The sequence below is a fragment of the Diabrotica virgifera genome, chromosome 10 (genome assembly GCF_917563875.1).
Source record: "Diabrotica virgifera virgifera chromosome 10, PGI_DIABVI_V3a".
Lineage (NCBI taxonomy): Eukaryota > Metazoa > Arthropoda > Insecta > Coleoptera > Chrysomelidae > Diabrotica > Diabrotica virgifera.
In genome coordinates this window covers 89,960,673-90,032,761 of record NC_065452.1, presented here as the reverse complement: position 1 = coordinate 90,032,761, position 72,089 = coordinate 89,960,673, and the positions used below count along the sequence as shown (strand labels likewise).

The 72,089-nt window shown below is 34.7% G+C and overlaps 1 protein-coding gene across 1 annotated transcript; it reads right to left on the bottom strand.

Moving 5' to 3' along the window:
• Window positions 1–26,853: 26,853 nt before the first annotated feature.
• On the bottom strand, window positions 26,854–27,755 carry LOC126878575 (uncharacterized). The gene has a single exon (XM_050641372.1). The coding sequence runs from the start codon at window positions 27,637–27,639 to the stop codon at window positions 26,869–26,871; it is 771 nt and encodes a 256-aa protein (XP_050497329.1). The 5' UTR covers window positions 27,640–27,755; the 3' UTR covers window positions 26,854–26,868.
• Between the last annotated feature and the right edge of the window lie 44,334 nt (window positions 27,756–72,089).

Genomic DNA, 72,089 nt, shown 5'->3' with positions numbered 1-72,089 from the left:
AGAGAAAAGCACTGGAAAAGCAACTAGAAATAATAGAAGAAAACTATGTCCAAAAAGAAGTTAAAAATTTTTATCAAGGAGTAAAAAAAACACGAGGGACTCAAAATAAATGCATAATGTTTTGAAGAAATAAAGATGGTATGTTGCTGGGAGACAAGACAGAAAAATTGAATAGATGGGCAGAATACTTCGGAGAATTATTAAACGATAAAGCCCAAACAGAAACAGAAATGCAACAGCGAGGGCAAGAAATCGAACAACAACAAATACAAGAAGCGGAAACACAACAAACACAAGCACCGACAGAAAGGGAGATAATAACAGTAATAAAGGACCTAAAAAATAATAAAAGTGCCGGAGAAAGCGGAGTTCCAGCAGAGATATTAAAGGTAGGAGGAAATATACTGCAGCAAAAAATAGCTGGACTTATAAAGAAAATATGGGACAACGAAAAAATGCCGGAGCAATGGAACACAGCACTCATCTGCCCAATTCACAAGAAAGGTGATAAGACCATATGTGAAAATTACAGAGGAATCGCACTGTTAGAAGTGGTTTATAAGGTATTAGCAAAAATTATAAGAACTAGATTGAAAGCTTATGAATCAGAGATAATAGGAGAATATCAGGCTGGTTTCAGACAGGGAAGAGGAACAACCGATCAAATTTTTTTGATAAAGTTATTGCAAAACAATAGTTATGAACAAAATCTAGGATTACATATGCTCTTTATCGATTTTAAACAGGCTTACGACTCAATCTCACGAAACGGGCTATACGAAGCAATGAGAGCACTAGGAATATCAGAGAAACTGATACGATTAGTTAAAATGACGTTAACCAACACAGTCAATAAAGTCATGATAGAAGGCAGTTTTTCAAATCAGTTTAACGTCAACAGAGGATTAAAACAAGGGGACCCCCTGTCAACAGACTTATTCAATCTAGTACTAGAAAATATAATTAGAGGAGCCAATATCCAGACAAGCGGCACGATTCTTAACAGAAGACAACAGTGTATAGGTTTTGCAGATGACTTGGTGTTTCTGACGCGTTCAAGAATAGAACTTCAAAAAATATTCAAGCAATTTGAAGAAGAAGCAAAAAAATATAGCCTGACTATAAACCAAGGAAAAACCAAGTATATGGAAATGAGAGGAGAAAATGCTGAAGAAAATAAGTGGATTACTCTAAGGACAAATGACAAAGATTATAAATTTGAGAAGGTAACTGAATTTGAGTACCTTGGAGTCACAGTTACAAATAGAGGAGACGAAGAGAGAGAGATAGATAAATGATTGTTAAAAGGTAGCAAAGCAGTAGGTTCATTAAACGCACTGTTGAAGGCAAAAAAACGTGTCCAGGGCAGCCAAGATCCGAGCGTATGAAGCAATAGTGAGACCAACGGTGCTGTATGCATGTGAAACTTGGACAATGAACCAGAAAGTAGAAAAGAAGCTAGAGATTTGGGAGAGAAAAATATTGAGAAAAGTTTTTGGTGGTATAAAGGAGGATAACGGGGAATGGCGCAGAAGAACAAACCAGGAGCTAATGGAGATGTATAAGAAACCTAAAATAACTCAGAAAATCAAGGCACAGAGAGTTAGATGGTTGGGCCATGTTTTACGAATGCCACAAGAAAGAAACGTCCTAAGAGTTTTATCAGCAGGAGAACAAGGGAAGAAAAGGAGAGGGAGACCACGAAGGAAGTGGTTTGATGCCGTCCGGACTGACCTAGAAGAAATGGGTACAAGAGACTGGAGAGGACAAGTACAGGACCGCAAAAAGTGGAAGAAATTAGTCAAGACTATCGAAGCCAAGGGCCTCTAAGGCCTGTAGGGCTGTTATATATATATATATATATATATATATATATATATATATATATATATATCAATCCTCCAAATTCTTGTGGATTGTATTACGAGCTGATATTACTATTTCAATCAAATAATTTTTACACGTATAGTTGAGTATTCGATTGATATAGTTACCGATAAAAGCTTACGAGTGTTATCAATCCTCCTACACAAGAAGTCGCACCGACTTAAAGTAAATTTTTGAAGATTGTATTACAAGCTGGCATTACTATTTCAAACAAAAGAAACGTAAAATTGTAACAAAATTCTCTCGAAAACACACTTGAGAAATTATAAGTTTCCAAATATTAAAATATTATGGCAAACGTTAACGAAGGTGCACTTTTCCAAAAAATCACGTAAACGCAATGAATGTTAAATATTGTAATGGGTGGAATGCGTTTAGAATTGAATATAATGCGAATAAAAAAATGGACAAAAATCAAAAAAAAATATTTAAAAAGACAGGTGAGAAAAAGAAGGTCTGGGGTGCAGCTGCACCCCGCGCCGCCTTTCGCGGTTTTGCTGATTATTTTTTTAGGAGATTGATTATGTACTTTAGAAATGAACTAGAACGTTACGCGAGCACCACACTCTCGGCGAAGTTACTTCGCCAAAGTTGACCGAAGTCCGAAGTACCGTCACTACACACTCGTTCTACTTCGCGAGGAACACATTTACGCCGGGCGATAAGGACTTCGTTCCTTTGACTTGATCGCAGAGACCACCACCGAATGGAAGTAGGCCAAGGCACAGCAAAGTAGCATAAGGTGGCTGTCTACACTCTCGTACTTGTTGAACTTCGCTAGACTTCGCCGAGAGTGTGGTGCTCACTTTAAAAATGTTTCAGTGTTTCATATGGTCAATGGACCCCCAAATATGAAATAACCGCGGAGTAGTGAATTTAAAGGAGTGAATTAGTCTTTATACACTAAAGGAGGGGCACTGTTTTCTCTGTGCTAAATACTTTACAGGGTTTCTTGTGATCAGCCGTCCTGTGCGCATGCGACTGGGCGGAGTCTTAGTCGATAATTTAATTTCTTCGTTTTTCTACAGAATTGGTTTCTATGCAGTTGGGAGTCTTTGCGTACCATCTCTTGTATTTAAATTTTTTGGCTCTTCTTCAATTTTGCATTGCTTCCCTAATTACACGTTTGGTCCACTTTCAATGATAGCCTAGCATCATAGTTTTCTATTTTATGTCCAGAAAATACCCTCAACTACTTATTTAATTTAAACACTATTCCTAGTGTTAGGACAGGTATGGGAGAGAGACATCTTATATGAAACTAGGATTACATCAGGACTCAGTGCTTAGTGTACTGATAGATCCGCGGGCCCTAGTTCCAGTTATGATGCGGGCCCCCGCCCAATAATGCGCCCCCCCTCCCAATTATGCGGGCCCCCCGCCCAATAAAAACACACATTGTATATTAAAAGTTTTTAATAAACAATAAATATAAATATTATTGTATTTATTTATATAAATACATCATATATTTTTTATAAAAACTCAGCTAATTTAAAACAGTAAATTAATATTAATCCTATCGTTTTTCATACCAACGGAAGTTCTAATACGTACCTGTTAGTTCAATTGTCCTTACTTTTGTTTTAGACCAGGACGCATCTGTAAAAATATTAGTACATTTGGACGTTGAGAGGTGACTCAAATTTTTTTTTCAGAAATTGCTTGAAAATAGCTCAAAAATAATGATATTTAAGTTATCCTCGCACTCAAAGAGGTCCGGAACATTGTTTAAATAATTAAAATGTCAAAAAATGAAGGAAAATTCAATATTTTCTTCATTTTTTGATTATAACTTTAAACATATTCATTTCCGAGAAAAGTTTTATCGACCTAAAAGTTGCGTAATTAAATTTCCTACAATATAGGATTGGTTAAAATTTTTAAAAATTGTCACCCTTGTTGCAAAATAGCAATACTTGCGAAATAAACCATAAAAAACAAGTATTTGCATTTCACGTTTTTCAACCATATTATGCTACACTTAGGCTTAGGACCTTCATATTTTACCTAAAAAACTTTATGATATAATAAAATAATGCTGTGAATTTCAGTAAGACCGGGTCAATAGATTTTGCAAAATAAATTTTGCAATCCAGCTTTCGCAAAAAAATGTATTTTTTCCAAATGTTACAGGACCGAAAATAAAGCAAACAGCAAGTTGAATTTTTTACTACTTATAGAACAATACTTTACCTTTCATTTGCAATTCACAGCAAAATTAAAATCGGGTAACTACCACGGCGTCAGGAATTTTTTTAAATAAACAATAATTTTTGGTGCTTCGCGCAGGACAGCGGATACGTTTGCTCTGATTGGGCATTCCAACAATGACCTTTGATAATGATTGATACATTTTTATTTTTAGTACATTTCGATATAAAAAATAAATTTGTTTATTGCAAAATAAAAACACATACTCTGTCTTTTGAAATAACACTTTTTTTTAGCAATTTTTTAGCTTTTTTCTTTGTTCATATATTTTAACTTAGAGAATAAAAGTTTATTATTTTTAAACATATGCAATTGTTTAAACAATATTTCACAAACAATAATCAAATTAGTTTGATTTTTGTGGAATTAAAATATTAAAATACAACAAACTATAGAGGAACAAAATATAGAGGAAGAAAATAATATAATAGATAAAGATTGGAAGAAATTTTGGTGGAAATCAACTTGTGTGAATCGAACATCGCTATCCTGCGCGTAGCACCAAAAAATAATGTTTATTTAAAGAAATTTCTGACGCCGTGGTAGTTAATCGATTTTAATTTTGCAAATTCCAAATGAAAGGTACAGTACTCTTCTATATGCAAAGAAAATTCAGCTTGTTATCTCCTTTATTTTCAGTCCTGCGACATTTTGAAAAAATGAATTTTTTTTGCGAAAGCTGGATTGCAAAATTTATTTTGCAAAACCTATTGAACCGATCTTAATGAAATTTACAGTATTGTTTTATTATATTTACAGTTTTTCTGGATAAAATATGAAGGTCCTAAGTGTAGCGTGAATGGTTGAAAACCTAAAATGCGAATACTTGTTTTTTATGCTATTATATGCTTTATATGTTTTTATATGTTTTATATGCTTTTATTGCTATTTTGCAACAAGAGTGACTTTTTTTTATATGGCTTTAGCAGTTTGCCATACAGCCAGTTACATGATCTTTTAATGTCATTAGGAGCAGTGAAAAGTTTATGAATTTTTGCAATTGAATAGACTATTTAAAGTTGGAAATCAATACAACAATTAGTGAAAAGAAGAGAAAATATATATACATACACATTAACATGGGTCACACGCTTCACGTCCAGGGGCCCATCAGGACAATATACAGTGGAACCTCGATAACTCGGATTAATCGGGACAGCGGCCGATCCGGGTTATCGAAAATCCGGGTTAGCCGGAGAATATGGTAAAAGTTAATAAAATACGGTATACTTACAGATAAACTCCGTTATGATTGAAATAACATGAAATATATATACACAGTACACATCTAAATTACGTATAGTTGTATATAGTATTGTCCATATGGTAAAAAACTCATGCGTAGACAAAAAACACGCAAACACAAACCTATCTGAAGCACGATTACAGAACTGAAGCGAAAAATACGACTGTACTACATACAATACGGTCACAATCGGAACAATGTTAAGTTTTTAAGAACAGTGGAGACTAAGATCATTGTTTATAAAAGAATTTTTTAAATAGTCTTTTAGTATTTTTTGAACAATGCTAAGACAGTTTTAAAACAAATAAAGGAATACAGGTGCCAGTTGGTTCCGATAATCCGAGTAATGAAGGTTGCTCTGCCGCCGTGTGCTATGAGTCATTTTTACTATCGTATAGTTCAAATTACACAAATACACATTATCTCTCAAATATTATATTACATACAGTCGGAAAAATTAAAGAATACCCATGAACAATCACATCAATCACATATTATTCAGATTAATAATCTATATCTCTCGTTTGTTATTTATGGAAAAAACAGCAAATACAAAATATGTGATTGATGTGATCGTTCATGGGTATTCTTTCATTTTTCCGACTGTAGGTACATCTTTATTGTTGAACTGTTTGTCTGATGAAAATCGGTCCGGGTTAGCCGGAATTCCGGGTTATCGGGGGCCGACTTATCGGGGTTCCACTGTAATATAAAACATACACAGGAAAACTAGGCCACGGTAAATAGGATTAAACATATAAAGGAGAGAAAACAAAGGTAAACAGTAAAAACAAATTATTATTATTTTTTTTCCAACTAAAGAAAAATATTACATTTGGCCAAAAAATCGATTACGCAGTCGTAAATTAATCTATTTTGAGTCGCTAGAGCAGATAAAACGTTAAACAAAGATTTACCGGTAATATGAACTATATTATTATATAATAAGGTGGATTCTAGATTATATTTGGCACAACCAAAAATTACATGATCTAGGTCGCCTTCTACTCCACATTCCACACAGTTTTTACTCTCAACCACATGAATTCTTGCAAGATGAGGAGGAAAGCAAGCATGTCCAAATTTTAGCCTAGATATAGTTGTTATATAACGCCTAGGGACATTATAGGTTCTATGCCAATGTGAAACAGGGACAGTTGTGTGTAAAGAAGTGTATCTATTTGGGTTGGTAAAGCAAAACTCAGACCATAGGTCACTCCATTTATGTTTCAAGACTGCCTTACGTGTGGCAACCAAATCAGAAATACTTGGTAGATATTCTGTGGTATCCCCTGAATAAATACTTAATTTGGCTAATTGGTCCACATGCTCATTATGTTTAATCCCACTGTGTGCTTTGGCCCATATAAATATCACATTTTTTTTATTTTCTTTAAATTGTTTTACCCATTTTTTAATTAATATTATATAGGGATTTGAGTATGTGGTTGGAAAAATAGGTTGGTTAATAGCTGTGAGAACTAACATCGCATCTGTAACAATAATAACGGAGGATTCCCTGTTAGAAACAAAAACTAGGGCTTGATATATGGCAATTGCTTCCGCACTAAATATGGAAATATTTGCTTTTAATTTGAACATTTTTTCTACCTTTGCCATGGGGATGTAAAAGGCACATCCTGTACCGTCTTCTGATTTGGAGGCATCCGTGTAGATAGTAATGTAGTAATCCCAATTGGATAAGATGCTTGTTATAATGTTGTTATTTGCTCTTCCAGTGTTTACATAATTTGGTTTAATAAATTTAACGTCATAAAAATGTTTCAAAATCCTTTATATCTGTGTGTGATTTTAAGTTAATAGCTTCATCAGCAGAAACTGTGTTTTCTCTAAGAGCTTCACATAGGGTTGGAGAGTTTTTCTTTATCCAATATTTATTCGTTAAATCATAATTGTTTAAATTTATTAATTCGGTATAAAGGAAAGTGTTCTGGTGTTTAATTTTCAGTAAAAATTTTTCGGCCAGGAAATGTCTTGTAAGAGAAATTGGAGGCTCAAGTGCTTCAACATAAAGGGGCTCAATAGGAGTTGTCTTCATGGCACCAATACAGATCCGCAGACACTGGTTTATAAATATGTTTAATTTGTTTAGTAAGTTCTTGCTGGCAGGTCCATATAACCAACATCCATAATCTACGATAGAGCGAATGTACGTCCTATAAAAAAGTAAGGAAGTCTGAACATCTGTTCCCCACCAAGTTTTAGTTGTCATTTTCAGAAAGTTTAGGCCTTTTTCACATCTATTTAACATATATTCTATGTGAAATTTCCATGTGAGTTTGTCATCCAGTATAATGCCCAAATATTTAACTACCCTTTTAAAAGGAATTTCTCGCTGTTTTACTATAAATGTTTCTATATTGGGAATATTATGTCTACTGAAAATGGTCATTGCTGATTTTGTGGTTGACAGTTGAAGGTGGTTTTCTTCCAACCATATTTCTACAACATTGTAAGTATCCACTAAAAATCCAAAAGCTTCATTTCTCTTCTTTGTTTCGCAGTATATGCTGAAGTCATCTGCATATTGGATAATCTTAAAAGGATATTTTTCCAACTTTAATTTATGTAGGTCAGCTGTGTATAAATTGAAAAGAAAACGACTTAAGACGGCTCCTTGTGGAATTCCTGTAAAAACATATCTTGGGCCTAATAAATGGTTGTTAAAATCCCTGACATAAACATGTCTTTCTGAATATAATCCGATAATAGCATATACTATTGCCTTAGGAATTTTAAAATCAATAATCATTTTTTTACTCAAAATATTTAAGCTTAAGGTGTCATATGCTTTCTCAATATCAATAAAAATTGTTGGAAGATAGTTATTTCTAGAGAAATTATTTTGAATATTTGTTACTAAGGTTGTAAGTGCATCTAGCGTAGCCACTTCTCTTTTGTATGCAAATTGATAGGGCGTAAGCAGGTCTTTTTTATGTAGCCACCATTCTAGCCTATGTTTTATCATACGTTCGAAAGTTTTTTGCACACATGATAGCAGAGAAATCATTCTATACGAATGGGCCAAATTAGGGTCTTTACCTTGTTTAGAAATCGGTGTGATTATAATTTTTCTAAAGTCTTCAATGCATTCACCTGCAAGCATCTCATCAAAAATTTGTAGAAGAAACCTTTTTGCTATAATTGGTAGGTTCTCTAACATTGGATACTTTATTTGATCAAAACCTGGGGCAGTACATTTTTTATTTATTAAAGCATAATTTAGTTCATTAATGTGAAAATTATTTGCCAAAAAATGATTTTTATCTAAGAACGTTTGTTCGATATTTACAGTGGAAGGAACAGTCTGGGGAGCTACATGATTAAAAAACTCATCTATTAAATCATCATTATGTGGCTTACCCAGGTTTATTGTTTTACGATTCATTTTTTTTGCTTGTTTCCATATCATGCTCGCTGGAGTATTTTTGTTGAGATTGGAACACCATTCAATCCAACTTTTTTTAGCTTTTTCTTTTAATGTTCGTTTAGTAAGTGCCATACATTTTTGGTATGCAAGAAAATTATCTTTTGTGGGGGTTTCCTTGTATACTTGCAGTACATGTTTTCTTTCAGAAATTATGTTGTCACATTCTGCATCCCACCAAGGTGAAGGTGTTCGATTTTTGCACTTAAGTGGTCTGTATTCTTTTAAAGTTCTTTGTGCTGCATTATTTATACAATTGATTAATAATGCATATTTTTCTTTGGTGGTTGGATATTCTGCATCAGTAAAATTATAAAAGTAGTCTTCCACAATCTCTTTATATTGCTCCCAATTAGCTCCTTTTAGGTTTAGGCAAGAGTTATTTTTATCATAAAATGATTCGATCCTAGTGTGTCAGAGTAAACTGCCCAATCTATATCACTAGCTACATCCGAGGAGCAAAAGGTAACATCTATCATAGAATCATTGCAGCCTGGCCGGGTAATGCACGTAGGTTCGCCCGTATTCATAACTACAAAATCACAATTATTGCTTGCTTCAATGAGTTGTTTACCAATAGAATCGTTTTTATGCGATCCCCAGGTAGAATGATGCGCGTTAAAATCCCCACCAATAATACATGGAGTTGAAAACTGCGAAAAGATATTTACCCAATCAGTCGTGTTGGTTTTAATGTCCGGTGCCCTATAAACGGAAATTATACTTAAAGTTTTATTGTTGAATTTAATATTAATACCACAAACAAGAAGGTCGACATTAAAATTGGAAGCTATGCTTAATTCTAGGTGTGAAATCGATTTTTTGACCAAAATGCAAACTCCAGAAAAACCATCTTGTCTATCCTTACGAATTACATTATAACCTACAAAACTATATACTTTGTTGGGTTTAAACCATGTTTTACTTATTATTGCCACATCAATATTATTATTTACAAGATAATGCATTAAACTATTTTTATTGGAAACAGCAGAACGTGCGTTCCACTGACAAATATTTAATGTCTTTAGTAATGGAGTGAAGGTTACTTTTTACATGTGTCCTCCAACACTTTATTTATTCCTGTTTGAATTAAATCATTATTTAAATTTTTTATATCTTCAATAGTATGAATACTTTTTAAAAACTCAATTATAAAATCTGCAATTGACTTTACAATGTTTTTATTATTTAAATCTTGATAAGTTGATGGATTATTTCGAGGCAGTGGTTGATTAGGGCCAAACTGAAAAGGGAACATCGGTTGTGGAGGAGGAGTGTCATTAGAAATTCGACGTTTTTTATTGCTGTTGCCGGTAGGACTACGTGTAGGATGTGTGGGCAAAACATAATTGCTATTTTTCTTAAAATTGGAGTGTAAAAAGGAGTTAGAATTTCCAGACCTCGATTCAACTGCTGGTAAAGGCGGAAAATTTTCGTTGGACAAAATAGAAAAACTATTGTTAACAGGTATTCCCGAATAAGACATTTCATATTTTTCTCTTGCTTCAATAAAGGAAATATTCTCCACAACCATAATATTCTTAATTTTACGTTGTTTCTTATAATGCGGAAATTTTCTTGAAATGGAAACATGGTCATTAGTTTTGCAATATATACAGCGAATTTCTGAATCGTTACAAACGTGATTTTCGCCTTTTAAGTTACTACATTTAATACACAATTCCTCAACCTTTTTACAGTTCCCGGAAATGTGTCCAAAGAGCAGACACCGGAAGCATTGCGTAATTCTGCTGAAAAACCGTTCTACCGAAAAATAAACACTATTTATTGAAATATAATTGGGTAAAGTATTCCCTTCAAAGGTTACAATAACGGTGTTTTTGGGGACATACTGTATATCACCATCCTTTTCTATTCTACGATGTGTACGTTTAACATCAACTACTGTTGCGGGAGATGTTATGTTATCTAAAATATATTTCGTATCGTATTGAGTATCGATATCTTTTATCAAACCCTTAATTTCCAATAAATGATTTGGTATAAACGCTACAAGATCATTTTCTGATAAAAGAGGATTGTTTGCTAAAGCATTGGCACCAGAACATGTTTTTAGACAAACTTTTATTCTATTTTTTCCAACGCTTCGAATTTGAATAATATTCTTAACGTTCAATTTCTTATGTAATAAATCTCCCACAAATAATGGATGTAAACGACCTGCATTTTGAATATTTTTCCGTTCGATATAAACACAAATATTATTTAAATTATACTTATCTCCATTCCTTAGGTTAAAAAGTTTAGGTATTTTGTTTTGTTTATGAATATCCTTTTCATTATCACTAATGAGCTGACGACTGGTTCCAGCTGCTGCTTTAGAACAAGAAGTGGTATCCATCTCTTGTACGGGGACCGATTCATAATTCGCATCACTTTTAGAGTTATTTACACTCACTGTCTGGTTAATCGTTACACCTAACGGCGTCTTTATTTTTACAGCTTCCCCCATTTAGGGGGAGCTATTTATACTCCGTACATTTTATCACAAAAAGAGTTTAAACTAGTTTACAAAGTAAAATTTAAATATTAATAGCCGATATCGGTAATTATCACTCGTTTGGTTGATAGAAATACGTCCGGTACCTAGCAAGTCTATCACGATACTGAACAAGAGTGAAAATTTTTAAAATTTTTAACCAATCTTATGTTGTAGGAAATTTAATTACGTAACTTTTATGTTGGTGCAACTTTTCTCGGAAATGAATACTTTTAAAGTTATAATCGAAAAACGAAGAAAAAACTCGAATTTTTTCTTTATTTTTTGACATTTTGATTATTTAAACAATGTTCCGGACCTTTTTAAGTGGGAGGATAACTCAAATATTATTATTTGAGTTATTTTCAAGCAATTTCTGCAAAAAAATTTGAGTCACCTCTCAACGTCCATCTCAAAACAGATGCGCCCTGCCCTAGACTATTTATATTTATTTCAGTTATCAAGAATTATTACTTAAAAGTAAAAGCTAAAGAATGCTGATGCTATAAATACAAACAAAAGCAGCATCTTTCGTCGAGGTAATTGTCTTGGGATTAGGCATTTTTATAACCCTGCCAAAAGTATAAAACTTGCAATGACTGTGTCAATTTGCAAAATTTTACAACTTTCTAGTTTACAACTAATCCATGAAACGTGCAGAAAGTTTTTGAGTTAAAAGGTACCTACAGGCGGTAATTCTTTACATGTGTTGAAACCAGAACTTGCGTTTTAGTCACTTTCTTTTAGTAGGTAAAACAAGTACAGAACCTTCCAAAAGTTAGTTTCCTTGTGTCTATTATTAATTTTGTTTTCAAATTTTTTGATAAATAGGTATTCCTCGTTTTTATTTATAAATAACTACACAAAAATAAAAATTTATTAAGAAGTTACATTTTCTATTGTGTACTTGTATAGTGCAAAATATCCCTATCAAATTAGAAAAAAAAGCAAAGAGCACGCAAGAGCGGGCCCCTGCGGGGCCCGGGCCCTGGTTCCGCGGAACCCGCCGAACCATGCTCAGTAGGCCACTGGTCCTTATTTATTTTTATTAGTGTCGGATCAGATTAAAAGTAGCTAGAAACTAGTGTAATGGAATCTAACAAGCCAGATGCTTAAACCACTTAAATCTTAAACCAGAGAAAGAAGTTTCTAGAAATAGATGGTTGTAAAAAATGTGCGGATAAGGGTACAAGAGAATGAAAGAAATTTTAATAAAATGTTGAAATTTCTTTAATATATCTTAAAATTGAAGCCTTAAAGAATATATTCTTTTTATTCTTGTGCTACTCCTATCGGAGATTGGAAGTCATCAAGGCTACCCTGACCTTGTTTACAGCTGACCTAAAAAGTTTATTAGTGGTGCAGTCAAACCACTCTCTCAAATTCCGCAACCATGACATTCTTCTACGGCTTGGATTCCGTTTTCCCACTATTTTTCCTTGCATTATATTTTGAAGAACATATTGCATATTTATGTCCTATTATCAGATGACCCAAATATTCCAGTTTTCTATGTTTTATCGTTAACAAAATTTCTGGGTTCAGAATACTAAAGAATAGTGGTAGGATGGGTAAAGAATAGATTACACTCTAAATATAATAGATTACGCTAAATACCTCTAGAATCACTATTTTGGCAAAGTACAGTTGTTTAATTGCTCTCCGTGATACACCAATTGAATAACTTCAATTGTTCAACTAAAATCCTCGAAACTACAGATATTGAGCTTTAGCAGTAACCATGGGTACCAGGTGCCCCGGTAGTCGATTCTGAGGGCGTATTCATGCTCAGCGGCCCCAAAAACCCCGAGTAACAAAATCTGGCCCCTAATATGTTGATTTTGACACGTTCATGCACTTTTGGATGCATTTTATGCACGGTCAATGCAATTATGTATTTTCACTCATTTTTCCATTCTGGACATTATTACTGACGTCATCCCGAACACAATGCAAAAAGTTGCTAGGTGTTGTAATTAAAAATTTATTTATTTTTTCTTAAATGACTTGGTCTATTACGTGGAATATGTAATTTAATGATATGACCTGTTTTGTTAACGTTATTAACAATACGTGTTTTTTAAGTCTAATTACGATGCTTTTCTAATAGAACAATAGAAATTTTCTAGTTTTCCACAATACATAAATTTAGTTCAAGGAAAGTTCTATTAAATACCTTATACAATATTACGACCTCGTAAAATACCCAGAATTAATGGACAAGTGATAATAAATCTGTGGTTGTTAATATTCCATTGTTTTATTGAAACAATTATTCGATTAAATCGAAAATTATAACTGTGACGTTAAATAATGATATATTTTAGATTTTTTTTAATTATTCCTATTTGAATCATTGGAAGGAGTTCATGTATTATTTATTTTTGTGGTTGATTATTTTGACAATATTTAGTATTTAGAATGGAGGAGCAGATACAATAACGAGCTAGCGTTTCTATTCGGAAAAGAAAATCTAGTCAGATATATAAAGGCCAATAGACTCAGATGGGCAGGGCATGTGATACGCAGTAACGACAATCGTCTTATAAACAATGTGTTCTGGGAAAGGCCAGATGGAAGAAGGTCTGTAGGTCGGCCTAGAAAAAGGTGAAAGGATGCTGTCAAAGAAGATCTAGAGAAAATGGGAGTGCGACAATGGGAATTAGTGGCACAGGACCGACAAACATGGAAGGCAATACATAGTAAACGCGTCAAAGACTCACGAAGAGTTGTAGCGCCATTGATGATAATGAATGATGAGTATTTATAATCCTTCTGCTGACTTTGTGTGTACATATTTTTGTTATTAATGTTTTATATGCGGGCTACCACAATGTTTTTCTGATTCAATTTGTTTTTCCATATTCGAAATAAAACCACGTGGTCGGAAAAATTAATATCGAACACGCAGTACTAAAATTAGATAAAATCCTGGAGAGGGTGGAACAGTTTAGATATCTGGGTGCCTGGATTGACTACAGGGTTGAAAGTGATGACGAAATTTCGACCAGAATAGAACTTGCAAGAAAAAGCTTTATTAGCTGGCGTTCTGTATTGTGCAGTAGAAGTCCGTCATTGACCACACATCTAAGAGTATGAAAGTACTATGACTGGTCCGTTTTGTTCTATGGATGTGAAGTCTGGACAGCAAAAATAAAAAATCTGAACAAATTAGAAGCGTTCGATTTGTGGTGTTACCGTCGCATTCTCAGAATCCCGTGGACAGCACACATATCGAAGGAAAATGATGGGTTGGAAGAAAACAACTGCCCTGGCTTTGTAACATTAGACAATGGACAGGTCGAATGGTCGAATAATTGTTTCATATAGCTGCCGACCGAGAAACATTTCATTAGGTTGTTAATACGATATCCAACGCTTGCAAAAAAGCACGGCACACAAAGAAGAGGAATATTATTCTATTTGAGGCTGGTAAGAAGTTGGGGACAACAATCAGGGCCGCGCCAAGGCTTTCAAGCGCCCCGGGGCAAGTAATTTTAGGACCCCTTTTCCTACTTCCATTGTAAGTAGTTTTTTGTAGTTTAGTGAATCGTTATACGGTATACCTACAAACTATTTTTTATGTGTTAGGAAAGTATCATAATCTAACCGATATCGTACACTTTTGAACATAGGCCTCCTCTAAGTTTCTCCATGTTTCCCTATCTTGATCTACCAGCTATCCAGTTCCCAGCAGTTCTCTTTACATCGTCACTCCAGCGCTTTGGTGGTCGATCTCCGCTTCGTTTATCATATTGTCTGCCCGCGGTCGCTATTCCAATTATCATCTAGTCTAGCTGTTGTTCGGTTTTCTTGCCACGACCTGCAAATCTTCACTTCTTTTTTGCTACATGTTCTACTATGTCTTTGATTTTTGTTTTTTGCCTGATATTATTTGGTATGCTGTTTCCTTGTGATTGTTAGCATGGCTCTCTGAGTAACCCTTTTTTTTCTGCTCTTAGATTTTCAGCAGCAGGAAAGTAATATACTGATAAGTTATTATGAATACTATAAATATTTACAAAAAACAACGATTATATTATCAGAAAACAAATAAATATATAATTAGTATTATAGTCAATTTGCTCACTTCTTTTGCTCAGTATTTTAAAGAACTGCTTGGATTAATATGAAATTTGGCATACACATAGCTAATTTTTAACAAAGAAAAAAATTGATATTGCGTCGTGGGGGATGAAAATATATATGGTAAAATTAAGCCCGGAAGTGCAACTTTAATCTCTAAGCAACTTTTGTTCCTTATACAGTTTTTTCACTAAGTCAATATTTTTCGAGTTATTTGCAAGTATACCATCATTCCTAACTCAGAGACCCACTTATTTAATACCGAAGGATCAAAATAACTGTTTCTGAAAGTTCAGGGAAGGATACAGCCAAATACTGCCCAATTACTTGTCTTCCAACTTTGTATAAATTGGTCACATTCTGTGTAGCCCGGCGTATCTACCAACACTGTGCTCTGAACAATATCATAGAGCCTCAACAGAAAGGATGCGCTAAGGGTTCCATGCGGGATGTAAAGAACAACTCATCATCGACTCAGTCATTTCTAACCAGGCATATTCCAAAAACAGAAACCTTTTTTACTGCCTTCATTGATTACAAGAAGGCCATTGATTCAGTGCCGCATGAGTGGCTTATAGATATATTGAGAATATATAAAGTCGATGATAATATAGTGACCTTTTTAGAGCATATAATGACAGAGTGCCAGATTATTCAATTTGAAAACCACGGTTTTTCGCAAATAACACAAAAAAAAATGTTCTTGTGTCGGTTCGCTAAACTCAGACACAACTGGCTAGTAATTTTAGTAAGTAATTTTGCCAATTTGGCAAAATTGGCAAAAAAAATAATTACTAAATTTAATAATTACTAGATAATAGTACGGGATCCGAATAGGTGGTCAAAATGTACCCATCTGCTTGCCGGATGAAAAATTTTTTTTATTAAATTTCATGCATAGACAAATATTTCTAGCATGGGTTGCCTATCAAAATCGTGTCATAGCTATCCTTAAGGGGGAAAGCGAAGAGGTTGGAATCAATATTCCAAACGCATTTTTTTAAGGTATGGTAGAATTCTTTTATTTTTAAATTAAATATACATATTCAGTACAATTCATAGATTACTCAAGAAAAAATTCAAGGAAAAATACTGAAAAATAAGCCAGCGGGAGCAAATTTTTAAAAGACCCCTCAAAATATAATGAATTTTGCGGTGGACATCAGAACTCATCATTGAATCATGGTAAAAAAAAATTAAAAAATATTTTATTAGCGTATGACTTTCTCGAGGTAACGCTGTCGAGTTTTTTTTAGTTTTATGTAATTTTGACTTTTTGATATCACTCAGAAATCTAAACAAAGGATTTTCTTTTCAAAAAAAGGTGAAAATCGACATATTTATTATTGTTAAACAAAAAATAAGCATAAAACAAAAATATCTCGACAGCGTTACCTCAAGGAATGTCTAAAGAAAATATATAAAAATTCCAGGTAAGTTGGTGAAGTAGTTTTTGAGTTACAATGTCTACAGCATGAAAAAAAAAACAGTTTTGAGAAAAACGCGTTTAAAGTATTGTCAACTTTTATTTTCAATTTCTTTTTTGTCTAAAACGGTAAAGTGATGCACACCGAAATATGTTTTTAAATCGCGGAGTAATTTACAAAAGAAAATAAGAACATCTGTTGACCGTTTCGCACTACGCTCAAGCGCGTTGGCACGAACTTGCTATAAAACGAGTCGAAGGTAGGAAGGTAGGGAGATAGTGTTAAATAAACCTACCTTTGACTCGATTTGCAGCAGGTTCACGCCAGCACGCTTGAACGTAGTGAACAACGGTCAACAGCTGTTTTTATTTTCTTTTGTAAATTACTCCGCGATTCAAAAAGATACTTCGGTGTGCATCATTTTACGACTAGAAAGACAAAAAAAATTGAAAATAAAAGTTCACAATACTTTAAACGCGTTTTCCTCAAAACTCCTTTTTTTAAAGGCTGCTGTAGACATTGTAACTCAAAAACTACTTGACCGACCCACCTGGAATGTTTTATATATTTTCTTTAGACATTCCTTGTAATTAAGCTGTCGAGATATTTTTTGTTGTATGCTTATTTTTTGTTTAACAATAATAAATATGTTAATTTTCACGCCTTTTAACAAAAAAAATTCGTTGTTTTGAATTCTGAATGGTATCAAAAAGTCAAACTTAGATAAAACTAAGAAAACTCAACAGCGTTACCTCAAGAAACTCATAAGCTAATAAAATCTTTTTGAATTTTTTGTTTAACTTGATCCAATGAAGAGTTGTGATGTCCACCGCAAAAATCATTATATTTTGAGGTGTCATTTAAAAATTTGCAACCGTTGGCTTATTCTTCAGTATTTTTCCTTGAATTTTGTCTTGAGTAATCTATGAATTGTACTGAATATGCCTATTTAATTTAAAACTCAAATAATTCTACCATACTTTCAAAAAAAAATTTGTTTGGAATATTGATTTCAACCCTTTTCGGCCACCTTTAAGGATAGCTATGACACGATTTTGATAGGCAACCCATGCTAGAAATATTTGTCTTTGTATGAAATTTAATAAAAAAAAAATGTTTCATCCGGTAAGCAGATGGGTACATTTTGACCTCCTATTCGGATCTTAGACTATAAATAGTTAGTAATATTTCCAATTTTGGGAAAATTGGCCAAAAACAAAAAAATTACCGACTAAAACCACTAGCCAGTTCTGTCTTTAGCGAACCGACTATGGCAAAAATATAGCTTAAAAAAAATTTAAAAAAACTTGTGCACGCATGAAGTCGGTAGATTTAGAAGAGGAAATAACCAAAAAATGAAGCACTTTTCGGGCAAAACTCGTTACAACTTTTTTAAAGTCTTCAGAAAAAGCTTTATTTTTGTTTTTTTCAAAAAGTTTCTAGTAGCAAAAGTAAGCCAGTAAGTAACGCTGAAATACAGTTGGTCCCTTTTTTGGTAAAAAAACATCGTAAAAATCTCCGCTTAATTAGTATTCCACATGAAATTAACCGTTACAGCTTTGCAATTTACTTTGTATATTTATATGATCTGGAAGTTTCACTATTTCAAAGTGCTTATTTTTGAAAAAAAAAATGGTTTTAAATTAAAAAGTAATAATTTGAAATTTTGAAGGAAATGCCTTTTTTTCAAAACTTTTCCCAAGAATCTATTTTCGATAAAATACTTACTTTTTGAGTTATTTGCAAAAAACCGTCTAAAAACGTGTTTTTTTTGTTGTTGAAAAATGAACATATTCACTCGTAAATAACTCGAAAAGTAGATATTGACTTGAGTAATATAAAAACTTTATAGAACAGCTTAACTTTATAGTTACTTACAATTCGTCAGTTTATTCACTTGTGGTACTCCCCTAGGGCAAAATCACACGTCGACACAATATCATTTTCTCCTTTGACATGTTAGCTATGTGCATGCCAAATTTCATGTTAATTCAAGCTGTTCTTTAAAATTCAGAGGTTTTGCAATATTTTACCGTCAGTGAATAGAGTAATCTTCTTCTTCAGGTGCCATCTCCGCTACGGAGGTTGGCAATCATCATAGCTATTTTAATTTTTGAGGCAGTAGCTCTAAATAGTTGTTTCGAGCTGCATCCAAACCACTCTCTCAGGTTCTTCAACCATGAAATTCGTCTTCTTCCGATGCTTCTTCTGCCATCTATCTTTCCCTGCATTATGAGTCGTAGGATGCCATACTTCTCGCCCCGCATCACATGTCCGAGATACTGTAGCTTCTTTTCTTTAATTGTAAGTTCAACTTCCTTTTCTTTACCTATTCTTCTCAGTACTTCATTGTTTGTAACTCTATCTACCCAGGAAACCCTCATAATTTTTCTATAGGTCCACATTTCAAAGGCGTTAAGTCGTCTCATTGTCTCTACATTTAACGTCCATGATTCCACTCCATAGTATAGAACACTGTAGACGTAACATTTTGTTAGGCGTACTTTAAGAGCTAATGTTAAATCTTTGCTACATAGGACCTTTTTCATTTTTATAAAATTAGAACGTGCTTTTTCGATTCTGACTTTTATTTCTGCAGTGTAGTCATTATTTTCTGTTATAAGTGTTCCTAGGTAAGTGTACTTTTTTACTCTTTCGATCTGCTGGCCCTCTACTATCAAGATTTCGTTAGTATTATGGTTGTTTTTACTAATTTTCATAAACTTCGTCTTTTTGATATTGAGAGAGAGTCCGTACTCCCTACTACACTTTACTATTTTACTCATGAGTCTTTGCAGGTCTTGTAAACTATCGGCTATTATTACTGTATCATCTGCATATCTGATGTTGTTAACTAAGACTCCATTTACTCTTATGCCGACTGTTTCATCTTCCAGAGTTTCTCGCATTACCTCATCAGAATAAGCGTTAAATAATAGAGGTGATAGTATGCAGCCTTGCCTGACTCCTCTCTTTATTTCCATTTCTTCAGATGTTTCTTTTTCAATTCTTACTATTGCTCGCTGATTGTAATAGAGGTGTGTTATTAGTCTTAAATCTCTTTCATCTAGGTTTTTATTTTTTAAGATTTCCATGAGTCGATCATGTTTTACTTTATCAAACGCCTTATTGTAGTCTATAAAACAGACGTAAAGAGGATGGTTAACATCCAAACATCTCTGTGTCAGCACGTTGAAGGAGAATAATGCCTCTCTGGTACCCATACCATTGCGGAACCCATATTGAGTGTCACTAATATCCAGCTCCAGTTTAGAGTGCATTCTGGCGTGGATAATTTTCAATAGAATTTTCAAGGTATGTGACATTAAGCTTATGGTTCGGTAGTCACTGCATTCTTTTGCATTCACCTTCTTTGGCAAACACACAAAGGCTGATGTCAACATTTCTCTGGGGATGATTCCTGTAGTATAGATAGCGTTGAACAGTTCCACTATTATGTCCAGGTTTTTCTCGTTGACCAACTTTATCAGCTCGCTAGGCAATTCATCTGGACCAGCAGATTTATTGGTTTTCATAGAGTTTATTGCCTGACTAACCTCTGATTTGGTTATCTCTGGGCCTACATCTCCCGTTTGGCTATCTACGGATGTACTAGCTTCTCTCTGGTCATGAAATAGTTCCTCGATATACTCTTTCCATCGTCGTAGTTTTCGTTTTGTCTCCATTATAATATTTCCATTTTTGTCGAGCAATATATTTGAGGTTCTTCTATTTCCTATTCCGGCTAGTTCTTTGACTTTTTTATGTAGGTTGAAGTTGTCATATGTGTTTTGCAGTTCTTCTATTTCTTTACATTTTTCAGAGAAGTAGGTTTCTTTAGCCTCCCTAATTTTTCTTCTTATTTGGTTTTGAAGCTGTTTATAGCGGGTCTTATTAATGGTTTTGTTTTTTCTTCTTTCATTCATCAACTCTAGAATTTCCTCCGTCATCCATTCTTCTTTCTTACATTTGGTTGTAGTAAGTACTTTCTTACTTGGTTCTAATATAGAGGTTTTGAAGAATTGCCACTGCTGTTCTACGTTGCAATAATTTCCTGGGTTTCTGTCTAGATTTGTGTTGATTTCGTGTTTCAGATTTTCTTTTGTTTCTTCTGACTTTAGTTTCTGTATGTTAAGTTTATTGTTGTTGCGGCTTTTTTGCGTCTTTTTTAGTTGAAGTTGAAACCTAGCAATAAGAAGACTGTGATCAGAGTATACGTCTGCTCCTGGATATGCCTTTACTGCCTGAATTGAGTTTCGATATCTGTGCTTTATTAGGATGTAGTCAATTTGATTTCTGACAATTTTGTGCTCTTTGTCAGCTGGTGATTTCCATGTATACAGGCGTCGCTTAGGTAATTTAAAAAATGTATTTGCGGCTATAACATTATGCTCCTGGCAAAATTCTATTAGGCGATCTCCTCTGTCGTTTCGTTCGCCAAGCCCATATGATCCTACATTAGGGTAGCATTTTCCTTCGCCAATTTTTGCGTTGAAATCACCCATGATCACTGTTATGTCTCTAGATGCTGTGAGATGTAATGTTTTCTGGAGTTCGCTATAAAAGTTTTCTATTTCTTCTTCATTTTTGTCAGCAGTTGGCGCATAAATCTGGATTAGGTTCATTTTTCCATGGGTTGTCAATAACTGCAACATTATTATTCTTTCGGACATCGGAACGAAGCCTGTTACTGATCTCGTTACTTTTTCGCTGAGGATCATAGCAACTCCATATCTGTGTTGGGTGTCGCTGCTTCCAGAGTAATATATTCGTCCATTGTTTGTATTGAGTTCGCCAGAGCTGACCCATCTTGTATCGCTTATTCCTAATATATCGATATCTAGTCGCATCATCTCTTGCTGTATATTCTTCAGTTTCCCAGGTTCATACATACTTCTTACATTCCATGTAGCGATTTTGTAGGTGGATTTGTATATATTTAGTGAACAGGGATTTCGCTGACTAACGGCCTGGGAAGCCCTGTCGTTACTGTTGTTTCTTCCCCTGCCGAATCTTGGCATCCGAGAACCATGATTAGTAGGTTGTTGATTGTCATTTGTAATGGAGTAATAGTTCACTTTAATGAGAGAAATAACGGTTCGTACACTTAGGAGGGGATCAAAGTAATAATAACTGCTATTTTTCTATCTACCTACGATTGGTAAATTTTCAATTTTACAAGATAATAAAATATTACTAATATTTCTGGTAATTTCGGCATTGTCAAATTTTTTTTCGGCACCTGCCGGCCGGCGCCTTTTTGGTTCGGCGCCGGGGTGCCGCCCCTCTCCGCCCTTATGGATGGCGCGGCCCTGACAACAATTATTCAGTTATAGTGTTCTACTAGAACTAATTCTATTCCACTAATATACTGTGTTATTATCTGAATAATGTAATACAGTATCATGCTTTTTACAAGTTTCAGACTCTGGCCATCTCAATTCGATGATTCCCAATATGTAGATCTATTTTTCATTTCCTGAATTCCGTTGTCAAGTGTTCCAGCAAATAGATCTTTGACATTCTATGTACAAATTCTTAAGTTAGATTTTCTATTTGTAGTATTTCTGTAAAAGGTCAGGAGAAGAGAGTTTCCTGCTATTTATTAGTTGTTGCCAGTAAGTGGAAGATTGCTTGTACACGCAATCACTCAAGATAGAGAGTGAACGAAATTTTATCTATTAATATCGTATTTACAATGCAGGTGTACCACAAGGTAATGTGATAGGACGGAATGGGACGTTTCCTCGCCGCCGGTTCATCGCTGCCTTTTCGATGCCGCCGATTCATCGCCAGTCCATTTCATCGCCATCCGTTTCATCGCCGTCCGTTTCATCGCCGTCCATTTAATCGCCAGTTTAATCAGTTGATTTTGTATTATGGAACATGACACGACACGACAATAAATTCAGTTCAAAACTTAGGACAAAAAAGATAAAAAATATTATTTATATTTACTGTTTTATTTCTACTTTCCCTTAAATTTATACTAAATAGTACTAAATTTGTAGTGTTAAAAATGGCCTTTGTAGAAATATATTATACTATGTTTAAATTTATGTAGTATTAGGTTAGGGTTAGGTTATGTTAGGTTAGGTCATTTCCTAGAATTCATAATTAATATTAAAATTAAATAATAAATGTAACCGTCGAAAATTGGTCGGAAATTCGAAAATAAATCGGTTAGCGATTAAATGACTGGCGATGAATCGACCGGCGATGAATTGGCGGCATCGAAAGGGCGGCGATGAACTGGCGGCGACGAACTGGCGGCGATGAAACGTCCTAGACCCGTGACAGGACCACAAGGTAATGTGACTGTACCTATTATACACTAGTGATATTCATGAATTAGATCATAACCCTTAGGTGAAGACCATGAAGAAGCAACAGGAACACTACAAGCTTCTGTTAACAGACTTAACAACTGGACTAAATGCTGGTGAATTAAATTAAACGAAATGAAGTCAGTGCATATTAATTTTAAAAACAAGAAAAAACAACATAGTTTTTAATGTAAATAATACTCACATAACATATGCCGATACCGCAAAATATTTGTGTATTATATTAGACGCTACGCTACGCTATAGGGCCCATGTTCAAAAAGAAAACAGCTTAACATCAAGTATAGAAAAATGTGTTGGCTATTGGGGATGCAATCCACACTCTGTCAATCTACAACAAAATATTTCTGTACAAACAGATTTTAAAACCTATATGGGCATATGGCATCCAGCTTTGAGGTTGTGCTAGTAAGAGTAATTTAGACATCATCTAGCAATTCCAAAACAAATTGCTAAGGAGCATTGTTAACGCCCCTTGGTACTATAGGAACAGTAACCTCCATAGGGACCTAGAAATGGACAATGTTAACAAGCCCATTGAAAAATTCAATGGTCTTGTTGAAAACAATAACTTCTTTCACGTTGAGGCCCTCCAGTTCCTCGACAACACGGATCCAGCTAGAAGACTCAAGAGGAAGAGACCCTGTGAGTCAGTTAAGTGAAAACCAGAGTATAAGTGATGGTACAGGCTGATATTTGTGTAATAAATCAACAGAACCTAAGGGATACTAGCAGAGCCTATTTTACTTCAAATCGGGCCTCAGGCACTACACAATATTCGGGTCTCTAAATATAATTTAATAATAATAATAATAACTTTTTTTCCTGTGGGAGTTTTTTGTCAGTTCTTCTATCAGGCGCGGCCCCTGCGAATGGGGGATGCTTTCTGGGTATTCGTAGCGCCAGTACCCAGAGAGTAGCAGGGATATTTGCCGTGGAACAAAAACTGACACCTGGCAGTAGGTATAAAATGCAAACCCATTAATATGGAGAATTATGATTTATGTTTAGGATCGCTGCCTGGGGATCGCCAGGGCACGTCTGGAGCCGGCGCTGGACGTGACAGCATGCGGGACGTCGGTGGCAGGGTGTTGAGGAGGCGGGCCCCTGTCATACAAACAGCTACAGCCCAACAACAACAACAACCACAAGTGAGCCAAACAACAGCAAGAGCTCCACCCGCCGAAGGTGCTGCGCTGGAACCTCAGCCGGCGCTCACTCAAGCGGGACGACCGAGGCAGCGCATGAAATGGACTGCGTCCATTAATGAAAACATTTTACGCTTCTACTACAAGGTGACCAACCTCGGTCAAGAAACGATCGGCTACCGACCGCTGTATGCCGAATTTTGCAGAGAGTACCCAGATATTCAAGTATCCCTGTGAGTCAGATCAATACCGGGTAATCTTCAGAAATAATCTTATCCCAGAGGCTAGACGCGATACCATCAAAAGCGAAGTCGAACGGGAGATTAACAATCAAGGGCTAATTTTAGATCAAGTCCCTAATGAACTCCCTGATGAGCAGATTCCTGAGCTTCCCATACCAGAAACTCAACCTGATAATACACCGCAGGAAAACAACGAGTTACGTGATAGCCTAGTAAACGAAATGGCTCGCGCCGTACAAGAGTTTAATGTAACAAACCAACTTAGCAGACCACCGCTATCAAGAATTAACTCTTGTAAGAATCTAGGTGCGCTGTTACAGATTGTGAACACTGAAGTCCTACCCAATTACGTCGTAGAAGCTCACACATTAGAATATTTGCATATGCTCATCTCCTGTGCAGCAACAGCAATTGCTAATGTAATGGGCATTAAGATCAGAACACGACGGGGTACTAATAATGGAAGAACTGGTAACAGAATTGCACCCTGGGAAAAAAGACTGCAAGGGAAGATTGAATTACTGCGTAGGGATATTGGTCAAATCACAGAATATTTACGAGGATTACCAAGTAGAAAAGTCATTAGGAGAGCTGAAGAAATAATGCGGAACACTGCAAGACACTCGAGATACGATCCAGACAATAACACAGCCCAACAGTGTCTGGATACATTAAAGCAAAAACTCTCCGTCTATTCAGGGCGACTAAGGAGGTACAAAGTTAGTAACAACCGAAAAAGTGACAATGCACTTTTTGAAAATTCCGAGAAAGCGTTCTACCGAAAACTCAATTCCACCGTAGAAAGTGCCGACAAGTCTTACCCAAGCCAAGAAGAAATTCATGAGTTTTGGGGAAATCAACTTTCCACACCAGCTGCTTTTAACAACAATGCTGGATGGATAGAAGATACGACGCACAACTGTCACCACTACGTTACTGCTAACTACGAACCATTCACGACTGAAGAGGTCTCAAATGTCATCAAAGAGCTTCATAACTGGAAATCCCCTGGACCAGACGGAGTTCAGAACTTCTGGCTTAAAAAGTTTTGGTGTATTCATGGTTGTTTATCAACATTAATTAATCATGTTATTTCTAATCCGCAGGAAATACCATCATTTCTAACTCAGGGAACTACTTATTTAATGCCAAAGGATCAAAATAACACCCAAGATCAGAGCCTCAACAGAAAGGATGCGCATGGGTTGCAAAGAACAACTTATCATCAACTCAGTCATTTCTAACCAGGCATTCACAAAAAAAAGAACCTTTTTACTGCTTTTATTGACTATAAGAAGGCCTTTGATTCAGTACCGCATGAATGGCTTATAGATATATTAAGAATATACAAAGTCGATGATAACATAGCGACCTTTTTAAGGCATATAATGAGAGATTGGAAGACTAAAATTCACCTCCAAATACCCGGTGAAAACAATATCGAAACCGAAAATATCGCAATCAACCGGGGCCTGTTTCAAGGTGACTCGTTGAGTCCATTGTGGTTCTGCTTAGCTTTGAACCCCCTTTCCCAGCTATTGAACTCCACTGACTCAGGTTTTAGCATTAGAAACAATAATACTGTGGTAGCGAAGCTCAATCATCTGTTGTATATGGATGATTTGAAATTAATGGCTTCCACTCGAGAACACCTAGAACAGATGCTAAAAACTGTAGAAACTTTTTCTAATGATATTAGTATACACTTCGGACTAGATAAGTGCCGTATTTTAAATATAGTCAGAGGAAAGGCACAGCCCGGAGGATTCGATATGCAAAATGGCCAGAACATCGAGGCCATGGGTGAAAACGATATGTATGAATATCTTGGAGTAAAGCAAGCGCGGAAAATTGACCATAAACAAATGAAAACAGAGATAACTACTGAGTTTATACGAAGGGTAAAACAGCTGCTTCGTTCACAGCTTAACAGTAAAAATTTGTTTAAGGCACTAAACACCTACGCTTGTTCCGCGCTTAGCTATTCATTTGGTATTGTTAAGTGGACAAAAACGGATATAGAACATCTTCAGCGAAAAGTACGAACACACCTCACAAAGGCACAAAAACACCACCCTAAAAGTGCAGTAGAACGAACGACATTACCCCGGTATTTAGGAGGACGAGGACTTATGGATATAGGTGAGCAATTAGATAAACAGATTGCTAATTTAAGAACTTATTTTCAGATGCAGGCTGAGACATCTACTCTACACCGCGCTATTTGCGCAGTAGATGACACAACACCGATTAAACTGAGGGAACCAGAAATGCGCATAAACCACCTTACTTTCTTTCTTTCTTTCTCTTTGCCTTATCCCTATGCGGGGTCGGCTTCCCTAATTGCATTTCTCCACACAATTCTGTCTTGGGTCATATCAATGTTAATCCCCTTTACCAACATGTCCTGCCTTATCGCCTCCCCCCAGGTCTTCTTTGGTCTTCCTCTCCTACTCCTTCCAGGAATCTGCACTTCAGCTATTCTTCGTATTGGGTGATTAACGTCTCGACGTTGAACATGACCGAACCATCTTAACCTATGCTCTCTCATTTTGGCATCAATTGGTGCCACACCTAGACTTCCCCTAATATACTCATTTCTAATTTTATCCTTCTTTGTCACTCCACTCATCCATCTAAGCATTCTCATTTCCGCCACATGCATTCGTTGTTCCTCTTTCTTTTTCACTGCCCAACATTCAGTTCCGTACATCATAGCCGGTCTTATGGCTGTTTTATAGAATTTTCCCTTCAGCTTCATTGGAATTTTTCTGTCACACAACACACCACTCGCTTCTTTCCACTTCATCCATCCAGCCCTAATTCTACTGCATGCATCTCCATCTATTTCTCCATTACTCTGTAATACCGATCCTAGGTACTTAAAACTATTGCTTTTCACAATCATTTCACCATCTAAAGATACCATTTTATTTGTAGTAGCTCCATCTTTAAATGAACATTCCAAATACTCTGTTTTTGTCCTACTAAGTTTTAAACCTTTTTCCTCCAGAGCTTGTCTCCACTGTTCCAGTTTTTGTTCTAAGTCTCTTTCACTATTTCCTACTAACACGACATCATCAGCATACATTAAGCACCATGGAATGTTACCCTGTAGTTTCGCTGTTATCTGGTCCAAAACTAATGAGAATAAATACGGACTAAGCACAGAGCCTTGGTGCAATCCTACTTTCACATGAAATTTATCAGTCTCTCCCACACTTGTCCTAACACTAGACGTTATTCCCTCATACATATCCCTCATAATCTTTACATATTCACCAGGGACTCCTTTCTTATTGAGTGCCCACCACAGAATCTCTCGAGGAACTCTATCATATGCTTTCTCAAGATCAATGAATACCATATGAGCGTTTGTTTCTTTACTCCTGTATTTTTCCATCAACTGCCTTATAATGAAAATTGCATCTGTTGTTGATCTACCCTGCATAAAGCCAAATTGATTCTCGGATATTTCGGTCTCTTCACGTATCCGTCTGTCAATTACTCTTTCCCATATTTTCATGGTGTGGCTAAGCAGTTTTATAGCCCTGTAGTTTGTACATTGTTGTATATCTCCCTTGTTTTTGTAAACAGGTACCAGTATACTGCTTCTCCATTCGTCTGGCATTTGTCCGACTTCCATAATTCTATTAAATAGACCTGCTAGCCACCTTGTTCCTGTCTCTCCCAATGCTCTCCATACTTCCCCAGGAATATCATCTGGTCCTACCGCTTTTCCTTTCTTTATTTTTTGAAGCGCTTGAGCCACTTCCTCGTTGGTTATTTTGGTGACCATTGCTGCTACTGTCTCCGTTGACTCTACAGGCTGTCTGTCAACCACCTTACTAAGGACGAAAAACTGCGCACCTGGATGGGCAAACCTCTGCACGGGCGACATCCCAATGAGGTCAGCCAAGACTATGTCGACAATACAGCGTCGAACTATTGGTTGACATCGGGTAAGATGTTCCCTGAAACGGAAGGTTCAATACTAGCCATTCAGGATCAGGTTATACCAACTAAAAATTACCTGAAACACATCGTCAAAGACCCTCAGATCCAGAGCGACAAATGCCGATATGGATGCAGAACCCAAGAAACCATCCAACATCTTACAGGGGGCTGCCAGGCATTTGCTGCAACTGAATACCAGGAACGGCATGACGCAGTGGGAAAAATCCTTCATCAAGAGATAGCTATCAAGCTGGGACTTCTCCAAACGGACCATCTCCCATATTATCAATACGTCCCTGAGAGTATGCTTGAGGATGGCAACTACAAGCTATACTGGGACCGTACTGTGCTCACAGACCAAACAGTGGCACATAATAGACCAGATCTCGTACTAGTTAATAAAATAACAAGACAAACAACACTGATTGATGTGGCGATACCTAACAACAATAATTTACGTAGTAAATTTACTGAAAAGATCGCCAAGTACAGAGATCTGGAAATTCAAATACGAAGACAATGGAGAATGCAAAGTACCCAGACTATACCTATTATTATGTCTACTACTGGAGTCATTCCGAAGAACCTCCTCGAAAACATAAAAAAGCTGGGTCTAAATGAACACCTTTATAAGACCATGCAGAAAGCTGTACTACTCGCGACGGTCAGATGTGTACGAAAATTTCTGGGAGATACTCCAGCATACCAAGTCACCTAGGGCTCGATAACACGGAAAGAGTCCCACCAGAGCTCAATCCTTTTGATACCGTAGGTATCTGGGATGAGTCAATTTTCCCGTTAGAGGGAGTGTGAGCCGTATGGCTAAATCTGGATAACTTTTTTAACCTGTGGGGTTTTTTTGTCAGTTTTTCTATCAGGCGCGGCCCCCTGCGAATGGGGGATGCTTTCATGGTGTTCCTAGCGCCAATACCCCGAGGGTAGTAGGGATACCTGCCGTGGAGCAAAAACTGACACCTGGCAGTAGGTATAAAATGCAAACCCATTAATATGGTGAGTAATGATTTATGTTTAGAATCGCTGTCTGCGGATCGCCAGTGCACGTCTGGAGCCGGCGCTGGACGTGACAGCATGCGGGACGTCGGTGGCAGGGTGTTGAGGAGGCGGGGCCCTGTCACACAAACAGCTACAGCCCAACAACAACAACCACAAGAAATGAGCCAAACAACAACAAGAGCTCCACTCGCTGAAGGTGCTGAGCTGGAACATCAGCCGGCGCTCACTCAAGCGGGAGGACCGAGACAGCGTATGAAATGGACTGTGTCCATGAACGAAAACATCCTGCGCTTTTACTATAAGGTGACAAACCTCGGTCAAGAAGCAATCGGCTACCGACAACAACTGTATGCCGAATTTTGCCGAGTATCCAAATATTCAAGTATATGAACAACGAGTAGCAGACCAATACCGGGTAATCATCAGAAATAATCTTATCCCTGGGACTAGACGCGATGCCATCAAAAGCGAAGTCGAAAGGGAAATTAATAACCAAGAGCTAGTTGTGGATCAAGTCCCTAACGAAACACATGAGCAGATTCCCGAGCCTGCCATACAAGAAACTCGACCTGAGAACACACATGAGAACAAAAACGAGTTGCACGATAGTCTGTTAAACGAAATGGCACGAGCCGTACAAGAGTTTAGTGGAACAAACCCACTTAGCAGACCACCGCTACCAAGAATAAACTCTTGTAAGAAACTAGGTGCGCTGTTACAAATTATGAACACTGAAGTCCTACCCAATTATGTCGTAGAAGCTCAAACATTGGAGTATTTGCATATGATGATCTACTGTGCAGCAACATCTATTGCTAATGTAATGGGCGTTAAGATAAGAACATGACGGGGTACTAACAACGGAAGGACTGGTGACAGAATTGCACTTTGGGGAAAACGGCTGCAAAGAAAAATTGAATCGTTGCGAAGGGATATTGATCAAATAACGGAATATATTCGAGGAACAACGGGTAGAAAATTAATTAGAAGAGCTGAAGAAATAATGCGAAATACTCCGAGACACTCACAGCATGATCCAGAAAACAACACAGCTGAACATTGCCTGGACACATTAAAACAAACACTCTCCGTTTATTCAGGCCGTCTAAGGAGATACAAAGTCAGTAACAAACGAAAATGCGACAACATACTCTTTGAGCATTCAGAGAAGGCGTTTTATAGGAAACTTAACTCCACTGTAGAAAATGAAAATAAAGTATACCCAAGTCAAGAAGAAATTCATGAGTTTTGGGGAAACCAACTTTCAACGCCAGCTACTCATAACAACATGAGTAGCTGGCGTTGAAAGTCACAAAAGTCTACAAATTGGTCACATCCTGTGTAGCTCGGCGTATCTACCAACACTGTGCTCAAAACAATATCATAGAGCCTCAACAAAAAGGATGTGCTAAGGGTTCCATGGGCTGTAAAGAACAGCTTATTATCGACTCAGTCATTTCTAACCAGGCATATATCAAAAAACGAAATCTCTTTACTGCTTTCATTGACTACAAGAAAGCGTTTGATTCAGTGCCGCATGCATGGCTTATCGAGATATTGAAAATATATAAAGTCGATGATAATATTGACCTTTTTAAAGCATATAATGACTGAATGGAAGACAAAAATTCACCTTCAAATACATGGTGAAAACAATATCGAAACTGAAGAAATCCCAATTAACCGGGGGCTTTTCCAGGGGGAGTTCTTGAGTCCACTTTGGTTCTGCCTAGCAATGAACCCACTATCTCAGCTTCTGAATTTCACTGACTCAGGCTTTAGCATCAAAAATAGCAATACTGTTGTAGCGAAGCTTAATCATTTGTTGTATATGGATGATTTAAAATTAATGGCTTCAACTCGAAAACACCTAGATCAGATGCTAAAAACTGTAGAAACCTTCTCTAATGATATTAGTATGCACTTCGGTCTAGACAAGTGCCGTATATTAAATATAGTCAGAGGACAGGTTCAGCCCGGTGGTTTCGATATGCAAAATGGCCAGAACATCGAGGCCATGGGTGAAAATGACATGTATAAATATCTCGGTGTAAAGCAAGGCGGAAAATTGACCATAAACAAATGAAAACCGAACTAACTTCTGAATTTGTACGAAGGGTAAGACAGCTTAATCGGTCATATCTCAATAGTAAAAATTTGTTTAAGGCATTAAATACCTTTTCCGCGCTTAGCTACTCATTTGGTATTATCAAATGATCAAAAACCGATATAGAAAGTCTTCAGCGGAAAGCAAGAACACTTTTCACAAAGGCACACAACCATTATCCTCGCAGTGCAGTAGAGAGAACAACATTACCGCGGTATCTAGGAGGAAGAGGACTCATGGACATTGATGAGCAATTGGATAAACAAGTGGCTAACTTAAGAACTTATTTTCAGGCACAGGCTGAATCATCTACTTTACATCGTGCAATCTGCGCAGTAGATGACTCAACGCCGCTTAAACTGAGGGAACAAAAAATGCGCATAAACCACCTATCTAAGGACGAAAAAATGCACACCTGGATGAGTAAACCACTGCATGGACGGCATCTCAATGAGGTCAAACAAGAATATGTCGACAGTAGAGCGTCCAACTATTAGTTGGTATCAGGAAAGATGTTTCCCGAGACAGAAGGTTTCCTACTTGCCATTCAAGATCAGGTTATTCCAACTAGAAATTACCTGAAGTACATTGTAACTCAGGTCCAAAACGACAAATGCCGATATGGATGTTAAGCCCAAGAATCCATCCAACATCTTACCGGGGACTGCCAGGCGTTTGTCGGAACTGATTATAAAGAACGCCACGACTCAGTAGGAAAGATTCTCCACCAAGAACTAGCTAACAAACTTGGACTTCTCCAAACCGACCATCTTCCTTATTATCAATACGTCCCTGATAGAATGCTTGAAAACGACAACTACAAGCTATACTGGGATCGCACTATGCTCACAGACCAAACAGTGGCACACAATAGATCGGATCTCATACTAGTTAATAAACTTACTAGGCAAACAACATTAATAAAAGTGGCGATACCTAACAACAATAATCTGAGTGTTAAGCACAACGAAAAGATCGCCAAGTATAGAGATCTCGAAATACAAATAAGGAAACAATGGAGAATGGAAAGTACCCAGATAATACCTATTATTCGTTCTACTACTGGAGTCATTCCAAAGGACCTCATAGAAAACATCAAAAAGCTGGGTCTAAATGAACATCTTTACAAGACTATGCAGAAAGCTGTGCTACTCTCGACCTCCAGATGCGTGCGAAAATTTTTGGGAGATACTCCGGCGTACCAAGTCACCTAGGGCTCGATAGTCACGGAAAGAGTCCCACCAGAGCTCAATCCTTTTGATAACCTAGGTATCTGGGATGAGTGAATTTTCCTCTTAAAGGGAGTGCGGGCCGTATGGCTGAATCTGGACTTTTTAAATGTTTTATTATAAGTCCTCATTGTAATTAATTATTGTATATTCAATATTGTTTATGTCAATGGCCATTGCAGCCGAGATACAAAAAAAAAATAAAAAAAAATTAATAGAAATATAGTTTTCCAGTCGGTTACACATATCTGTTTATTAAAGTTCTCATATCGATCTGATTGATCGATATGTGAAATATCGGGTGTAGAGTCTATAAAAAGAGAAAAGTATTTTGTCACTTTTACTTTTTTTATTATAACATTTTGAACTTGTTTTCCGAGCAGAGCAATAAATTCGTTACATATCGATGACGAGAGGCAGTTGACATTTACACTACCAACGTCATTATATTTTTGTAAGTAACTACCTAAAAATGGGTCAAATTCGCTTAAATACTCTAAGCAACTTAAAAAATTTCCATTTCATTTTGTAAATAAGTTGTTTGTTGAGCCATAAAAGGATAGACCGTTTTTGGACAAAAATTTAATGGTTCAAGAACGTTTCTCCAATATTCCTTTCCTTCTAAATAACTTTTTTCTATTAATGTTACAATTTGTCCTGCTGTACTCCTTCTCTTGACTAATGTACCAATTATTGATGATATATGTTCAGGAGATCGCTAATGTTGAATAACTGATGTCGTGTTGGGTCCTTAAGGGACGGAAAGGGAGCTATTGGAACTAAGGAAACACTGACTCTAACTATACTTTTATTTAAAGGTTTACAACATCCATAATCGTAAGGTTAGGGAGATGTTGTTTCGCGGGGTAGTCATTCAGACACCCATCTCGCACAAATGCTAACTATAATAACAATCTACAAATGAAATATTAATCCTATATTTTAGCCCTCTTCGGGCTTTTATATCAATCTTTATTTTGGACTTTGAAAGTAAACGGTACGTGGGTATCGTTACTTACTAGTGAGGTTACCTAAACAAACTCTATCAATCAACCTTCGCTTTGTTTGTGATTACAGAAACATCTTCTGTATCGACCTAATTATGCTTAAATTATATACATATTTTGGATACATATTATATTATACAGTAAGGGTTTTTTCCCTTACTGTACACTGTCCTATTGATATTTTTTTAGCCATTATACATATCGGAAGTTGGAAGACAAACTTTCGTTGAAAATAGTTTACAAATGTAACAATAAACACGGCTACATTTAGGATTGTTCACTAACCACTCGCAAAGATTTTTCCCCATTAGCTTTCGTTTTATAGAAAATCACACGTTGCAAATGTCTTGTTTAATTATTATCCAATTGTCTAACACATTCACTAATTTTATCAATATTTTGATTCCGTCGATTATTTATAAAATATTGTTGAAATTCCAGATTTAAATGTTTGGCCAATCCCCAATATCGCTACGAAAAGAGTTAATGACATTGTCGTTTTCTGTAGGAGATGACGGAGATGTAGGTACTTGTTCCAAGTGAAGTCGCTTGAAAATCAACAGTGGAGTCATCATTTTCTTTGATTGCAACTCGTCCTTCATTACACAATTTATTTTCACTATCACTATCACTAGTCAGCACAGATTGATCAGCAACAGGATGGAAGGACGATCATCCTTTTTGCGCATTGTTGTGGATTGTAGAAAATGATAATAATGTTGCATCATTTTGTGCTTGTCGTTCCTGTTCTCTTAATTTTTGCTTTTTTCGTTTCTCACTGTCACTTCAATGTTTATAATTCATGATAGTAACGAAACGATTAGTTAAGAAAAATAAATATTTAAAGAAATTTAATAAAACGACTGATTAAATCGATTAGTTGAACTTCAGAAGAGCAGGACTGAAAACTAATACAATCAAACAATACCTTATCTTTGCGGAAACCGGCATCAAACTAAAGCGGCAATAAATTTTTTTGTGATCTTTCCGGGCCCCATTAAAATTCGGACCCGAGGCAGGTGCCTCACGGGCCTAGTGGTAAATGGGCCTTGGATACTAGCAAGTTTGTCCTTAGCCTTAAGTTTTTATTAGAAATTTAGATTGCAATGCTCTTAAGCATCTCATTGTATTATTGTAGAAATATAGATCGAGTATATCGTGATAATTATCGGGAGTGATCTAAGGATAGGTCATAAGCGATCTTGCGTTTTTTGATGTCTAAACCTTTGATAATTATAAAGTATAAAGTAAATCAACGAGTTTATTCATAACGTCTTGCCTATTTCAGCTAAATTGATACATGCCTTCAAACATGGTATGTAGAAACTGTTTACCTTGACGCCAATCATTGTCATTGTTATCTACAAATAGGTTAAAATCTTTCAACAACAATTATTTTGCATAACAGCTGGTTTTATAATATATCGTTTTTGACGTATAAAAAATTTTCTATGTAAAATTCTCTACTTTAAGGATTTAACCAATTAAATGAATTATTGAGTTCAATTAACATTATTGGTAAACAATTAAATACGAAACGAGTTTTTCTTTGAACTGATTTGCTCCATTATGCACCATTGAAATTCCTATAAGTTTCAGTGGAATATTTAGCATACATTAGAATACCTGCTTTGTTATTGCCTTCAACTGCTATAGACGTATATCAGATTATAATATCATTACAAAAATCGTTTTATTGATCGACAGAAAAAATTACATAAGACGTAAGACGTAAGAAACTGTTTTTCATACATCCTACACTAATAAACGTTTTAACTATGTATGCAATTCTCTGTGTGGATTGAAAGGTGCAAGTTTGTTACAGGTGGGATGAGCTATTTTATGTTAATGATCAAATTACTGTCAATAATATTTTTTTTGGTGAAATGTGGGGTTGTGATTTGTAAATGATTTAATATGATTGTCATTCAAAATAAATTAGTAAAATTAACCCATTTTAACCAGGCGGTATCTATTCTAAAACACCCTCATATCATTTGATTAATCGTAAATTTTTTTTTTATTTAAAAGTATTTTGCAATCTGTTGAGTGTCAACAATAAACAAAAGTAATTACATTGACTAAGGACAAGAAAGATTTTACCCACTGGCAAAATCAAAGTACAATTTTTATAAAGTTGTGTACAAAATAATTACATTTCATAACTACTAACTAATTAGTTTAAAAGTTTACTCTAAATCGTAAGTCCAATGGTTTGAACCTCTTTAACCTACGCTGTTCTTGGGAATTGTCTAGAGTCTAGGAGATTAAGTGCAAACTGGTTTTCATGATCCTCCAACTTGGCAATGTATGCAGCGCTACGTTTTGTGATGACTTCTTGTACCATATCAGTTTTAAGGTCTCGATGAATAATTTTTATCTTTTGCTTTAAGCGCTTCTAAATATTATTAGCAATGATAATTTCACTATGAGATACTTCAAAAAGTGGGCTAAATTTTTTATTAAACAATTATTTGTGAAAAAAAAATGATTGGAGAATAATTCAATTTTTTTCTCCTTTTCCATGCTACCTCTGGGCAACTATGCATTTTATAAAAAATTGATACAACCAAAAAAGTTTTACAAGTAAACTTCCTACAAAAAAGAATTAATTTTAAATAGAAAAAATAAGAACTATGTATTAACCCTTAAACGCCCAACCTTTTTTAGGTTCCATGTACGCCCAAGGGTGGGTAAAAAATGTCCACCTCGAAAATAGCTAATATATTTATTGAGAGTTGTTGGAAATGAATTAAACTTAAGATTCTTATGCTTAATAAACACAGCATCTTCCAAAATATTAATATAAACAATTTACAAACCTTACAACAAAATTACAAGGTACATCAAAATTAACATACCAGTAAAAGCCACTAATTCAGATTTGTCGATTTTCTCCACATTTTTCCTTTAAACCTCCTCATTGGAGGATAATTATGTAGATTATGTAACTATACGTCGATAATTATATGGATTATCTTCCTACCAACGAGAAATTATATGGAAACAAACCTTTAGTAACAAGTTTTACCAAGGGTGTACTTTTTATGCCCACATTTAACTCAAGATGCTACTTTTATTTTCAAAAATATCGGTAGAACCAAATTAACATTCGATAAAGGACTGTCTTTTTAACAATAAATAATTTTTTTAAAATTTTTAAACACGTAATAAATATGTTAAAAGGGAATACGCATTAGGTGGACATTTTTTACCCACCCTTGGGCGTTTAAGGGTTAATGCAAAAAAGTCAAAGTTCAATTTAATAAAATATAAAATAATATTAAATTAAAAACCTTATTGGGACCATTTTTCTGGTTACACCTCCGTGACTTCTAAAAATGCAAGCCAAGCGGATGCTGGAGCAAAAGAAGATGAGGGAATTCTATGATTTGCAATTCCGGAAATTTTTCCGCGCGGGACAGGGCATATCATAGAATTTCCTCATCTTCTTTTGGTCCAGCATCCGCTTGGCTTGCATTTTTAGAAGCCACGGAGGTGTAACCAGAAAAATGGTCCCAATAAGGTTTTTAATTTAATACTATTTTATTTTTTGCATTCTCTGATAAACAATTAACGAGTTTTGAAACCGTTCGGTCAGAGTGCTTGTAGCGTCTCTAAGCGAACTGAAATATGACAACAAAATGAACATGGTTATTCATTTTTATTTATTATTGCAAAAACCATTATTTTTAAAAAACCTAAATTAGCAAAAACCATTAACAAACCATTACCAGGGTCAAAAATCAATGTTTTTTCAATAATTTTTCAGGTATTTAAAAGCTACATAGAACTTACATAGAAAAAACACTACAAAAAATTCAGCATAATCGATCAACTAGATTTTGGAAAATAATTTTGCAATATAAATTTTTGAAAAAAGCTATTCATTTTCAAAATTATGCAGAGCCAATAAAAAATTTTAAGCGCATACTTGAAATTATTGAAATCCATTGCATAGGAGAGCCTAGGCAATTTTTCTAACAAGTATGCAATCTCGATCCTCGAGAATTCTTGGGGTCGCTGATAACAAATATCATAACGCCGATGATCTCCGAGGCACTAGGTGCTCAGGACGGGCCTCGTGTCCTGAAGTTTTGAGAAAATTTGATACAAAATCAGTGCAAGCTCGTTACTCGGATAATTTTGGAATTGCTGAATACGAATACAATGTTGGTGAAGGTTTCCGAGGCACTTGGTTCCCAGAACGAATTAATGTTGTATCAAATTTCCATAACCAGTTCTCTTAACCATTTTTTCATATTTAACCTCAAATCTCCAAACCACGTGTTGACCCCACCATTTTATACTGTCTTTATTCATATGCATGTAGGAGTATGCCCTTGTATTCTCAATATTTCTATACGGAGCAGAGACTTGAACTCTTCGCGCATGCGAGCGCCAAAAAATTGATGCCTTTGAAATGTGGTGCTGGAGAAAAATGCTGTGCATACCTTGGACAGCTCATAGGACAAACGTTTCCATTCTAAACCAACTAAAGATTAAAAAAAGGCTGTCCACAATAAATATGTCTGCAACGAATACTGCAATTCTTTGGTCACGTGGTTCGCAGAGGTGACGACAGTTTGAAGAGATTAATTGTTTCTGGAAACGTTCCGGGGAGAAGATCAAGAGGACGATCACCAACTAGATGGTCCGACCAAATAAAGAATTCAGCTGGAAACTTATTCTGCGAAGCTCTTAGGCCGATGCCGCAGTGTAGGAAGTTTGCTAGGATGGTGGATGGTAGATACCCACCTGGCGACGATCCAGATACTTATAACACGAATAATACAACAACGGTAGCCGCAGTGGCCTCCCACTACCATCTACCCACCCGGTGGTCCGCCAGGCGTCCATCCACCCATATCAGTCGTGTTTGATAATCCATCCGGGTAGCCTCGCTATGGATGAAAGCGTAATAAGTGCTGTGTATAAAAGGAGGGCAATTTGGGAGCTAGCAGACCCACTTTGTGACGAAACATGGCTTAAAATATCTGTTTTATTTATTCTTTGCAGTTGCATTAAAAAAAAATCCAATATTCAAGTCAGGTGAATTTAAAAAACAATTTTTGACTTTAAGTCGATTTTTCTCCACTTTCTGAAAAGTTTAGTGAGTGAGTTTTACCTCTAATATGACGATAAGCTAAAAAACAAACCAAATGTAACGTAACAAATGAAACAAACGATTCCTCAGCAGTCAGTTGGATACTGACTTCTGACTTCATTTCACTCTTTCACTGCGTCCAGGATGCAGCGACCCTCCACCATCCACCTTTAAAATCCACCCTCCAAGCCACCACCTAGCATCCTGCAGTGCGGCATCGGCTTTAGAGCAGCTGAAGATAGAGACCAATGGAGACACATTGTTAGAAATATTGGAAGAAATCACGATCCTCAGTAATGGGGAAATGACAAGAGAGAGAGAGAGATGTAGGAGTCATACAAAAATTTAATAATTAATTATTACTAATATTACCTTTTTATTCCTTGCCACCTTGCGATATAGTTTTTAGTTATTTCTTGAAGAATGGCAAGGAAACCTTTTAATGATTCTTGGTGTCTGATATACAATATGTATTCTAGTTTTTTCGAAACCAAATAAGAAAAATCGTCTCTGCTTTCGGGAGGAATCCTGAAGCTCCCTCAATCGCCGGCGATACTGATACTTACCACGATGTATCTACTGAACTAAACTACGACCAACAACTACAACTGCAGGGACCTGAGGCCACAACATCTAATCCCAGGTCTACAATCAACCAGCAGGCAAGACACCAAGGAGCTACCGACAGATACACAGTGCCGTAAGTATAATCTTTAATTGTTAGCTTTCGACAAGACCACATTGATTTTACTACATCATATTTTATTATATTTTTAATGAAAAATAAACATGATTATAAGTTAACTTATTGTTTCATTTGCGTCCATCTAAATCTTCATCGTTCACATTTTTGATTAAAACAAGACATACTCACAACCTGAGAGATTGATCTAGGCTGGCATAAAGGATGACTATCATAGTTGATTGAAATATTATTTTACAGTAGTATTTCCATTCTCTGTGGTAGTTTATCGTTACAAACTCCGAAAGTCTAGTCTCGTCTTGGGCACTAGGTAACTTGGAGGCCATGGACGACATAATATTCGTGTTCAGCGACCCCAAAACCCAGTAACGACTTGCAACCTTGCTAACATACAGAAAAAAGAAGTTTTCTAACTTAGAAAATGAACAAGGAAAAATGGCACAAGATGATAGAGAGAGGAAACTCATATGGGAACAATACACCAAAAATCTCTTTGCAGACGAGAGGCCTGAGATAGAAGTCGTTCAGGAAAAAGTGATAGATATTAACAACCTATCTGGTCCCGAGATCATCACTGAAGAAATTACTAGAGCAATAAATACCTCGAAAGACGGGAAAGCAATTGGACCTGATCAAATTCCTGTTAAGGTACTCAGATTGTTAGATGAAGAGGGAATTACGATACTCCAAAGATCTTTCAACCAAATCTATAAACAAGGAAAATTCCCTGTCCAATGGCTTGTACTTTCAAAAATCACTTTGCCAAAAAAGAACAACGCAACAAAGTGTCAAGACTGATAAGTCTGATGAGCTATTCTTTAAAAATATTCCTCAAAGTTCTTCACTACAGAATCTCCACAAAATGCGATAAGGTTATTGGTTGCTCACAATTTGGATTTCGCAAAAGGCCTGAGTACCAGGGAAGCACTAGTTGCAACCCAAGTCTAGCTCAGAACTGCTACGATCAAAGGAAAGATGTAATGATGTGCTTTATAGATTATGAAAAAGCCTTCGATCGAGTACAACATCATAAACTCGTACATATACTAAAACCACTCGACATAGATCAAAAACACAAAAAAAACACAGTCATTCGTTGCATAGAAGCTCTTTACTGGAATCAAACAGCTGTCGTCAAGGTGGATAATGAAACAACGCAAGTTCAAAAAATTCTCAGAGGTGTAAGATAGGGATGCATTCTCTCTCCACTACCATTCAATTTATATTCAGAAAGTATCTTCCAGGAAGCTCTTGAGGAATGCGAAAGCGGCATCAAAGTAAATGGTACCTGGGTCAATAATATACGATATGCGGATGACTCTGTCTTAATAGCAGACAATATAGAAGACCTTCACAACCTTCTTAATAAAATTGGAGACCATGCGGAAACATGGGACTTAGCATCAACATAAAAAAGACGAAGTTCCTTATAATCAGCCGTCAATTATGTCAACATCAAAATGCAAGACTAGCATATAACAAACAAGATGTGGAGCGCGTAAGAAAATTTAAGTACATACCTGGGAACCTGGCTATGTGAAGACTAGATGTCGGATATGGACATTAAATGTCGGATAGAAAGGGCCAGAAGTGCATTCATGAAATTCAGAAACGTCTTTACGAACTCTGACTTTGACCTGAACCTAAGACTAAGATTACGAAGTGCTACATATGGTCGGTGCATCCTTGCATGCCTATATGGCATGGCAGGATGGACTTTTAAACACAATGAATAAGCTAGATGCATTTGAGATGTGGATTTATAGACGAATCCTTAAAGTTCCCTGGACCGCACGAACAACAAATGAAGAAATCCTAAGAAGAATTGGTACAGAACGGCAACTGCTATGCACAATTAAACAGAGAAAAACGGCATACCTGGGGCACCTAATTAGAAACGAAAGATACCAGTTTCTGCAAACCTTAATTGAAGGAAAGATCAAAGGAAGAAGTGGAGTGGGCAGGAAGAAAATGTCATGGCTCCGGAATGTCAAACAATGGACAGAACTAAGAAACATAGGAGACCTAATACATACCGCAAGGGATAGAAAAAAATGATCAAAAGTAATCGCGAACATCCATTAGTGGATTGCACAAGAAGAAGAAGAAGAAGAAAAATAAGAAGAAGAAGAAGAAGGACGACTTGCATTGATTTTGTATCGAATTTTCTTAAAATTTTAGGAGACGAAAGGAGATGGTTCGGAGACCCTCGCTGACGTGATATTCGTGTTCAGGGATCCCAGAAAACTCGGCGTAACGGGTTTGCACTAATTTTGTATCGAATTTCCATATTACTCAAGACGAGGACCATCCTGGACACCAGGTGTCTCGACCAGGTGCCTCGGAGACTATCGCTGTCATGATATTCGTATACATCGATCCGAAAAGCCCCCGAGGTGTAATATTGAACTCATTTTCGTCAATTATTTGCAAGTTACAAATTTATTATGTTTGGTCAGTTCGACATGCACTTTGGAAAATACATTTTCCTTGTTCCATTATGCAATTTTCTTGTCGACATCATCACTTCAGTTGAAAACTTTCCTAATGCTCTTATGAATCGAATACAACAAGTTTCATTGAGATTTACTAGGGTTATTGCTTAATTGCCCCGTCTACAAGAAAACGATGATCATGTAATGTCTGAAACAAAGAAACTTAAAACTGGGGAATAGCCCGAAATAATATAGATAAATAATATGATATTTAGAATGAAGTAATAAAATTTCTCAGTGTATACAAATACTTGTTTATAGGTATCTATAATTTATTTTGCGTTAAAGATATCTAAGTAAAGATACATATGATATTCGTTCTCGAACACGAGGAAGGAAGCAAAAGCAATGTCATACAACGCTAACGATAAATAATTGCCGGCCCATTTAGTCGTTCTCTCTAAGAATTTGTTACAAGTCAAAGTTCACATCTTTTTGCTATTACTTCATGGTGTGGATGTCTTTTGTTGGGAACTGTTACGAGACGCGAAAGTGAAATTTGATGGTATCTTAATGTTTAATACATTACGACTTTTATGTTTACTTACTTTGTAATTTGTTGTCAATTGCTTGGTACTCTAATGCGGATGAATCTCATGAGCTCCACAAATATACACAAGGGCAATCTTTGGTTTGGCTGTGCACACACGAGAAAGTTCAATTACTCATTTGTTTATCTCATTAAATTATCATCATTAAATTACCCATTATCTTCATTTGTTTTAAAGTTATACCCGTTTGAAGTTATAATTTTCTTAAAAAATTTGAGCTATAGACATTTATACTTTAATTAACAATAATGATAGAAGAACAATTTGAACAAACAAGAAAAGGAACAATTTGAGCTTATGAAATTGTTTGTAAGTTTATTTTTGGCCAAGATATCGATATTTTAATGGCGCGCTATGAGGCGCAAGACCGGCTCACTGTCAAGTATTTCTCGACGCTTTATCGATCGTAACTCGGCTTCTACGCATGCAAATGAGCTTTTCAAGGTCTCATTTTAAACCTTAATTGATAGACTAAGCACTTAATTAATAGACACTTTCTTAACCTCAAAATATTCCTTTTGAGTTCTTCTATTATTAATGTTAATTAAAGTATAAATTTTTATTGCTCAAATTTACTAAAAACCCTTATAAATAAATTAATGTACAAATTTTTAAAGAAAATTATAACTTCAAACAAGTATAACTTTAAAACAAATGAAGATAAAGTATGAGACCTTGAAAAGCTCATTTGCATGCGTAGAAGCCGAGTTACGATCGATAAAGCGTCGAAAAATAGTGAGCAGTGGGCAGTGAGCCGATCTTGCGTCTCATAGCGCGCCATTAAAATATCGATATCTTGGCCAAAAATAAACATACGAACATATTCGCAAGATCATAATGGTCCTTTTGAGTTCTTCTATCATTATTGTTAATTAAAGTATAAATGTTTATAGCTCAAATTTGCTTGAAACGCTTATAAACAAATTAATGTACAATTTTTTTAGGAAAATTATAACTTCACAAGGGTATAACTTTAAAACAAATGAAGATAAAGTAATTTAGCAAACTTTTTTGGAAGCTTATTAATTAAACTTTAAAATGAGACTTTCTAAGGCTCATTTGCGTGCGTAGAAGCGAAGTTATGATCGATAAAGCTTCGAAAATACTTATTTTGCAATTTGCAATTTGCATTGTGCACTAATTTTATAATATATTGAGTTCTAATTCTTGGATTTAAGTGTAGTAAACGTTTTTTTCTTCGTTTTTTATTAAGGAACAAATTTTATTTGACACATTTTTTTATCTTTTTTAGTTTATGAGCCAGAGCCTTATAAACAATTAAATTGTTTATAACAATTTTTTGACCACTCGGATCGAAATCCACCCTTGAAATTCATAATCAGCAGCCAAAAATCCATAAGAAACCGTTGAGTTTGTCCATCAGAATTGAAAAGGACACGGTGACCTCTATTTGGCGCCTAGACTATTATTTCGTAGTAACATTAACACCCTGTAGAAATGAAGAAGTTTAGCATCAAAGAATCTGTTTATCTTCAAAACGATTTTTAATATAGTCTACTACTATCAAAAATTATATTAACATAATTTTAAGCAAAATATTTAATTCTGGTATACACGATTGGTCAAAACTTGGTATGAGTATTTTCTTAAATAGAACACCCAGTATTTTAGAATTGCAATTTAATGCTATTTTATGGTACTTTATTATTTCTTAAGCATTCCCTGTACCTAATTGCTTTAATTGGTGAGTTACTCGTAATTATTTAAGTTAAGAGTTACAATTAGGTGAAATTTTATTAGTTTGGCCGTGAATATACTCAATTCTAAATAATTCTTACTACTCTTACTCTTACTACTCTTAATCTTAGTCTACTTCTTAATAGACTAATCCTTACTGCTTCAGTAATAGGTTTCAGTGGCTTACAAAAATTGGGATGAACTAAAATGGAGATGGGTAGAGTAGAATACATAGATAGAATGACAGATGGGCGATGAACAAAGAGGTTATTGCAATGGAGACCAATGGAACACAAGAGAATCGTCGGTTGACCACTTACACGATGGACTGACGATTTAAGAAGGCTAAATAAAAACTAGATGAAGGCAGCGCAAGAATGAAGTGTTCTCTTTTAACCAAACATTATGACTCACATAATGTATAATTAGCTTGCCAGTAACAAACTTAAAATTATAGAGTTTCGGAAACAAGTAAGATCGTTTTTTTTTTCGTTATGAAGGAGTCAGGTCATAAAAAGGAGACTCAGTAATTGCAAACACCAAGAAGAAAGTCAATCAAAATCCACAAATTGATTAAAAAAAGGCCTTTATACCAGTGCCGGTTTATCCACTGGGCGCTTGGGGCGGGCGCCCAGGGCCGGGGACCCGGAGGGGCCCGTTCCTTTAATTATAAAAAAATAAAGTCGCTAAATAATTTACATATTCTCCGAAAAAAAAAATCTCATGCGCAGATACACCATTACACTGTAAACGCCTTCGTTCTATTGTTACATCTCTTCACGCCTCTACAGAGTGCCGTAGCCTAGCCCCACAGGGGCCCCGTTTCAGTGTTTGTGGCGGGGCCCTTTTCTAAAAACTACAGAAAGTTGTCAGATTTCGCCATATCATTGATTAAAAACTACCCAGGTAGTGGGTAAAAACTGTGTAGGTTATTAATCAATGACCAAGTCTCGAATTATTGTAGGTATCCAAAATAATCGCACAAATGGAGTTTTTTTAGTTTCTAATAATTTCTTTTGGAATTGTGGGGCTTAAATAATAATTTATCTTACTTTTCGGCTTTAAAATAAGTTCTTTTAAAATAGGAACAAAATAAATCCTTTTAAAATAGTTAAACGAAAGACAAAAATAGATATACATACATAAATCTAATTTATAGATAAAGAATAGATTATTCTCGAAAATGCCAATACCCAAACAATAGGTACACACTCCTTCAAATATTCAAAAGTAAAGCGATTACAAAAATTGCAATTTGGCATTATACAGTGGCCTCTAAGGCTAGCACTCCACTTGCGATTTGTAGCCGCAGCGACAAAAAAATCGCTGTCGCAGAAAATCTAGAGTCTAGAAAATTAGTTGCTGTTTTCAGAATCGCGAATTGAATGCTACAAGGATGTAACATCAGCTTTTAGATGTTTTTTTTAATCCAGAGATAAAGAAGAAGTGAAGACGTCAATTAATACTTTATGCGAGAAACATAAAAACGATGTTGATGAAACCAAAGAGAACTTGCATAATGAAATTACCCATTTTGTAACGTTATGCCAAAATTTGAATAAATATCATAGAATTTATGAAAAATTTCATTCCTCCAGGATGTAAAAGCAACTTTTCCCAATATTTTAACTTTACTGCAAATTTATTTGACGATACCAATTTCTAATGCGTCAGGCGAGCGGTCTTTTTCGGCTTTAAAAAGAATAAAAACATATTTAAGGTCAAATTTGGGCGAAGAAAACCTATGTAGACGCATTATCACTATTGCATAATATAGAGAATGAAACTGGAGAAACTGAATTGTGATAATATTATGTGGTAATTTGCGAATGCCAAGTCTAGAAAAAAAGTGATTAAATTTTTGTCTTTATGTATTTTTTAGACTATGTTTTTTGCTTGTCATGTGTTGTTTTGTGGAACCTTCTGTTTTTTATTTATGTTTTTAAATGTATTTTTTGGATTATTTTTTCGTTTGCTATTCTTCTTGCTTGTTTAAAAAAATATTTTATGGATTTTACAATAGACCTTTATAGTTAATGCATGTGTTTTCTTGTTAAAAAACTGACAACGAATAGCAATCAAGGGGGCCCCTAAACCTCCAGCGCCCAGGGCCCGAAGTTAGGTTAAGCCGGCACTTCTTTCTACAAAGTCAGAAAATATTGTAGTGTTGTGCAAAAAATACAAGACGAAATATCAAAAAAATACAGGAAGAAATACCAAAAGATCGTGTAAAAAAGGATGTAACCACTTATTGTGGTACAAGCGAGGGCCAGCCTCATCTGCCTTCGAAATTAACAATGTTACAATTTACATGTAAAATAGTTTTATAAAATAGTTTTATAAAAAAGTTTTTTACACACTGTAGCTCTCTTTTTTTTATTTGGAGTAAGTTCTTCAGTTTTGCAACAAAAAAAATTAATAAAAATTTTGTTTTTTATATCTTATTAGCAACAACTGTAAAACTCACAGTAATTAATAGTGCTGGGATAAGACACTTCTAGTATTTGATCTATTGTTTCACATTTTTGTTTTGGCGAGCAATCATATTCTTCTATCTTAATATTGATGTGTCTGACCAATATCTGTTGAAAAGTCTTTTAATTTACTTTAAAGACATTCAGTAGACTGGCGTTATTGATGCTCGGTTCGAATTTTGACAAAATTAATTAATTACATTTTTATATAAGTTAAATTAATGTAAAGAAAAAATACTTACCGAAATCATGGTCTAGTATGGCAGAGATGCTGAAAAATAAAATATTTTGTGTCAGCTATGAGATAAAACATCACAATTTAGAATAAACAAATATATGTACATCATTGCATATAAGACATAAAAAGTGTAAAATAAATGTTAGACTGAAAGCTTGTCTTATGGAAAATACGAGTATTATCTGTCTCTTTTAAGTTCTAACAGTCTTTTAAAAATTGTCTTGGCAAATTGTATAAAAACAAATAAAGTATTTTCTGGCCTTGTGAACATTCAGATCATTCGACACTTTGGCTTTACTAAATCTTCTGAACTAGAGATCCACGAATTCTGCAATGCTTCAAAGGTAGGATACGCTAGTGTTGTATATTTTTGTTTCATCACTTCTAATACATTCAAAACTGTACTTTTTGTGCTAAATGTCGAGTGTCTCATTTGTCAAAGAGGGTTTTAAAGATACTTCTTCTTTTCACAATCTTCATTTTTGGTCCGATGTCACTATTGTTCTCACTTGGGTTAATTCTTCCCCCCATAAATGCAAAACGTTTATTGCTCATCGTGTTAGACACATTGTAACGTTATAAACGTCACATTGTAATTATTTTATCCTATTTTCTTTAATAATTCATTAATTTCTTAACTTCTTTCATTGTTTTACTGGGTTCACGTAAAAAACTTATTTGGTGGCCTGCTATAGGCAACTCTCTTTTCATTTTGATTACATCCTAAAACATCTAATTTTATGTTTTATACTTTACTGCATTTCGGCCACAATGGAGGTGGCAGAATTAGTTTATTTAAGGAGATGTAGGCTTAAAAATAAATCATTTTAATTCCAATATCGATGATCTCCTTGGGATGAGTAGTTTACGACATATTCCATATTATACAGGGTGTTTCATTGGGAAACGGAAATACTTTAATAGTGAATAGAGGTCACCGAGCCCATTCTAGGTATACTAAATTTTTTGCCCTATCGACTTTTATATCCGAGTTACAGGGTGTTTTATCGATCTTGCTCATTTCTTTCCTAAGCCATAACTTTAGAACCACCCTGTATATTTTTTTAAATATTTGCTACACATATGTCTCATTCAAAACCCAAACGACCGACATAATAATCACAAGAAAAATCCAGGTCCGGATTAACAAAAAATTATAAAGTAATTGTGACCTTACAACAACACCCTGTATATTGAAATTTTGAAAATTTGTTTGCATATTTGAAAAGAGCACAAAAAACTAAGTCTAATGGTGCCCTTCGATTTTTCGGCCAGACAATTTTTTTACTTTAATTTTGAAATTATATTGAATTTTTTAAGAACTCAACATTAAAAAGCAATTATTATTAACTTTTAATTATAAATTATTAAAGTTATTGAATAAATTCTCATTTTAAAATGAAAATCAATACTTTTTTACCACATTGGAAAGACCCAATTATTAATCACAAGAAAAATCCAGGTCCGGATTAACAAAAAAAAAACATAGAATAATTGTGGCCTTGAGACAACACCCTGTATATTGACATTCTTAAAATTTGTTTGCACATTTGAAAAGACCACAAAATCCGAGTTTATCGGTTCACTTTGATTTTTGTGCAAAAATTTATTAACTTTAATTTTGTAATTAAATATATTCAAATTTTTAAGAACCCTGAAATTAATAAGCAGGTTTTTAAAGCACTTTTAATAATAAATCATTCAAGTTAATACATAAATACTAATTTTAAAAAAAATCAGTTATTATTTACTGCGTTAGAAGGACTCACTTACTAATCACAAGAAAAATCCAGGTCCGTATTAACAACAAAATACAAAGTAATTGTGACCTTGAAAAACACCCTGTATATTGAAATTTTTAAAATACGTTTGCACACCTGAAGAGAGTACGAAAAACTAAGTTTAATGTCCTGCTTTAATTTTTTGTGCAGACAATTTAATGACATTACCTTTGAAATTATATCGAAATTTTTATTATGAGTTTCCAGAGTTCCTAAAAATTTCGACATAATTTCAAAATTAAATTCATTAAATTATCTGGTCAAAAAATTTAAGCGAACGATTAAACTTAGTTTTTTGTGCTCTTTTCATACCTATGTCCAAACTCAAACGGATTTTGAAAATTTCAATATACAGGATGTTGTTTCAAGGTTACAATTACTTGATATTATTTTGTTAATCCAGACCTGGATTTTTGTTGTGATTTGTAAGTGGGTCGTTCGAATGTCGTAAATAAGTATTGATTGTTTTTAAAATGGGTATTTATTTAATAACTTTAATAATTTATTGTTAAAAGTGCTTTAAAAATCTGCTTTTTAATTTCAGTGTTCTTAAAAGTATCAATATATTTAACGTAATCAATATAATCAATAACGTAAATTATTCTCTTATAAAGCCCTTATACATATACATGAAAAAAAGATAATATTAAATTTTAACAGTCATGCCCACCAAACTAGATATATAAAACATAATACAATTCTACCAAAATGTAATAAATCCATCCTTCAAAGATATGTTGGTTACATAGGGCCCAAATTGTACAATTTGCTACCGGATAATTTAAAACAATTTAAAAATTATAAAAAACATAGATATAAATATGAAATTAAACAATGGATTGGGAACAAATCAACAAAATTCTGCGAAGAACTTATCAATGGACAATAATTGTAATAAATAAACTTCAATAAGAAATAAAAAATTATATCGAAAATAAAAATTGTATCTAAATAGATTTTTATTATCAACTGCGACATTTCTTGAATTATTGATGGCCACATTTATATCACAAATTATATTAAAATTATTATATTTTTATTTTTTCTGGATTAATGTTAGAGTTTTTAGTATTTTTATAAATTTTCATATAACTGTATACATTTATACATTTGTTAAATATTTTTTGTGTTTGTTTATATTTGTAAATTAGTATATTATATTTTTAAGTCTCACGCACAAGGGGTGCTACTTTTGTATGTACAGTAGAACCCCGCAAATCCGAACTAATTGGGGGACAGCCTGTTCGGATTCCGAAAAGTTCGGATTATCCGAAAGTTAGCCTTAACCAGTAGTTCAAAGCTTTCATTGTGATTTTGAGTAGCCAAACGTTCTCGCAAGAGTGTGGACAATATTTTTGGACTCAAATTGACTACGAGAGAACCAAAGTAAGTTTGTGTTTAACCTTTATAAACATTTTATAAACCTATATATTAAAGTATAATATTTATTTTTAAGAAATTTTAAATGTCAAAGTCCTAGTAATCCTACATTGTCCAATTTTCTGGCTTTACTCTGTATAATAAACATGTTTTTAAGTTTTTGTCTTGAATTTTTAAATTTTTTTCACTTTCCGTTGGTTCGGATTTGCCGAAAGTTCGGATTCGCGGGGTTCGGATTTACGGGGTTCTACTGTATATTAGTAATATATATACAGGGTAGCCCAACTTCAGTGAGTTATTTATGTTTATTTAGGTAGTACTCATTATGCTTTTTATTTATTTATTTTTTGTAAATCTTTATTGTTATTCCTAAATAAACATCATTATTATTATATTATTATTTAATTTCAAAATTAAAGTAATTAAATTTCCTCCACAAAAAATTAAGCAAACCGATAAACTCTGATTTTTGTGGTATTTTCAAATGTGCAAACAAATTTTGAAAATGTCAATATATTTGTCAATGATAATTGAAAAGGTCACAATTACTTAATGTTTTTTTGTTAATCCAAACCTGGATTTTTCTTGTGATTAATAATTGGGGCCTTCCAATGTAGTAAATAAGTAGTGACTAATTTTAAAATAAGTATTTATTCAATAGCTTTAATAATTTATAATTAAAAGTTAATAATACCTGCTTTTTAATGTCAAAGTTCTTAAAAAATTCAATATAATTTCAAAATTAAAGTCATAAAATTTTCTGGCCGAAAAATTGAAGCAAACGGTTAGACTTAGTTTTTTGTGCTCTTTTCAAATATGCAAAACAGATTTTCAGAATTTTAATATACAGGGTGTTGTTTTAAGGTCACAATTACTTTATAATTTTTTGTCAATCCGGACCTGGATTTTATTTGTGATTAGTATGTCGGTCCTTTGGGATTTGGATGAGACACATGTGTACCAAATATCAAAAAAATATACATGGTGGTTCTAAAGTTATGGCTTCGGAAAGAAATTGGCAAAATCGATAAAACACCCTGTATGTCGGTTATAAAAGTCGGTAGGGCAAAAAATGTAGTATGCCTAGAACCGCCTCGGTGACCACTATTCACAATTAAAGTATTTCCGTTTTCCAATGAAACACCCTGCATAAGTTCTTTTAACCATTTTTTCATGTTTAACCTCAATCATTTTCAAGACACGTGTTTGTTCGATATTGTCTTTAATAATATGCACGCAGAAATCAGAAATAATTTAACTATTAATTATTACTAATAATTTCATTTAATCTATCCTTGCCATTTGCTAGTTTTAGTTACTTTTTGAAGAATAGCAAGGGCACACTTTTTCATAAATTCTTGGTGTCTGATATATGTTATATCTTCTAGTTTTTGGAACTAAATCAACCTTTCTCCATTCGGGAGTCTGAAGCCTCCTAAATCGCCGGGATACAACCATGAGGACAACATGATGAATCTACACTACAACAAGATGTACAACAACCAACAAACTACAACTGCGGGGCCTGAGGCCCAGGTCGACAAGTCAACAGCTGTATCATCCGAGATCAAAAAGCTACCGTCAAACACCAAATGTCATAAGTTAAATCCGAATTGTTAGCTTTCGGCAAGAATTTGAATATACATTATGGAATCTAATACATCATATTTTTTTATCTTTTTAATGAAAAATAAATCTGATTAGTTAATGTATTGTTTTATTTGTTTCCATCTAGATCTTCATCGTTCATAATTTTTGATTAAGACATGGCGTACTCACAACCTGAGAGACTGAGTTAAAGCTGGCATAAACGATAAATAATTATCATAGTTGGTTGCAATATTATTTTGCAATAGTATTTTAATTCTCTGTGGTAGTTTATCGTTATACAGAGTGAGTTTTATATATGGAAACCTTCAAATATCTCGGAAACGGCTTGCACGATTTTCATATGTCTTGGTGTCTAAGGGTTTTATAATGCGGCCGATCTTTCAGTGGTAATTACATTGTTGTCAGATCTTCCGTTTTTCCTTAAACCTAATGAACTTTCTTATTTCAAATGGGACACCCTATATATTTTTTGCGTTTTGAATTCCATAAGAAATACTGATTATTTTTTATGTTACAATCCCTATACCTAGATGCCATATTTTCGGAGTTATTGCTACATTTATTTAAAAAGAAAATTTTAAACAAATTATTAAAATCAATTTTTTCGTCCCGAGTAGACATTATTTTAGGTTCCTTGGATCACTGCGAACAAAAAAGGTCTTTTGTAATTTTTCTCTAAAGTTATTCGTTTTCGAGTTATAAACAATTTAAAACTGAAAAAAGCGAAAAATCACGATTTTCAATGTTCAAAAACACAATTAAAAAAATATACTTTTTGAAATTACGAAAAACCTAAAATTCAAGCTAGAAACTTCTTCTATCAGCACCAAGTAAGAATTTCTGGCACATTTTATTCTAAAACATTGTTTTTTAATTATTATTAATGAAGCGCATATGAGAGGACGGGCGATCGGGCTGCATTAAAAACTAAAAACAATATTTTAAAATGAAATAAGCCCATATAACTTATCGGTAGCTGATAAAATAAGATTTGATTTTGAATTTAGGCACTTCGTAGTTTCAAAATTAGTAACTTTTATTTGTGTTTTTGAACCTTAAAAATCGTAATTTTTCGATTTTTTTTTCAGTTTTAAATTGTTTATAACTCGAAAACGATTAACTTTAGAGAAAAAATACAACAGAACTTTTTTGTTCCCAATGATCCAAAGCGATGCCGCCCAAAATCCCGACAGCCAAAATCCCTACAGCCAAAATCCCGACAGCCAAAACACCGACACGCCAGAATCCCGACACGCCAGAATCCCGACAGGCCAAAATCCCGACAGGCCAAAATCCCGACATGAAATAATCCTCGCATAAGTAAAAATTCCGACTTTTGTTTAATATTTTAATACAAAATACTTTTGTTTAGTAACAAAAAATAAAAAACAGATGGCCATAAACAAAAAACAAGAAATAAATGTGATTATATGTTAAAAAGAAACTTATCAAACCTGTCGGGATTCTGGCCTGTCGGGATTTTGGCCTGTCGGGATTCTGGCGTGTCGGGATTTTGGCCGTCGGGATTGTGGCTGTCGGGATTTTGGCTGTCGGGATTTTGAGGTAGACCCGATCTAGGGGTCAACAAGACAAGAATTCTTGTCTTGATAACAACTTCTTGTCTTGTCTTGAGAAAAAATCAAGAAATTTTATACAATCTTGTCTTGACGTTTTCTTGACATCTTATATCTTGTCTTGACTCAAGAAATTTTGAGATCTTGAAATTTCTTGATTATCCGGTCCGGTGATTCTTCGGCGACATTTTTATTGTGTTGCGTGCTAACACGGCCTTCACTGGCCTTCACTGCCATTGGCTCCCGACCCCGGTGAGTCCCCGATCTGCTTTATTTCTTTACGAACTTAAAATTCATGTGCAGTTGCATGCTTTATCCCGTTTAGTTAAGTTAGTCCTAGCTGTGGGTGAAACATAGGTCGATTTCAGGATATAATTCAGGAATTTTTGAAACCTATCAGGTGTTGTAAAGGACGATGGCAGGAATATCTTATACTAAAATGTAACCAAAAATTGTGTGCGGTTTTTTATTTATGATGATTTTCATTTTTTTAAATTTGCAATTTTTAAAGATTTTTAATTTTGCAGCTTAGGATATTCATTTTAGAGAAAAACTTTTAAATAGAAAATTGTAGGAAATTAAAAAACCTACAATTTGAGCTATGGCAAGGTTGATTTCGTTAATAAGTTATTGCAAAACAGCCTGCGAAAGGTCCAAAATGGCCGTTTTTTGCAATTGCCTTATTTATTGTAAAAATAACTTTTATGCACTTTTTAAGGCTTTAAAGTGAAGATCTTTCAATACTAAACATAAAAAATTGTAGTGCCCGTTTGGTGAACTTGTTGCTTAAATATTATAATTTGAAGCCGCCCCTGTACATCCTATGAGTTTCTAACTTGCAGGTTATTGTTGCTGAAGACAAAATAAAGATTCAAAACCAAAAAAAAATTTCTACGACCAACTGAAGCCGAGTTAATTGTTTTTGTTATGAAAAAAAAATCGTACAATCAATCCAAGATCTACTCTCCTTCTAAAGACTTATATTTTCATATTCTGATGTAAATAAATGCGTACTACATTTTTCAACCTCTTATTTGAGGTTTGAAAATAACGGGGCAAATTTCGTTATAAACATTTAGAACTGAAGCCGCCCCTGTACATCCTATGAGTTTCTAACTTGCAGGTTATTGTTACTGAAGACAAAACAAAGATTCAAAACCAAATAAAAATATTCTACGACCAACTGAAGCCGAGTTAATTGTTTTTGTTTTCTTAAATCTTTATTTATAATCTGACTTTATTTATAACAATTAAGAAATTATTTCATAGTTATTGACTAAAAAAAGACATATTATCTTAAAATAAAAATTATTTTAACCGAAAATTACATTTAGTTATTAAAAAATGATTTTTAAAGTGTAGTGGAGATTTATTTTTCGTTACGACTGTGATTTATTGTGTCGGTTGCCCTTAGCAACGGCTAGTAACTTATAATACATTGAATCACGGTTTTTGCTTTAAATTTTAAAGCACCGCTTGGATTGACATGAAATTTGGCAAACACATATATAACATGTTAAAGAATAAAAATGATATTGGGCCTCTGTGTGCTTTTGTCCTAGGGGTGAGTTTCACCCCTTGTAAGGGGTGAAAAAATATATGTTCAAAATAAGTTCGGAAATGGATAAAACGTCTAATTCTAAGCACTTTTTGTTCTATAGCATTTTTTCACCAAGTTAATACCTTTCTAGTTATTTTCAACTAAATACCTTTATCTTTCAACAAAAAAAAACACGTTTTTGGGCGGTTTTTAACAAATAACTCAAAAAGTAAGTATTTTATTGAAAAAAGAACAAAAATATAGCAAATTAAAAATTGACAAAAATGATGTATGCATGAAATCTCTAGACCCAGTAGAAACAAAGTTCTAGCTAATGAAAAATAGGTTCATATCCGTCAAATTTCAAAGTGAATTATTTCAACGTGCAATAACCAAAAAATCATGCACTTTTTGGAGAAAAATCATTACAACTTTTTTTAAAGTGTTCAAAAAAATTGTATATCTGTTTTAAAAAAAAGTTTATAGCATCAAAAGTAAGCCAGTTACGCTGAAAATAAAGTTGATCTCTTTTTTTTTTGTTAAAAAAACTCGGGAAAGTCACACCCTAATTACCATCTTAAATCAAATTAATCATTACCGCTTCACAAGTTACTTTGCTCATGTATTATTTATATGATTTGTAAGTATCATCGGTTCACAGGGCTTATTTAAAAAAAATGGTTTTAAAGTAAATCTGTTTTAATTTTTAATTTTGAAAAAAATGGTTTTTTAAATAACTTAAAATTTATTAGTGTGACCAAAAATCACAAAGAGTAAAAAATGCAGTTTTTGCTGTTATGAATATTTTGGATTTTGTGCTTTTTTTGGAAGGCAAAAATTTGTTAAAATATGGCTGTTTTAAATTTGCATACACACGTGATTATTGACTAGTTCATGTCCTTTTAACTACAGCTCCTTCAAAAATAAGCACTTTGAACCGATGAAACTTACAGACATAAACGACACATACACGAGTAAAATGGATTAAATTCTTTTGATTCTAATTAGGGGGTGACTTTCCCGAGCTTTTTGGCCAAAAAAAAGATATCAACTTTATTTTCAGCGTAACTTGCTTACTTTTGATGCTATAAACTTTTTTTAAAATACATATACATATGTTTTTAAACACTTTAAAAAAGTTGTAATGATTTTTCTCCAAAAAGTGCATGATTTTTTAATTATTTCACGTTGAAATAATTCACTTTGAAATTTGACGGATATGAACCTATTTTTCATTAGCTAAAACTTTGTTTCTACTGAGTCTAGAGATTTCATGCATACATAATTTTTTTCAATTTCTAATTTGCTATATTTTTGTTAAAACTCTTTTTTTCAATAAAATACTTACTTTTTGAGTTACTTGTCAAAAACCGCCCAAAAACGTGTTTTTTGTTGTTAAAAAATTAAGGTATTTACTCGAAAATAACTCGAAAGGTATTTTCTTGGTGAAAAAATGCTATAGAACAAAAGGTGCTTAGAATTAGACGTTATATCCATTTCCGAACTTATTTTGAACATATATTTTTTCACCCCTTATAAGGGGTGAAACTCACCCCCAGGACAAAAGCACACAGAGGCCCACTATCATTTTTATTTTTTAACATGTTATCTATGTGTTTGCCAAATTTCATGTCAATCCAAGCGGTGCTTTAAAATTTAAAGCAAAAAACCGTGATTCAAGGTATTATAAGTTGCTAGCCGTTGCTAAGGGCAACCGACACAATAAATCACAGTCGTAACGAAAAATAAATCTCCACTACACTTTAAAAATCATTTTTAATAATTAAATGTAATTTTCAGTTAAAATAATTTTTATTTTAAGATAATATAAGTATTTTTTTAGTCAATGACTGTGAAATAATTTCTTAATTGTTATAAATAAAGTCACTACGATTTAAGAAAACAAAAACAATTATCTCGGCTTCAGTTGATCGTAGAAAATTTTTATTTGGTTTTGAATCTTTATTTTGTCTTCAGCAACAATAATCTGCAAGTTAGAAACTCATAGGATGTACAGGTGCGGCTTCAGTTCTAAATGTTTATAACGAAATTTGCCCCCTTCTTTTCAAACCCGAAATAAGAGATTGAAAAATGTTATACGCATTTATTTACATCAGAATATGAAAAATAAGTCTTTAGAAGAAGAGTTGATCTTGGATTAACTCTGTACGATTTTTTTTCAAAAAGTTATAGCCTTGGACATTTGACCTCTTGGGATAAACAAATTATAATATCTAAGCAACAAGTTCACCAATCAGGCACTACAAATTTTTTTTATGTTTAGTATTGAAAGATCTAAAGCATTAAAAAATGCATAAAAGTTATTTTTACAATAAATAAGGCAATTACAAAAAACGGCCATTTTGGACCTTTCGCAGGCTGTTTTGCAATGACGTATTAACGAAATTAAACTTGCCATAGCTCAAATTGTAGGTTTTTTAAATTCACTACAATTTTCTATTTAAAAGTTTTTCTCTAAAATGAATATTCTAAGCTGCAAAATTAAAAATCTTTAAAAATTGCAAATTTAACAAATGAAAATCGTCATAAATAAAAAACCGCACAAAATTTTTGGTTACATTTTAGTATAAGTTATTCCTGGCATCGTCCTTTACAACACCTGATAGTTTTCAAAAATTCCTGAATTATATCACGTTTTTTCGCCCACAGCCTGGGGCCTGGGGTAAGTGGTTAATATTACAAAGTAGTAGCCTGTAGCGGTTTCGTTGTATTTTTGATGCGAGTTTGTGAATATTGGTGATAAATAGTACATTATATTAAAATTATCTCTTAATTTACATTGACTCTGTAGTAAATAGTATGTCTGCTGAGTCATTTGGCTCCGATTCTGGCTCAGAATATTTACCAAAAAACAATAGAAAGAAAGGTAAGCGCTACGGTTTCAGTCAATATGAAATAATCAGTGAGACTAACGGACTACTAGTGCGAGTGTGAATACTGAGAATGACAAAACTGAAACCAGCGAGACTGTAGCTGTCTGCGATAGCAAAAGGAAAAAAGCAGCAGCATTTAACAATGCAGTAGTACTAGAGGCGATACTGGCACTACAGACAGAATAAAATTCTTTTTTCTGCCTGTTTTTCCAAGTTTTCATTATTAGTCAAGAAATTTCAAGATTTCTTGTTTTCTTGACAAGAAATCTTGGTATTGACATCAAATTTCTTGTCTTGTCTTGAAATCTAAAATTACTTCTTGTCTTGATCTTGTCTTGAAATCAAGACAAGATCAAGACAAGATCTTGAAATTTTCAAGAACTTGGCGACCCCTAACCCGATCCAAAGAACCTAAAATAATGTCTACCCGGGCCGAAAAAATTGATTTTTATATTTTGTTTAAAATTTTCTTTTTAAATAAATGTAACAATAACTCTGAAAATATGGCATCTAGGTATAGGGAATGTAACATGAAAAATAATCAGTATTTATAATAAACTAAAGTAGAGGCTTAATGGAAGGTTTAAAGGCTATGCATTATATTTATAGTACTTCAGCACTTTTCTTTTCTGTCTCCTAAAAGTGGTAATATATTGCCGTTGGTCGAAGTGCATTCATTGTTTTAGGTACCGACTCAAATCTTATAATCCCTTTATGGCAAATTCAAGGTACAGTACACTTCTATATGCAAAAAAAATTTCAACTTGCTATCTGCTTTATTTTCAGTCCTGTAACATTTTGAAAAAATGAATTGTTTTTGCGAAAGCTGGATTGCAAAATTTATTTTGAAAAATCTATTGTACCGATCTTAATGAAATTTACAGTATTGTTTTAATGTATCATAGAGTTTTTCTGGGTGAAACATGAAGGTCATAAGTGTAGCATAAATGGTTGAAAAACGTAAAATACGAATACTTGTTTTTGTATGGTTTTTTTCGCAATTATTGCTATTTTGCAACAAGGGTGACTATTTTTTCAACTTTTAACTAATTTTATATTGTAGGAAATTTAATTACGCAACTTTTATGTCAGTACATCTTTTCTGGGAAATGAATACTTTTAAAGTTATAATCAAAAAACGATAATATTTTAAAGTTATAAACAAAAAAGTAATACAATATGCAGATGATATTTGTATATACACTGTCCATAGTTCATACCAACAATGTTTCAGTAATATTAAAAATGCAATGTCTCAGACTATAAATTGGCTGCAAGATATGGGGCTGCAGTAATGTGGTTTACACGACATAGATTAAGTACTACTAACCAAACCCTCTCTGTAAATAATACTAACTACCCTATTGTAAACCACTACAAGTATTTAGGTATAGTACTAGACACAAAATTGCTATGGACCAAACACATACATTATTTAAAAAATAGATGTGATAAAGGTATTAATATGCTGAAATATGTAACTAAAATTAAATGGGGCGCTGACCCTAAAGTCGCACTCATTTTTTATAAAAGTTATATAAGATCGATAATGGACTATGGAAGTGTGTTTTATGGCTCAGCATCTAGCTCTAATCTAAAAATAGTAGATAAAATACAATATAAAGCAATTAGAATTTGCCTTGGTGCAATGGCATCATCTCCATGCAGTGCAATTCTTGCTGAAGCACAAGAGCCTCATTTATTTTTACGAAGGCAATTCTTAGCTAATAAATTAATTATAAAATATAAAGCATATAATACATTTTTAAACCACTCTATTTCCAAATTAAGTAATTCAGATTTAATCATTCCTTACTGGTCTAAGAAAAAATCTCCATTGCTGGCAGCAGCATTTGTCGAAACATCTAAATTAAATAATGATATCATAACTATGCCAAAATTTCCACTTTTTGACCAGCATTTTAAGGTTACTGCAACCAAGTTTACAGTCTCATATCCAAAATATAGTGATCTTAATATTTATAATCATACTCTCCTAAAATCCATACTTTCACAGTACCAAAAATAAACACACATTTACACAGATGGGTCGAGGTGCGGAGCGGGTACTGCGTATGCAGTGTTTGTTCCGAGCTTTGACTATTTGTATCAAAGACGAATACCGAATTATTGTTCAATCTTCACAGCTGAAGCGAAAGCAATAGAGTATGCTTTAAAATGGTGCATCAGTGAATAAGTTAATAGTGCAGTAATCATGTCGGATTCTAAATCCGTATTACAATCTTTAGAGCACCGTGCATTAAAATATTGTAACAATCCAATAGTCATAGGCATTAAAAGTTTATTATACCAGTTATACTTAAAAAATGTAAAGATAAATTTGATATGGGTTAAGAGTCATACTGGTATCCAAGGAAATGAAACTGTGGACATGGCTGCTAAACAGGCTTGTGGCTTTGAACAGATAGATAATGTTTTTACTATTCATGATTTAATTTGTGTATTAAAGAAAGAAGTACGGACAAACTGGGAAAACATTTGGACTACTTTTGTAACAACTTCGACCAATCATTATGCCGATATTCACCCGACCCTTCCAAGACCTATTCCACATATATCTTCGTATAGTATCAGTAGGGCATATGCCACTACCATAACCAGATTAAGATTTAATCATGGATGCTTTCCGGCTCATTTATATAGATTAGGTATCAATAGAACTCCATTTTGTGACTGTGATAATTCTTCTTATGGAGACCTAAATCACGTATTTTTTTCTTGCACTAAATATAAAAATAATACATCAGTTTTAGTAAACTCGCTCATTTTACGTAATGTACAGTTTCCTACTAGTATTAGTACGTTATTATGCACTTCTGATAAAGAGGTTCTTGATGTACTAATTGATTTCCTGAAACAATCTCAAATTCTTATTTAATCCTAATTAATTAACAAATTAATTAAAATAAAAAAATCTGTGGCTAATGGATTATGTCCGAAGCCAACTACCACTCTAAAACACACACACACTATTGAACAGATCTTAATGAAATTTACAGTATTGTTTAACTGTATCATATAGTTTTTCTGGGTGAAATTTGAAGGTCCTAAGTTTAGCATACATGGTTGAAAAACGTAAAATGCGAATACTAGTTTTTGTATAGTTTTTTCCCAATTATTGCTATTTTGCAACAAGGGTGACTATTTTTTAAATTTTCGACCAACTGTATATTGTAGGAAATTTAATTACACAACTTTTATGTTAATCCAACTTTTCTCGGAAATGAATACTCTTAAAGTTATAATCAAAAAACGAAGAAAAAAATCGAATTTTTCCTTCATTTTTTGATATTTTGATTATTTAAACAATGTTCCGGACCTTTTTGAGAGGGAGGATAACTCAAATATTATTATTTGATTATTTTCAAGCAATTTCTGCAAAAAAATTTGAGTCACCTCTCAACGTCCAAATGTACTAATATTTTTACAGATGCGCCCTGGTCTAATACTTCCACAAAATTTATTACAACTAAGTGACTACAGCTGTTTCGGCAGAGTGCATTTCTCAAGTGATGAGAATGGCACTCTGCCGAAACAGCTGTAGTCACTTAGTTGTAATAAATTTTGTGGAAGTATAGAAAACAAACGTTTTCAGTGTTTTATTTTTAGATAAAAAAAGTATACTAAATGGTTTACAAAATTAATCGGAATAAGCTAGAGCCCTTTACCTCGATAATTTTTAATCTAAAACCAAATAGATAGTTTGTAGCTAGGAATATTAGACACACTTTACATAATTTTGTTAAAAATCTACATAGACTATAATTATACACCAGCTGCCAATGTTAAAGCCATAAACAATATATAGATATCTGTAACTGGACACTTTATTATTGTATATAAGTTTTTTCTGCTAATTGCTTTTTTATCGCGCGCTTCTCGTCGAGATTTAAATATTCGTCGATAATGAATTCGTGTTGTGTAATTGAATTTGTTTCCGAAAGTGTTACAAAACTGTAGGTATGTGTATACTATTTATTTGGCAGACGCAGGCGACAGAATCTATGTAAATTTAATTATCCAGTGTCCTATTTAAATATTTTCTAATCAAACTGGTACTAGTTTGTGGTTAACGCTTTGAATGATGTTTATAATTGATTATTTTAAATGTAAAATTTTTATGAATATGGTGTGGAGTGTGCGAGTGTGGAGATAATTTCATAGAACAAAAATGTAAAAGCCGGCAATGGGATAAGCAGGGGAATTCCTTGAGTCCTTTATTGTTCAACCTGATCATGGACGAAATAATAAAAAAAGTAAGAACTAAAAAAAGATACCAAATGGGAGACAAACAACTTAAAATAATCTGCTACGCAGACGATGCAATACTAATCTCTCTCTAAGTGAAGATGATTTACAACGTATGCTGCACCAATTTAACATAACCGCAAGAAAATTTAACATGTTAATTTTCCCAAAAAAGACAAAATGCATGGTTATAACATCAGATCCAATAAGATGTAAATTGGAGCTGGAAGGTCAGATAATAGAACAAGTGATGGAGTTTAAATACCTAGGCCTCACACTATCTAGCTACGGAATGCTCGAAACAGAAGTGGAAGATCAAATTTATTTTTTTATTTAGTGTATGGCTAAAGTACATCACAGAATAAATTTAGATTTATGCATTATACAATGCATCACATACAGATGTCCAGTGTTTTATATATTCGATTGACCCTTCGGTTGCCATAACAAAGTCTATAGGGTCGCCTGTGTATGCTCTGCGTGGGCAGTCCTGAACAATGTGACTGATCGTCTGTCTTGCAGCGCCGCAGTCACAAGAAGGCGAGGGAAGTTTACCCCATCTGTAGAGGGAGTCAGCGTATCTTCCACAGTTTGTTCAGTTCAGTTCAGTTGTTTGCTAGTCACGATTATGCGGACTCCGGGTACCAGGCGAAACCCAGGTTTCATTAGCCTTCTCCCGGCATGCGGGGCTCTGCTGGGAGTGACCATACATTCCCTAGCTACTCGTGGGACTAAAATGGACCAAGTAGGAAAAACTAAAAAAACAATGAGGGCAAAGAGGAAGAACAAAGCCTCAATCATCCCGAGGTTATGGAATTGGATCCAGTTCCAAGCCATAAATCGGAGGATGAGCTTTTAAAAAGCAGCGGAGACGAGCAAAGTATCGCTCCAGAGCCAAAAAAGGCCGAAAGAGAGAAACTGAGTGGCGCTGCCCGAAAAAGGTTTAAGTACCTGTTAAAACAAGGCCTTAAATATGAAGAGGCTCGACAACAGGCACAAAAGCCTATACAAAAACCACCCGAGGATGTATCCAAGGGCAAAGGGTCCAAGAGGATCCGGTCTGAGGAGAGCACGCCAGAAAATCCTAGGAAAAAGGGAGTTGGCACCACCGTTGGGATAATCAGCGGTGGTGAAGAAAACAAACCATCCTACGGACAGGTCGCAGCGGCAATAAGGGTAGGAATAATGCCCAAAAACCATCCAGAATCTTCACTAACAGTGGAACAACTAGCCGCAACGAAAGAGAAGATTCTGGAAAAAATAGTGGAGCTGGATCCAAAGGCAACAATTAGGCCTAAATTCAGCAACCTACAATTCAGACCGGGTTGGATGCTTCTGTCTTGTGCTGACAAAGCCACAGTTGAGTGGCTTAAAAGCATAATTCAGGAGCTGCAGCCACAGGAGGGTATCTCGCTGAGACTGGAAGAGGAAAGCAATATTCCTCACTCCGAGATCTTTGTGACATATCTTCCTGATAGTCTGAACACCACGAATGCAAAAATTCTTCGATTCTTAGAGGTCCAAAATGAAGACCTCAACTCACAGAATTGGAGAGTTGTAAGAAGGGTTGACAAAGGCCCTACTGTAGAGCTCACTCTTTCAAGGGACCCTAACTCCGCTGAAAGGGTGAAACAAAATGGCTATAAAGCCAACTATAAATTTGGCCAGGTAAGAATATTACCAAAAAAAGGCCATCCAAAACCTAGTGAGCCAGAAGCTGCTTCAACTAGTGAAGCAGCAAAAATGGCCACAAAAAAAGAGGCCCAGGAAAAGGGCCCTGCGAAGTTCAAAAAGGGATCAGATAAAGGTCCCAAAAGCCAGTAAAATGGCTTCCAACAAAAATATTAGGTTTCTGCAGTTAAATCTCCATCACGCAAAAGCCGCAACTAGTGTGCTTAACAGGAGTTTTAGCAGAAACCTAACTGACATCGGGCTCATTCAAAAGCCCTGGGCTGACAAAGGACTTATCAAAGAACTTCCAAATAATACATGTAATTTGATTTATTCACAAATGCATGACTTGCCAAAAGCAGCTTTGCTCATCTCTAAAAAACTAAAATTCATTTCTGTTCCGGAGTTAATCACAAGAGACTTAGCAACAGCTGAAGTGGAGCTCCCCACGGAAAGGGGCAAAAGGCAAATTATAATTGCCTCTGCCTATTTCCCGGGTGACGAAGACCAACCTCCGCCAGAGGAAGTGAAAGGCCTCATCAGTTGGTGCAACAAAAAGAACAGACAACTTATCCTTGGATGTGATGCGAACTCCCACAGCAAAGTATGGGGCAGCACAGACACGAACAAACGTGGTGAGTACCTTTTAGAATATTTGGCTAACTCCAATATAGACATTATCAATAGAGGTAACAAACCAACTTTTATCACTGCAAATAGGAAAGAGGTGCTTGACATCACCTTAACTAGTTGCTCTGCTACAAATCTAATACAGAACTGGCATGTCTCCGATGAGGTATCGATGTCGGATCATAGAACCATAAGGTTCGATGTCGAGGCTGAGCGGGAACAGATAAAGTCCTGTCGAATACCGAAACAGACTGACTGGTGTGCATATAAGGACACCCTAAGGTCAGATGTTGAAGGCGTAACTTATTCGATTGAAACCATAGAGGAACTGGAAGGTGCCTCACAATGGCTAAATCGTACGATAATTAGCTGCTATGAGGGGGCCTGTCCCATCAAGACCAAAGCCGTCAAAAGAGATGTGCCATAGTGGAACAGAGAACTCAGTAAGTTAAAAGCTCAAACTCGTAAAGCTTTTAATAGAGCCAAAAGTATAGGTAACTGGGATGACTACAAAAAGGCTCTAACAGAATACAATAAAGAACTTAGAAGGTCTAAGAGAAGAACATGGAGGCAATTCTGCGAGGGGATAACTGAATTAGCCCCAGCAGTACGCCTCCAAAAAGTAATCCCAAAGGACCACTCAAACGGTATTGGACTTCTAAAAAAGCCAAACGGAGAGTTTACTGAAACCATAGAGGAAAGCATGAGTTGCTTATTACAATCTCACTTTCCTGGGTCAACACTCATTGAAGATGACCCAAGAGTTAATCTTGATGAATCTAATTACAGAACATCAAGAGCTGCAAAAAGCCTAGCGGGAAAAATCTTCACCAAAAATAGAATTAAATGGGCAATACATAGCTTTAAGCCCTACAAATCTCCTGGATAGGATGGTATCTTTCCAGCCCTGCTACAACAGGGCGTTGATACATTAACTCCTCATCTAGTCAAAATATTCAAGATGAGCTTCATCTTGGGCTACATTTCAAAAGGGTGGAGAGAGGTTAGGGTATGCTTCATTCCTAAGAGTGGTAAACGCCCTCCAGAGGAGCCGAAGTCATATAGACCCATAAGCCTTACACAATTTGCCTACCAATCAGGCAAATCCACCGTAAAAGACATAGAAAAGGCAATAGGATCAAAGAAGTGGCGCTATGTGCATTCATAGATATAGAGGGTGCGTTTGACAACACCTCATATGAATCAATCAGCGCCGCCGCAACAGCAAAAGGTATCCAACCTTCCATAACTAAATGGATTCAATCCATGCTAAACACTAGGAAAATTATTACCTATCTAAGAGGCAAATCAACTACTATAAAAGCAGTAAAAGGTTGTCCTCAAGGAGGAGTCTTATCACCTCTACTGTGGTCGCTAGTGGTTGACGACCTCCTAACAAAGCTCAAAAGAGCAGGATTTCGTGCTCTGGGCTATGCTGACGATCTAGTTATAGTGGTTAGAGGCAAACATGACGGTAATATTGCCGAACGCATGCAGCAGGCCTTAAACATTATAACCACTTGGTGTTCGAGGGAAGGGCTATCAGTCAATCCCAAGAAAACGACACTTATTCCGTTCACTAACAGGAGAAAACTAACATTACAGCCTCCGATCATGAATGGAATAACCCTTTCTTTCTCAGAAGAGGTTAAGTACCTAGGAGTCATCCTTGATAGGAGACTTACGTGGAATGCACACCTCACTCATATTACCATAAAAGCAACAAGGGCTTTCTGGATGTGCCGTAGGCTTTTTGGGAAAACCTGGGGTCTGAAGCCAAAAATGATATACTGGTCATATTTAACGGTTGTCAGACCCATTATCACTTATGCTGCGATGGTTTGGTGGACCAAAACAAAGCAGCAAGAGGCAATAAAAGAGTTGCAAAAAGTGCAACGACTTGCCTGTATTGGGATCACGGGTGCAATGAGATCGTGTCCTACCGCAGCCTTAGAGGCAATGCTAGACCTTCCTCCACTACATTTACATGTACAGAGGATCGCTCTAGAAAATGCCTATAGGCAGACACAGACTAAATCTCTAAAACCCGGTGACTTAACGGGACATCTTGAAGTATTAAGGGCTGGAACAACCCAAATCATGAAGATGCCTACAGACGTAATGCCTGCAAAACAAGATTTCGAACTCGCGTTAGATGTTATTATTAACGACCGCGAGTTGACAGAAAACGAAATCGCTCAAATCACAAATGGTGCCCTCACTTACTATACTGATGGGTCCAAAAACAAACGAAGGAGTAGAAATAGGGATCACAGGTCCTAATATTAGGATATCCGCAGCCCTTGGAAATGCTCCAACAATATTTCAAGCAGAACTAATAGCAATAGAGTTCTGTGCTCAAGAGTGCCTAAGAAAAGGCCTCAACTCAGCAAGAATATTTATTGCATCTGATAGTCAGGCTGCTTTGAAGGCTCTGAAGTCCACAACTTACGAGTCAAAAATAGCCTGGAATTGCAAACAATCCCTTAAACAACTGGCTAGTCGCAACAAACTAGCGTTGCTATGGGTGCCAGGGCATAAAGGAATTGTCGGAAATGAGATTGCCGATAGTCTCGCAAAGGAAGGAGCTTGTACTCCTTTCATCGGACCTGAACCATTTTGTGGCATACCAAAAAGCCGCATAATGGAAGAAGTTCGAAAATATGAAAAGGAACTCAGTGCAGTCTACTGGAAAAATGTTCCAGGCCAAAGACAGGCAAAAAGGTTATTACGACCCTCTGCCCGCTACGCGAAATTACTCTTAGAGCTTCAGAAATCTGATCTAAGAGTAATCACAGGAATTCTCACTGGACACTGCTCACTCAGATACCATCTCTGTAAAATGGGAATACTGGACAGTGGGACATGTAGATTCTGCGATGAGGCAGATGAGACGTCAGAACATATTATCTGCAATTTCAGAGTAATTGTTCGGCAACGCCATAAATATCTGGAACAGGTATTCCTTGATCCTGATCAGATTACAAACCTAGCTCCAAAACGGATAATGGACTTTCTTAGAAGCCTAGACCTTTTGGACTAAGATATAGATGTAGGGTATACACAAAAGATCTTATAGGTCGCAGTGTAGTAAGGTCAACTGGGCCAATCGACCCCTTTTGCAATCTACAATCTACAATCTACTTTCCCAATTTTCTCTCCATCGGGTATTGATGTCAAAGTTGGATTGCTGCAGCGCTTGAGCAGATTGTAGAGGGGGTAACCTGGATCGGAGACGGTTTCCAATAATATCGGGGATGTCGTTGTGGACTAGAAGCTGGCGACTGTCCATTATTTTGTTATATTCTTTAACCAATGCATGTTCGCGGCGTAGGTTGGGTGGTGCTATATTACTAAGGGTAGGTAGCCACATTATAGGAGTGGGCTTAATTGTGCCTGTTATCATACGCATAGCACGGTTTAGTTGCGTGTCGACCAGGTGGGCGTGCCTGCTATTTAGCCACACTGGTGCACAGTATTCTGCCACCGGATATATCAGGCCAAGAGCAGAGGATCTTAAAGTTGATGCTGTGGACCCCCATGTAGTACCGCAGAGTTTCTGTATTATATTGTTGCGTGTTTTAAATTTTGCTGCTGTTTTCGTCAGGTGTTCTCTGAATGTGAGCGTTCTGTCTAGAGTAACCCCAAGGTATTTCGGGTATTTATTGTGTTTCAACAGCTTGTTATTAAAATACACTCGCAATTCTCTGTTTGCCAGCTTGTTGTTGAGATGAAAAGCTGATACTTCAGTTTTTGTAGTATGTATTTGGTTGTAGTCTCCATTTCTTAAGGTATTCGCTGAGGATGGATAAGTCATTCGCGAGAGTGATTTCTGTAGTTCCTAAAGATTGGTGGCTTCTGCAAGGGTCCAGTCGTCAGCATATCCGAACTTTCGAGATTCGGTTTCAGGCATGTCAGCAATATAGAGGCTGAAAAGTAAAGGGGCAAGGACAGAACCCTGTGGAAGGCCATTGTTAAGTTTCATCTGTCTTCTCGTCTCCTTTCCCATTATAACCTGGAAGGCTCTGTTTGTCAGCATGTTGTCAATGAGGTTAATTATCTTTCTGCAGGGGATAATACGGGCCAGTTTATATATTAATCCCTGTCTCCAAACAGTATCATATGCTGCTGTTAGATGAATGAACTTTATTCAAAAAAAAATTTACAGCTTTGTATACATATTTAAATAAAATATTTGAGTAAAGTAGTACATATACCGATAAGTGTCTACACACTTGTTTCGGTTACATAATAATATAAATAGGTATAATTTGTAATCTATAAAACTATGTATAAAAATTTGAAATTAAAATGATATAGATTATTCAATTCGAGGGAAATATAAATTCAACAATATGTACAATATAAAATTTATAAAAATCAATTTAAGTTAAAAATATTAATGTCTAATAATATAATAAAAAGTAACAAAAACATTTAAATCTAACAATTCAATCTACCAATGGATCGTTATAATATATCAAAGTAGTTGTGTATAATTGATCTGTCTGTATTCAAAAGAAATATTTTCAATTGGTGTTTAAAACTATGTAAATTAACAATGTACCTAATATAGTCCGGAATAGTATTATATAGTTTGGGAGCCATGTAAATATACGATTTTTGTGTACTAGTTTTATTCATAAGAGGAACAATAAAATGGTCTCTTTGACGAGTATTATATTGGTGTGTTGGTAGTGCATCTAAACTTTTATTTGAATAAAACCTGATGCCAGAACACAGATAGTATAACTGCCTTACATCCAAAATTTTCATTTCAGTATATAGACTATCAGATGCATACACTGTACTTCTGGACAAGATTAATTTAAGAAATTTTCTTTGCATAATTTCTAGGGAGGTGATATGTGTTTTAAAAGTTGAACCTCATACTAAAATTCCATATCGCAGATGAGTTTCAACCAATGCAAAATATAAAGTTTTCAAGTGATTGGTAGGTACCAGTTGTTTTAGTTTTCTAAATTTGTACAGTATTACTCTTAATTTATTTATTAAATACTTTATATGTAGATCCCATTTCATGTGGGGGTCTATAATAATCCCTAAATATTTCATTTTCTTTTCAGGTGCAATGGACATTGATTGTGTAATACATAAGTGGTTAAATTGAGGAGCACCCGAAGAATAGCAACTAAATGGTAGATCATTGGTTTTACTTAGGTTGACTCTTAATAATTTATAGTCCAACCATTTTTTAATTTTTAGAAAGTCAATTTCAGCTGTATGTTTTAGTTCTTCCCAATTGGTAGCATTGTAGAATATTACGGTGTCATCTGCAAAGCCGATAATGCTTCCAGTAGATTCCAATGAAAATAAACCATTTATATATATGTTAAACAGGATAGGTCCAAGTATTGAACCTTGTGGAACTCCATAATCAATAATACGTGGACTACTCTCTACATCGCTTATTTTTACAGTTTGTTGTCTGTTAGTTAGATAACTATCAAACAGTTTTAGTGATTTATTTCATATACCAATATCTTCCATAGATTGCAAAAGTAAATGATGACTAACTGTGTCAAAAGCTTTTGATAGATCTATAAATATGCACAAACACGGCTTACTTTCATTAAGAGATTTATTTATTTTGAGGTTAGTGAAAGAATGGCATCTTGTGTGGATGTATTTTCCCTAAAACCAAATTGTTTTTCTGAAAGTATTTTGTACTTTCCTAGGTAAGATACTAATCTAGTTTTGATTACATTTTCAAATATTTTTGAAATGTGGGTAATGAGAGATATAGGTCGATAGTTATTCATATCAGTCGAGTTTTCTTTTTTATATACTGGAGTCACAATAGCATGCTTAAAAGCTGAAGGATAAATAGAACTGTCCACACATTTATTCAGTATGTATGTCAAAGGTTCAGTGATATAATCAGAAATACTTTTAATTGTTTCTGCTTTTATATTGTCAATACCGACTGCTTTACCATTTTTTAATCCGAATATTATATTTTTTATTTCATCACTTGCAATCGGTGCAAATACAAAAGAATTAGAGACAGTATGTCTGTTAGAAATGTATTCATGATCTTGATGTATTTTAGTTGCTAGTTTTTTACCGATTTCACTAAAATGTTTATTGAATTCATTAGTAATATCCAACTTTTCGCTTAATAATTTGTTTGTGTTTGCTTGCTTTATACTGTCAATTCCTTCATTTCGTTTTTTCGTCTTGGTAATTTGTTGTACCACTTTCCATAGACTTTGACAGTTGCCTTCGTTGCTCTCAATTTGCTGTTGGTAATATCGAAATTTTGCTTTTTGTATTAGCAAAGTTAATTTATTTCTGTATATTTTGTATCTGTTTTTTAGAATAATGTTATTTGGGTCGTTATGAAGTTCAGTATACATTTTATTTTTTTTTTATTTACAGAAATTAGCAGTGCGCTTGTTATCCAAGGAGCGATTTTATCACGTTTCCTTCTTAGCTGTTCTTTCTCGCTACACGCTTCCAGGTTATGTTTCAAGATTCTTATAAATGTATTCGTCGCAAGTTCTGGGTCCTGTAAAGAATATATTGAATCCCATTTAGTATTTTGAAATGTATAAGTTAACTTTGTTGCATTAATAACATTTCTGAATTTTCGAGCGTTTTTTTGTATGCTTCCACCAGTTACTAATTGTAGAATTGTTATATAATGATCAGTAACTGAAGATTTCAAGACTAGTGGCAAAACATAGTCCAAATTGTTAACTTCTGTTTTCAAAAAAATATGATCTAAACATGACTTGCTGCTGGCCTGAACCCTAGTAGGTTCATTTATTGTTGAGATATAGCCAAACTCACTTAAAATATTTAAGTACTCGGCAGTGTAGTTATCATCAGGTTGCAACAAGTCAATGTTTATATCTCCCACAAATACAGCATACTCATCTGAATCAGTCTCAGTCTTTTCTAGAAACTCATACAAACTGTGATTAAAATCATTTAAGTTAGTACTGGGTGATCTGTACAAAGCAGTCACTTTAATTAATTGACGATTTTCTAATTTCATCTGAATTTGCAACAAATTTATATTATTATAAAAAGAAAGTATTTCAAATTTGTCCTTTAAAGATGTTTTTATGTATATAACAACACCATCGTTTTGATTGTAATGGCTCTCACTATATATGACATCATATCCCGGAAGATTAAATACATTTATATCAATTATTTCCCATGTTTCACTTAATATTATACAGTCAATATCAGAATTAATTTTATTTAATGTTATTAAAAATTTATCTAGATTTTTGTTTATACTGCGAATATTCATATGCAAAATTTTTAAATTTTGATTGTTTTTATTTATTTCTAAAATCTGTGAACATTCTTCTGGTGTGTCCAGAGTGTAAGTTGGTAATGAGTATATTTCAAACTCCCGAATATATTGATCCATTGTTATTAATATTATCACTAATTATGAGTACCGCAAATCGATAAGAATACTACTCCTATACTAACAAAATAAACAGTTTACAACACTATAAATTTACATCTAACAACTATCCTATTGATAGCAAGTACCCACTATTTTTTATTTGTGGATCCAAAACGTGTTCTGGATTTTGTTTCACTAGTCTTTGATGTCGGATTTGT

Coding starts and splice junctions, on each gene's coding strand:
- LOC126878575 (XM_050641372.1), bottom strand. CDS start 27,639: ATGTATGCTGATGATGTCGTGTTAGTAGGAAATAGTGAAAGAGACTTA.